Consider the following 65347-nt stretch of genomic DNA (forward strand, 5'->3'; position numbering starts at 1 on the left):
TTGTATCCTGTCTCAACAGACCAGAGGGTTGAGATATTGATAGGACAACTAGAGGGCGCAGCATTAAGAGAAGTGAAATCCTGGCCCAGAACAGAGAAAAAAACAGTGGAACAGATACTGGACCGATTGCGTGCCACATTTGAAGTAAGGACTGTGGCAGAGCTCAAGATGAGATTCTTTGGAAAGAAGCAGCAGCCCGGTGAGTCATTGAGAGACTTTGCTTTATCCCTGCAGGAGGCCCAGCGGGCAATTATGCAAGTAGAACCCTTAGAGGCTGCAGAGGCTGACAAGGCCTTAAGGGAGCAGTTTGTTGAAGGAGCTGCATCTGAAGCTCTTAAAAGTCAGCTCAGAATGTTGGCCTCCCAGAACCCAAGCTGTATCTTCTTGGACTTTAAAGAGTTCGCAATTAGAATCCTGGGGACTGAAGCCGCAGCGGTTCAAGCCAAAGTTTTCCCCTATTCCATAGAGACTCCTACGGAGTCGCAAGTAGATCATCCTACAGCAGCGGGAAGTCAAGTTGCACTAGCTCAGTGTGCTCACATGCAAGCTCAAGATCCAGTTGGTGAACTGAGGGACCAAATTGCTGTCCTCACCAAGAGCCTCAGTAAAATGTGCCAGAAAATGGAAGATATGGAGCAACGCCAGAAAGAAAGCCGCTGCTACTCCAGTAACAGGTTCAGTAACCGATCAGAAGGGGGAAGTTACCGGAATTGGGGTAGACGCTCTTCTGACAGATTTGATACCACCGGAAGACCCATTTGTCGTAGGTGTCAAAGAGCTGGCCATATTGAAAGAGAATGTCATCAGTTAAACGACAATCCCCCGAGGCAGAGGACCGCCCCTCGGGAGGAAGACCAATAGGTCCCACAACACCAGAATGGATTCCCCGGTACATTGGGCAGTGTCCAGTGATTACGATCCACCTAAATGGGATCCCACTGTCGGCCTTACTTGACAATGGCTCTCAAGTCACCACTCTGCAGAGAAGTTGGTTTGAGAAGTACTGGGACCTCGACCAGCTGATACAACCCCCAGACACGTGGCTTAACATTGTAGCCAGTAATGGACAATCGATACCCCATCGGGGCTACTGGGAACCCACGATCCAGATGGGACAAACTGAACTGCCCCAGCAAGGCGTAATTGTAGTGAACGTCTGGGATGATGACTTTCCACCAGTGGTGCTGGGCATGAATGTTCTTAGGAATTGCTATGAAGAGATGCTAGATGCCCTACACCGAGCACTTTCTACAGTCCCTGTCTCCAATCAAAATGCAATTCAGCATGCTATCCGTCTCTTGAATGCCCAACAGAGGTTCACGAATGAAAAGGGTGAGATCTGCCGTGCCCGCATCATGGACTCACAACCAGTGACTCTGGAACCAGAGACGGAAACCATTCTGTGGTGTCGAGCTCGTCCAGGTTTGCAAGGTCAAGATTACCAGGCCCTTGTGGAACCTCTTCTTCTGGAAGATCATCCGACCGTGCTAGCAGCCAGAAGTCTAGTGACTGTTTCTAATGGGAGGGTACCTATTCGCCTCCTGAACATTGGTGATACGGCTGTGGTACTGAGTAAATACCGTCCAGTTGCTAAGCTCTCACAGGTCTTCTTCCAAGATGTCTGGAGCCCTGAGACTACAGTGTTCCAGCAAGCTACCCAGAATCAAGTTACCCCTGAGATGACAACAAAACCCTGGTGGACCGAGATCCATGTTGGCGATGCTAATACTACCGAAGAGGAGATCGAAGGAGCCCTGATGGTGGCCAAAGACAATCAACAAGCCTTCAGTAAACATCCTATGGATTTTGGGAAGGCTACTATCATTGAGCACACCATCCCTACAGGCGTCCATCCACCCATCAAAGAAAGGTACCGTCCCCTTCCACCAGCCATGTACCAGCCAGTGAAGAAAATGATTCGGGAGATGAAGGACGCAGATGTGATTCGGGAGAGCTACAGTCCATGGGCTGCACCCCTAGTCCTGGTGAAAAAGAAGGATGGCAACATTAGGTTCTGCGTGGACTACCGCAAAATCAATAATATCACTCACAAGGATGCGTATCCCCTGCCACGCATTGAAGAATCCCTGACTGCTTTGGGGTCTGCTGCCTACTTCTCAACTCTGGATTTGACCAGCGGGTATTGGCAGGTACCTATGGCTCCCGAAGATAGGGAAAAGACTGCTTTCACTACTCCCATGGGGTTGTTCGAGTTTAATTGTATGCCCTTTGGGCTATGCAATGCCCCAGGAACCTTCCAGAGGCTGATGGAACGCTGCCTGGGTCACCAAAACTTCGAGACCGTCCTCTTGTACCTGGACGACGTAATCATCTACTCAAAGACTTATGAGGAACACCTACAGCACCTGGCAGAAGTCCTCAAAACCCTCATCAAATATGGCCTGAAAGTGAAACCCTCCAAGTGTCATCTCCTGAAGCCGGAAGTCCATTACTTAGGCCATGTCGTGAGTGCAGAAGGAGTGGTTCCTGATCCAGGCAAAGTAGCAGCAGTAAAGAGCTGGCCAGCCCCTACCACAGTCAAGGAGGTGAGAAGTTTCTTGGGATTTGCAGGGTATTATAGACGGTTCATCCCACACTTTGCCCAGATTGCAGAACCCCTCCAGGGATTGTTAAGAGGTCACTCCAAGGAAGCTATGAAGAGAAGGATCCCGATTGAGTGGGCTGAAGCCCATGAAGCCGCTTTCCAGAAGCTGAAGCAGCTGTTAACCGAACCACCTATCCTGGGATATCCTGACTACAACCAACCCTTTAGGCTGTATACTGATGCCAGCCAGAAGGGATTGGGGGCCGTCCTGTCGCAGGTACAGGACCAGAAAGAGAGAGTCATCGCTTATGCCAGCAGAGGTCTTCGAGGCGCTGAACGGAACGACCAGAATTATAGTTCCTTTAAGCTGGAATTCCTGGCCCTTGTGTGGGCAGTGACCGAAAAATTTAAAGATTACCTGGCTGCAACACCCTTCATCGTCTTCACGGATAATAATCCGCTGGCCCACTTGGATACAGCGCGACTGGGAGCTCTTGAACAGCGATGGGCATCCAGACTGGCGAATTATCAGTTTGTGATCAAGTACCGGACTGGTGCGTCCAACGTGAATGCCGATGCCTTATCCCGTTTGCCTGTGGGTGAAGAACCGGTCCGATGTAATGATGAATGGGAAGAGGTAGAGATGCCTACATTCTATGCCCAGTTTGCAACCCAAAATTCGGTGATCGCTCAGAGGAAGCGAAACGAACATCCGCAACCAAATGTTCCTGACTGCTCCCAAGATTCCAGACAGTGGGCTAGATTCCAACGGGAGAGTAGAAACCTACAGGAATTGCAGACTTCCCTTCTTCAGAAGAGGACTCCGGACCGAATACGTAGAGGTCAAGCTGATCAGGAATTAATTTGTCTATGGAGACTGAGGAATCGACTTTTCGTGTCCAGAGGTCTACTACAGAGGACTGCCCTGGATCCAGTAACGGGTGAGCGTCTACATCAAATTGTGGTACCCCGGCGAGATTCCAAATCCATCTTGGAAGCCTACCATGACAGATCGGGACACTTTGGGGTTCATAAAACGGAAGATACCATACGCCGACGATTTTACTGGATTGGCATGAGAGACGACATAGAGAAGTGGTGCCGAGAATGTCCCACCTGTGCTCAGAGCCGAGGAGAGCGTCATGACCAGAGAGCCCCACTTCACCCCATCATCAGTCATAGACCGCTGGAACTGGTAGCCATTGACCATGTCAAGTTTGAACCAAGCCGCACTGGGTATACTTATGCTATAACTATAATTGACCACTATACGAAGTTCGTGGTAGCTATGCCAGTGAAAGACCTGACTGCCAAGACCACCGCTGCCATCTTTTGGAAGAATTTCGTACTCCCCTATGGCTGTCCGGACAAGATCCTGACTGATCGTGGTTCCGCATTTGAGTCTCAACTGTTCCACGAGTTGTGTTCCCTCTATGGCTGTCAGAAGCTGAGAACTACCGCTTATCATCCACAAGGTAATGGCTTATGTGAAAAGATGAACCAGACTCTTATTGGGATGTTAAGAACTGTTCCGTCCCAGAAGAGGGCTGATTGGCCGACTCTCCTGCCAGAATTGGTGTACCTGTATAACAACACTGTGCACTGCTCCACAGGGTACACTCCTTACTATCTCCTGTTTGGCCGTCAGGGCAAATTGCCTTCGGACTTGGCCATGGATGTCGAAGTTCCAGATACTATCAACCCCCTGCCAAACACAGAGTGGGTGAGTGATCACCAGCGTCGCCTGGCTGAAGCCAACGAGATTGTGGAAAGACGGATGGAAGATGCTCGTCAAAGGCAACAAGCAGGTTTTGATCAAAAGGCCGAAGCAGAACCCTTCCAAATTGGAGACCGTGTGTGGCTGAAAAACAACCATCGTTCAAGTAAGTTGGACAGCAAGTGGCAGAAAGAACCATACACAATTAAGTCCATCCCGCACCCTGGGACTGATGTCTATGAGATTGTGCGCGAAGGCCGAGATTCCCAAGTCGTCCACCGTAATCGTCTCAAGCTCTGCCTAAAGGAAGAGGTACCAGCAGAACCACAGACAACTGAGAAATCTCCTGCAGCTGAACCGCTACCGCCAACAACTAGTATGTCCCCTCTTGATTGGCTGTTCCAACCTTGGCTGTCTATTTTTGTTCCAAGAACTGTTCTTGATCCCGGCGAAGACCAAGTGACCTCGTCATCCGAGTTCCGGCCTGGTCCAGAGGAATCCAGGGACCCTGAAATTGCTATAGAGGAGCCCCTGAGGAGATCTGATAGAGCTACCCGAGGTAAGATGCCAGCTCGATATCAAGATTGAACTGTTGAATCTGAGACTTCATTTTTGGATTATCCTTCACCAGAGACATTGTATTGTTTGCATCCCAATTGGGTAACAAGCCCTTCATTTTCCCCAGTTCATATGACAAGGACTCTTGGACATTTTCCCTGTTCAGCATTATATCCTCATATTCCTCAGAGACTGTATGGACTCTTAGTTTATTATTGCAATTGTGATTAACCTTTGTTTTAGGTTAACCTGCCGCCTGGAGAGTCGGACGCCGAGGACGGCTTTATTTAAAGAGGGGGTGTATGTAGTGTCCCACAGGAGCACTACTATGAAAACTATGTTTGTCTTCATGTGTTGTGTTATGCTGCCATCTACAGGTTCAGAAATGTTATGACATTGTGTTTCAGCCTATGCGGAGTGGTTTTCTATAATGTAACAGAAGCTGGGAGGAGTTAATTAGGGAGTGGTTAGAGTGAGTGAGAGCTGTGGTGAGCTAGGAGTGGATGCAGCAGGAAGCACAGTGAAGGTGCTCCTGAGTTCAGCCATTTTCGGATTACAGAGAAAGACAGGCCTAAAGAGATTTATTGGAATAACAGCTCAAGGAGCCAGAAGAGTCCAGAAAGAGAGACTGTGAGTAGAGAGATAATAGCACTCCTGCATTTAGCATTGGGCTACACTGATTGAGCTGAATTTGGATGACATATTTGTATTGTACAATCTCCATCTTGAAAAGTAAAAGTGTGCTGCAAGCTCTCCTGATTAACTGCCACCACCGTCTCCTGTCTTCTATTTGCACTCTACACCAAGGGCACCCCAAATAACACCAGACAGGAGTCAGCCACCAAGGGAGTGCCCCGGGGGAAACAACAGTCATCATCATCATCTTGTGCAACCCCCTCATCACTGTGTGTGTGTGTCCCTGGGAGGTGGGAAGGCCTGCAAGGCAAAATACCACCGTGACAGAAGACAGAGAGCCCAGTATCCACCATTTTGGGTTCCTGCATTCCCCGCCACCCACGGGCCACCACAGATAGGTCATGAGTATGAAAAACTAGCCCGTGCCCAGGCAACCCCTGCACAGATTTATTTCACTTTTTTTTTTTTACAATTCTCTGCTTGTTTTTATTTTTTATGCTCTTAAAGTGATATTCCATCTTTTTTTGCGTGACAGAGGACTTTTTTTTACAGTTTTTTTACCTTTTTTTTTTTAGAGTTAGGGCTTGTTCACATGAGCGTTGGCTTTCCGTTGAGGGGTTCCGTCGGAGGTTTCCGTCGGGTGAACCCCTCAACAGAAAGTCAAACGGAAACCTTAGCTTCCGTTTGCATCACCATTGATATCAATGGTGACGGAAACATTGCAGATTGGTTTCCGTTTGTCACTGTTCCGGCAGGATTACCGTTTTTTTGACGGAATCAATAGCGCAGTCTACTGCGCTATTGATTCCGTCACAAAAATGGAAACCTGTCGGAATGGTGACAAACGGAAACCATTAGCAATGTTTCCGTCACCATTGATATCAATTGTGATGCAAAGGGTATATATATATATATATTCTTAGAACTATATTTATATCAAAGGAGTATGAGCATCATATACGGACAGACACTAAGAATTATACCATTTCTGTCTTTCCTATAAAACATGCAAAATACTTTTGAGGACCATACAATACAGAAACAAATACAACACAAGAGTTAAAGAGCCTCCTTGCCTAGTTCCGCTCACATAGCTGATGGGCTTGTTGCAATGTATTATAGTGTATATATATCTGTGAGCTAAACACAGCAGCCTACAAATCTGAGTTTGCTACAATGTATCAGCCTGGAGTCTAGGTTGTGGTTCCAGAGGATTGTCTAGACTGGATACAACTGAAGCAAATGCTCAGGTGTTGTAAAGGATCTGCCAGACACAGCTTCTGTGTCGACGCCCGTGGGTAATCAGTCTGCACCTGTTCCTATGTCTGTGAGACTGACTCCATCTTCCACCACTCAGGATGGCAGGCTTAGGAGTGGGAGAGCCTATCACAGCCTATCACAGCCTGGCCAGACGGAGCTAGCTCCCGCCCACTGTCTATTTATACCTGCCTTTCCTGTTCCTCCTTTGCCTGTGATTCTGCTCTGCTTGTTTCCTAGCTCTGCTGCTTGAACTACTGATCCTCTGCTTGTTATTGACCTTGGCTTACTGACCACTCTCCAGCTCAGCGTTTTGTTTTCGGCCCCAGTGCTGGTTCAGCCCAACCAAATGGAGCCATTCATCGTGGAGGTTGACGCCTCCGAGGTGGGAGTGGGTGCTGTCTTGTCCCAGGGTACCAGGTTCCTCACCCATCTCCGTCCCTGTGCCTACTTCTCCAGGAAGTTTACGCCCACTGAGAGTAACTATGATATTGGCAACCGCGAACTCTTAGCCATTAAATGGGCATTTGAAGAGTGGCGCCACTTCCTGGAGTGGGCTAGGCACCAGGTAACGGTCCTTACCGACCACAAGAATCTGGTTTTCTTAGAATCTGCCCGGAGGCTAAACCCGAGACAAGCTCGATGGGCGTTATTTACCAGATTCAACTTTTTGGTCACCTATAGGGCTGGGTCTAAAAATATTAAGGCTGATGCACTGTCGTGTAGCTTCATGGCCAGCCCTCCTTCGGAGGAAGACCCTGCTTGTGTTTTTCCTCCAGGTATAATTATTTCCGCTATTGATTCTGATTTAGTCTCCGAAATTGCGGCTGATCAAGGTTCAGCTCCCGGGAACCTTCCTGAGAACAAGCTGTTTGTTCCCCTGCAATTCCGGCTAAGGGTACTTAGGGAAAATCATGACTCTGCACTATCTGGCCATCCAGGCATCCTGGGTACCAAACACCTCATTGCCAGAAACTACTGGTGGCCTGGGTTGCTTAAAGACGTTAAGGCCTACGTCGCCGCTTGTGAGGTTTGTGCTAGGTCCAAGACTCCCAGGTCCCGACCAGCGGGCTTATTACGTTCTTTGCCCATTCCCCAGAGACCTTGGACCCATATCTCCATGGATTTTATCACCAATTTGCCTCCATCTCAAGGCAAGTCGGTGGTGTGGGTTGTAGTAGTCCGCTTCAGTAAGATGTGCCACTTTGTGCCCCTCAAGAAACTACCCAATGCTAATACGTTAGCTACCTTGTTTGTCAAACACATCCTTCGTCTCCATGGGGTTCCTGTCAATATTGTTTCTGACAGAGGGGTACAATTTGTTTCATTGTTTTGGAGAGCCTTCTGTAAAAAGTTGGAGATTGATCTGTCCTTCTCCTCGGCTTTCCATCCTGAAACTAATGGCCAAACGGAGAGGACTAATCAGTCTCTAGAACAATATTTAAGGTGTTTTATCTCTGACTGTCAAAATGATTGGGTCTCATTCATTCCCCTCGCCGAATTTTCCCTTAATAACCGGGTCAGTAACTCGTCAGGGGTCTCCCCCTTTTTCTGTAATTTTGGGTTTAATCCACGGTTCTCCTCCGTTTCACCTGGTAGTTCCAACAATCCCGAGGTAGATGTCGTTTATCAGGAACTGTGCACAGTCTGGGCCCAGGTTCAGAAGAACCTAGAGGCGTCACAGAGCATACAAAAGACTCAGGCAGATAGAAGACGTTCTGCTAACCCCTTGTTTGTGGTCGGGGATCTGGTGTGGCTATCTTCAAAAAATTTGCGCCTTAAAGTCCCGTCCAAGAAGTTTGCTCCCCGGTTTATAGGGCCGTACAAGGTAATTGAAGTCCTTAACCCTGTCTCCTTCCGACTGGAGTTGCCCCCGTCTTTTCGAGTACACAACGTGTTTCATGCCTCCCTCCTTAAACGCTGCTCCCCGTCCTTGGCTCCCTCGAGGAAACCTCCGGTCCCTGTTCTCACCCCTGAGGGGGTAGAATTCGAGGTGGCCAAGATTGTGGACAGCAGGATGGTCCAAGGCTCCCTCCAGTACCTGGTCCATTGGAGAGGATACGGGCCTGAGGAGAGGACTTGGGTACCCGCCCGGGATGTTCACGCTGGGGTATTGCTCAGCAGGTTCCACCTTCGTTTCTCCAATAAACCAGGTCCACCTAGAAAGGGTCCGGTGGCCCCTCATAAAAGGGGGGGTACTGTAAAGGATCTGCCAGACACAGCTTCTGTGTCGACGCCCGTGGGTAATCAGTCTGCACCTGCTCCTATGTCTGTGAGACTGACTCCATCTTCCACCACTCAGGATGGCAGGCTTAGGAGTGGGAGAGCCTATCACAGCCTGGCCAGACGGAGCTAGCTCCCGCCCACTATCTATTTATACCTGCCTTTCCTGTTCCTCCTTTGCCTGTGATTCTGCTCTGCTTGTTTCCTGGCTCTGCTGCTGCTGCTTGAACTACTGATCCTCTGCTTGTTATTGACCTTGGCTTACTGACCACTCTCCTGCTCAGCGTTTTGTACCTCGTGCACTCCTGGTTTGACTCGGCTTGTTCACTACTCTCGTTGTTCATGGTGTCTCCGTGGGCAGCTCCCCGTTTCCCTAGCTTCTGTGTACCCTTGTCTGTTTGTCTGTCGTGCACTTACTGAGCGTAGGGACCGTCGCCCAGTTGTACCCTGTCGCCTAGGACGGGTCGTTGCAAGTAGGCAGGGACTGAGTGGCGGGTAGATTAGGGCTCACCTGTCTGTCTCCCTACCCCGTCATTACAGGTGTGATAAATATTAGCTCTGTGAGAGTTTTTAGTCTCTGGACGTAAACAAGAATGTCCCCATTCACTTAAATCAAGCAGAGATATTGATAATGGCAAGAAACTGAAATAAAAAGGGGGAATTAATTTAGAGCTTGGATTCTGTTTTTTTGGGCTTAAAAGTTGCAAATCATGACACACTCCATAGTTGCGCAAAAATTTGCAGCTTTTCTCGGCACTCGTTAGTTTTGAAATGTGCATGGAAACGTGGACGGAGTTTACCGGGACTGGGCGAGGTCTCCTCTTTTTCGTCTGATTTTTAAATACTAAAGCAAAAGCAAATAGCGTTAATTTAATTGATTCATTTTCTGACTTTGGGACAGTCCAAAATGCGACAAATTTATTGAGAGGCAGGCAGGCGCCTTTTAATAAATTTGAGGCAATTCAGTCCAATACACTTTCTTTTTAGACTGACATATAAAAGATCAATGCTTGCTGTCAGTGAATGGGATCATTCTTATTTCAGAAACTCATCCTGACCCCATATTTCCGACGGCTGAGGGTTGACTACAATTGTATTCAGTCTATGCAATCTTTTGTCACCTAAGCAAACTGGTGTGTAGGTGGATACATGTTGCCTACATTGATACAATGTAGCAAACTATCAGGACAAGCGAGATATTTGTGAGCATTGCCCGCAATAAAACAATGCAACAAGCTCATCAGCTGCTTCAGCAGGACTAACTAGTAAGAGGTCATGAAAATTATGAGGATGTATAACGTATAAAGTTGCAAAACTTTTTATTGTACTATGATTAAACTGTACTCACATACAATTGGAAAATCCCTCTAATGAAGGAAATATCATTTTTTTTTACTTAATGCAGTTTTCGTGGCAGTTTTTTGAGACAAACAAAGAAGTGGATACCGAAGAGAGGAGAAGTATCAGTCTTTACTTTATACTTTTCCTTCTTTTTGGATCCACTCCTGGCTTTGGCATACAAAACTTCCACGAAAGCTGCATGTGTGTTTTACAGCCAAGGCCACTGTCAGATAGGCATAATACGGGTGCTTTTCTAAGAAAAAGTCGATGGTGCTCTAACTCCAGTTCGGATAAACCGTGGGAGGTCCGTGTGGTGCGTCTATATGGTGCTCATACTCTGAAGTTAGTTGTTTGGTAGTATATCACTGTGCAGTGCAGTGGCATGTGGACTGGGTGCTGGGTGTCAGGGGAAGGAGGGGTACCAACAAGCCAGTGTATTTAGATACAGGGCTAGGACAGAAAACTTGAATCCTGAAGCAAAGTCTAGCTACGTCTCTGGTGCGGCACAGTATTTTATGATTCAGCCAATGTTCCACAATACTGTACATACCGGCAATGTTACTAAGATTACAGTATTTTTCCATAGATGTGTCTGACTGTATTCCAGTTACATTCCATTGATTATTTTTGATTTTTCCTATTTTTTCCCCTTTGTTTTTTATACATTTTACATGTTAATACTGACTGTTTAATCATGTGGTGATCTGTAAGAAAGTCCAGGCTCAGATGTACCCCCCATGGTTCTACTGAATAAAACTTGGATCATTATAAAACCCACCATAGAAAATGCGGCCATATTACGAACATGTGAAACCGGCCTTTCTGTCAATATTTGGAAGGATTAATGTGTGTGTTCACTTTTGGACGACATTTTACAGATTAACATATAGCATTAACCTATATAATAGATTGAGTCACTTTGGAAATACATCACATTAGTCTTATACGGATCCTGAATTACAGCCTGTGTTATACTTCAGAGCTGCAGTCACAATTCTGTAGGCTTCAGAGCTGAAATCTTACAGAATTCCATGCTGGTTCAGTGTCTGCACAGGACTTGCTTTTCTGATTTGAATGCTCTGAGGATTAATGGTATCAGGGACAAATGCAGGAATTTTAAAGAAGGATTGCCAAGTGCATTGGTTCCCAAGGTGGAGACTGAAAAATGTCCCCCCTCCTTCCCATTATACTGTCTATGCTGGAATTTATGGATGAATGGTAGCCCTGGTTTACACTTAATTTTTATGGTGGTTTGGGATGGTGCAAGGGTAAGTGGAGGTGGTTTAGGGCAGGAATGTATACCTATAGTTTAAAGGGTAACTAAATGTTTGACAAACTTCTGACATGTCATAGTGACAGCCGCTTTGTGTCTGTTCGGCTTTTTCCGGAAATTAATGTATCGGAGTACGGGCTCAATAGAAAGTCTATGAGCCCGCACTCCGATACATCGGCTTCCCGGAGAAAACTGAACAGATACAAAGCAGCTGAGCGCTCACACAAGCGTTTCTAACGCTTCGTTTGAGCGTTTGGTGGGGGTCTCAGTGCTCGGACCCCCACCAATCAAAACTTCTGACATGTCACTATGACATGTCAGAAGTTTGTCAAACGTTTAGTTACACTTTAAGTATATTTAATCTACATAGGGTCAAAATTCTGTATAGTGCTAAGAGTTCTGTTTCTCTGATACAAAGCTCCAAATTCCCTGCTTCCCTTCCACTAGCCATAGCGTTACATGATAAAATTCTGTCTACCTGCAGCCACCACTAGGGGGAGCTAATTTTTATAGGGATTTATACAGCTCTGATTGAGTTCTGAAATAAGTACATATGCAGTGAGCTCCCCCTAGTGGCAGCAGAAATAATTTTATAATTTTGCTCTCCTCATAAATAATTTAGGCCCCATGCACACGTCCGTCATTTTTATCTGGAATTACAGATCCATAATTGCAGATACCTTCCCGTATATATACAGGTGTGTGTCCGGGCTGTAGAAAAGCATCCGTAAAAATTAGGACATGTCCTACTTTTTGATTTTACGGACCATGCTCCCATACTTTATAATGGGAGTACGGCAAATGCGGGTGACTGTCCGCGGACGGCCATGACTGTAATTGAAGGGGGCCTTAGAGAGTAGTTCCCTGGTACTAGGGAAACCCTCCCTAAGTGCCCTCCTGGGTGTCATCTTTACACCAGACACTATACAGTAATTTGATGTTGGAAAAATAAACTCTCTCACAGGATTATGGGAGCTCGGGTAAGCTGTCAGAGTTGTGATTCGGCATGCTTGCTGATTGTTTCTAAATATAACCAAGGGTTTTTGGATGTGGTTATGATTCTCTACCTAGAATACAATTTATTTTTGCAACTCGGAGCTATTCAAGGTTCACAGGTATACAGGAGCAGCAGGACCGGGATTGCCTCCTCTCCATCCCTTAGTCCTACTCCGCGCCTCTATCTGATTTATTAGTCTCTTTTCACACTAGCATCATGACTTCCATTCTTAGCACATCTACGACAGATCTCCTTTTGAACATGTTCAAACACATCCTAATAGATGCCAGTGAACTATAATGGGGTCCGCAAGACTTCCATTAGGAATACGGTACTTTTTATGGCAAGAATAGCGCTACAGACTGCACTTTTTTTTGCCATAGAACATATAGGGACCCCTGGAAAAACAGATGTGTGAACAGAGCCTTAGATCATCAGATATGTAGACACTTTGCACAAGTTACCTAGGGTCTATTGGATGTTATAGGTAACAGAGTTGTGACAATATCTCATAGAATTATGTACAGTGTTTCGATTCTATAATATCCCATGCATAAGCCTGATATAACAGGAATGATGAATCCACAGGGTGTTAACATCAGTCAGACCACAAGTCGGGAGGATGTCAGGAAGATGAGGGGGGCTGCGCAACTCTCCCCTTTGTATACCCCTGCAAGCGCGTGATGTTTGGTCAGCTCTGAGATCTGCTCACTATGCAATATAACCAAGTCCTTGAGCAAAAGCCAACTTGTGTAACAGGGACTCACTGAAAAATCTGCTTCCTGTTTGGCAACTACTTAACGGCCTGTTCTCAAGACGAGAGAAGACCTGGGTCAGAAGTTAAATTGTCTTTTTATACACACACTGCAAGAAACTGATGCAAAGCAAATTATTCCTTGCAACCATATGCATGTTAGATGATCAGAAGAAACCATATAATTGAACTTATACTAATACATCAGGCAATCGCGTATACAGCAATGTCTAACTATAACATGCTCCTTTAAAGGATATGGCTGTATTTGCAACCATTATTTTTATTATTGAATGGCATCTCAAATAAAAAAATTAAGCAACTTTGCAAATGGTCTTAAATTCAAAAAATATCGAACTATTTTGTGTATACAGCTCCTATGCAGGCCTACAGTGAAGGAAATAAGTATTTGATCCCTTGCTGATTTTGTAAGTTTGCCCACTGTCAAAGACATGAACAGTCTAGAATTTTTAGGCTAGGTTAATTTTACCAGTGAGAGATAGATTATATATAAAAAAAAAACAGAAAATGACATTGTCAAAATTATATATATTTATTTGCATTGTGCACAGAGAAATAAGTATTTGATCCCCTACTAACCATTAAGGCTGGGTTCACACGACCATGTTACGTCCGTAATGGACGGAACGTATTTCGGCCGGAAAACCCGGACCAAACACACTGCAGGGAGCCGGGCTCCTAGCATCATACTTATGTACGATGCTAGGAGTCCCTGCCTCGCTGCAGGACAACTGTCCCGTACTGTAATCATGTTTTCAGTACGGGACAGTTGTCCTGCAGCGAGGCAGGGACTCCTGGCATAGTACATAACTATGATGCTAGGAGCCCGGCTTCCTGCAGTGTGTTCGGTCCGGGTCTTCCGGCCGAAATACGTTCCGTACATTACGGACGTAACATGGTCGTGTGAACCCAGCCTAAGAGTTCAGCCTCCTCCAGACCAGTTAGACGCTCCAAATCAACTTGGTGCCTGCATTAAAGACAGCTGTCTTACATGGTCACCTGTATAAAAGACTCCTGTCCACAGACTCAATTAATCAGTCTGACTCTAACCTCTACAACATGGGCAAGACCAAAGAGCTTTCTAAGGATGTCAGGGACAAGATCATAGACCTGCACAAGGCTGGAATGGGCTACAAAACCATAAGTAAGACGCTGGGTGAGAGGAGACAACTGTTGGTGCAATAGTAAGAAAATGGAAGACATACAAAATGACTGTCAATCGACATCGATCTTGGGCTCCATGAAAAATCTCACCTCGTGGGGTATCCTTGATCCTGAAGAAGGTGAGAGCTCAGCCGAAAACTACACGGGGGGAACTTGTTAATGATCTCAAGGCAGCTGGGACCACAGTCACCAAGAAAACCATTGGTAACACATTACGCCGTAATGGATTCAAATCTTGCAGTGCCTGCAAGGTCCCCCTGCTCAAGAAGGCACATGTACAGGCCCGTCTGAAGTTTGCAAATGAGCATCTGGATGATTCTGAGAGTGATTGGGAGAAGGTGCTGTGGTCAGATGAGACTAAAATTGAGCTCTTTGGCATTAACTCAACTCGCCGTGTTTGGAGGAAGAGAAATGCTGCCTATGACCCAAAGAACACCGTCCCCACTGTCAAGCATGGAGGTGGAAACATTATGTTTTGGGGGTGTTTCTCTGCTAAGGGCACAGGACTACTTCACCGCATCAATGGGAGAATTGATGGAGCCATGTACCGTCAAATCCTGAGTGACAACCTCCTTCCCTCCACCAGGACATTAAAAATGGCTCGTGGCTGGGTCTTCCAGCACGACAATGACCCAAAACATACAGCCAAGGCAACAAATGAGTGGCTCAAAAAGAAGCACATTAAGGTCATGGAGTGGCCTAGCCAGTCTCCAGACCTTAATCCTATCGAAAACTTATGGAGGGAGCTGAAGATCTGAGTTGCCAAGCAACAGCCTCGAAATGTTAATGATTTACAGATGATCTGCAAAGAGGAGTGGGCCAAAATTCCATCTAACATGTGTGAAAACCTCATCATCAACTACAAAAAAAGTCTGACTGCTGTGCTTGCCAACAAGGGTTTTGCCACCAAGTATTAAGTCTTGTTTGCCAAAGGGATCAAATACTTATTTCTCTGTGCACAATGCAAATAAATATATATAATTTTGACAATGTGATTTTCTCTTTTTTTTTTTTTATATAATCTATCTCTCACTGGTAAAATTAACCTAGCCTAAAAATTCTAGACTGTTCATGTCTTTGACAGTGGGCAAACTTACAAAATCAGCAAGGGATCAAATACTTATTTCCTTCACTGTATGTGTCTACATGGATACAGACTACAAACAAACCCTGTGTAGTCTGATCTTGCAGTTATGAGTTCCCCGACTCCCTCCCTGCAAAACTACAGGGGAAAAGGGCTGTTAGAAGGGTGTAACACATGACGACAGGATCGGACTACACACTATACAGCATGGATACGTATAGGGGGATTCATCATTTGGGGCTCCTCTCTTTTAGCCAGGAGGAGCACTATAAACGGCAGCTCCTGAGGTCTTGGCGCCACTATGCATTACATGGTGGGCCATTCATTCGAAGTGCCTGGACTATTCCGAGTGTCTGGACTGCAAAAGGCGGGGTTTATGCAAATGTGGATTTAAAGAGGGAAGTCCTGGGCGCAATCGGGCTGGGGCTTAAATTTTTTTCTTTGATTTGAGATTAAAATGTTGGTAAGTAGGTATATTATATAGAATATATTTATACCTCTCATCATTTGAATCCCAAATCACGTGACATTTAAGCCCCACCCTGTTCTGCCCAGGAACGCCCCCAAAAGTACATCATTTTTTCATGTAAATTTGCATAAACCCTGACCCCTTCCAGGCCCAATTCGCGGCATTGTCCAGGGACTGTTAGGAGGTATGCAAATCCCTAATACACCCCTATTACCTGATTTTTATCTTCAATTATAGGACATGTTGTTATTTGTTATAACGTAGTCATTTAAATGTAATTTCAGGTCAATTTAATGGCACCTTGATAAAATTTGCTCATTCTTCAAAAAACAAATGTAAATAAATTTCAGTCATTACAAAATTTTACGCTCTAACGCATATAAATAAGCTCTACTTATTCACACAATGTATAGAAAGATATAATGTATAGCTGTAAAATTCCATTCTGGAAACCAAGGGATCATTTATTAATGGACGTAGCTTGCTGGAATTCCCCTATGAAGCTCTTGATGTGATAATTATACATATATACTGACTATAAACACAACCACAGCTTCAGGTTCACTTCTCCAAGCCAGTGACAAGGAAACAAAATGATATTTTTGTACAAAATATAAAACTAAATAGTCTGTAAAGAATGTCATAATAAATCCAGACCCTTTAGGTTTTAAAGGGGTTTTGAAAACGAATAGATTTTTTCAGCTAACGGGAAAAAGAAGCGTCCTACCCGATGTTCGGGCATATTGAAGTCAATGGGAGGTTCGGCAAGAATAATTCCACGACGGAATTTGTAGCGGGACCCGCCATGCAAAATCTGCCATGTTAACTGACCCTAAGGGTATGGACATCTTGTAATGTATTCTGATACCTTGCAAGCTGCTGGATGCCGTTTTGCATCAATTTTGTTATCCAGGTTCCCTGTCGGCTCGTCTCCAGCCCTTTTCTCTCCTCTCGTGATTGATCACAATTTTGCATAAATAAGCATTCGGCAGAGGAGAGAAAGGGGCTGGAGATGAGCCGACAGGGAAGTTGGATGACGGAATTGAGGATGAGGGGCATCCAGTAGCATAACGATTGCGGTTGCAGGTAGTGGCGACAGCGACCGGAGTGAAGTGGGTTTGCAGGGTGCCCATCCCGGATCCCCTTAGGCTGCCACATCAGGCCTTGGCGAAGGTCTGCTCTGCGGCGCAAACAAGATCAGCGTCAGCATGTTGTATGCAATGCAGCACACAACGAGGATATGTGCTGCGTCGCTTATAAGGTCTTGACGCTGCCCAGCGTCAGGACCTTCTATGCACCGTGGCTTGATGTGGCAGATGGAGGGGATCTGGAATGAGCCACCTGGGGACAAGAGGAACGAAAAGATTAGTACAATTTTTTTTTCCATACCTGGCATAGGGGCCCGGCTCCATCTTGTTACGCCCCTGATGGCATCCGGCAACTTGCAATGTTTTGGAATACATGCGTGCTGCTAAAAAAAAAATCTGTTCAAAGGTATTGTCCGGCCTGAGAGCCCTTATGATCCACGGTTATCATGGCGATACCTAATAAATCCACGTTTTTCATTTTACCGGTCATCTGGAGTCCTCCTCCATAACCAAGACCTGTGGTAGACATTGATCTGGGCTGCAGATAGAGGGAGGCCCTACACTTCCATCAGCTTAACGTGCCCTCGTGGACATACAGAATTGGATTTTCAGCTTTTTTACTAAAATATACTCCATCTTTTGGAGACGATAAATAAACCGAAATACCGAATCATTCCCTGTTGAAACTTTTGACTTCAAGTTGATGTATCTGATTTTTACAGAGGTTCTATAATTTTATATAAAAGGGGTTTAAAAGGAGATAACACGTCCAATATAATCAGTTTTAAAGGTTGGTCCGCAGAGCTTATATCGCAGGTCAAAAGACCTTTCTTTGGGGCCCACCAATGGTCAGACTGGTAGGTTCTCAATCTATCCTAATATGTTTCCTTATTACCCGCTTGCCTTTCCTCTCTAAAGGTTACCTGATACACTGACAGAACAAAAAAAAATAAAAAATCGAAATTCAGGTACCATCCTACATGCAACATCTTCGGTGTGTGGTATTGCAGCTTTAATTAAGCTGAGCTACAATACCTGACCCAACCATGGACTGGTGTGGCGCTGTTTTGGAAAACCCCTTTTTAGTAAAAGCCTATTTGCTCAATGTTGAGTTATCCTAAATCAAGTTTGCTGATTTTTTTTAAATTAATTTTTTCTTGGTGACAGCAGATCCACAAGCAAAGTTCTGTGAATAACTTGAGGGGGGTAGCAAAGCGGGGACTCAAGGGGGAGGGAGATTGAGGCTTTCTGACTCATTTTGCTACCCAGTTATGCAATCGGGCCTTTGTCAAAAAGAGGAAGCGATCTTTGTCACAATGCAGAAAGGTTGGAAGGATTGAAGCCATGGAATTTTATTCTTACTCATCACATAAACAGTTTAAAAATATAAGTATACATATATTTGTTTTTAGAATGTGAATCATAAGGTAACAGCCTGAAAACTGGAAGCTGCTTAAAGACTATGGACACCTCAGTGTCTTTTTTTTTTTAGTTTATTGAAATGCTTTTATTTGGGGAGAAAAACAACTTTTGTAATTGACTTTAATAAAAAAAAAAATCACTGTTTCACTTCTGCTGCTTCTATGTATTACAGTACATAGAAGCTGCAGAAAGAATCCGTCAGTGAGCTGCACTCGGTCTGCAGCAGCTCCTAAGCTCAGTTCCAATCAAGTCATACTGGATCCACTATGACTTGATCAAAGCTGAGCTAAGAAGATCGCTCAGGAGCCGCTGCAGGCCGAGCCGTCAGTGCAGCTCAAAGCTGTCCATAGCCTTTAGCAATGCAGCCCCAGGGAGATACAAGATAAATTCAGATTAGTGCCTCCGTCAGCAGTTCTATAACAATCAACAGCAAGAATTGCACGACATGTAGAGCTATTCTTGCTGTCAAAATGGCAGAAACCACCACGGAACTACTTCGAACCCCAATATAAGTCAATAGGGCCAATCGATAACTGCTGGGATCTTTTGTACGACGGATCCGACACAGCATCGTGGCTTCTGTTATCAACGGCAGCTACGACGCTGATGTGATCTGCGAATGTAATATGGAACATAGTTAGAAATGGATACATATTGTCTGAATATGGTACCATACCACATTTTAGTTTTAAAGTGCACTTATACTTTCAAAAAACTTTTGACATGTCATAGTGACATGTCAGAAGTTTTGATCGGTGGGGGTTCAAGCACTGAGATCCACACCGATCGCTAAAACGAAGCTGCAGAAGCGCTCAGGTGAGAGCTGTGCCGCTTAGTTTCTGCTCGACTCTGCTTTCCTCGGAAAGCCAAACGAGTAATGTATAGACTCATAGAATCTCTATTGATTCCATACACCGCTCGCTCTACTTTCTGAGGAAAGCCGAGTAGAAACAAAGCAGCACTGCACTCACCCAAGCGCTTCTGCGGCTTCGTTTTAGCGATCGTAGGGTCTCAGTGCTCAGACCTTCACCGATCAAAATTCTGACATGTCACTATGACATGTCAAAAGTTTTTTGTAAGTATAGGTGCACTTTGACTGTATGATTGGCAAGTCTATGGTCCATAGATTGTGCTTTGAATGTGTCTTAGAGCTATGCAGGGGCGTAGCTAGGGTGTGCTACCATGTCATATGCCCTGGATCCTCAGTGTGGGGGGGGGGGGGGGAGGTGTTTCAACAATTCAGTTTGTCTTGGCCAGAATTTTTAGATACAGGGATGGGGCAGCAAACGGAACCTTTGCCCCAGGTAAAGGATAGGCTAGCTACGGTTCTGCATATGTGGTAGTTTATATTAAGGTCTTTTAAATGGGATCATAATTGCTGGTTGGTTGTTCTTGCACATGTTCCACACTATAAGGGTGCTAGTATTTTAAACAATTATGTAAATCTGGGGTGTATATAATAATGCAGGACCCTCCACGTGATGGCCCATGCCATTTTGAGAGCCGCCAGCTTTTGAATTGCCTTTGGCTGCTCATTTTCCCTGCAGCAGACTGGATCCGCCACAGCAAAAGACGCTGCTTGTTAGTGATCTCCACTCTTGCTCATGGTGGGGGTCCTCAGCGCCAAAAGGACATATGGAAAACGGTTGTCGATACGAGAAAATCCCTTTAAGACAGTGGTGTTGCTCCCATAACTGGTTGTGTTAAATCTTCAACATAGAGGCTGTGGTATTAACCAAGTGATAATACAAGCTCTATATAGAGTTTTCGGGAAGGAGAGCGGGGGACAAGGTCAGTTGGCGTGGTATCATGACTAGACGTTCCTCACAGCATTGAAATGGGAGGAGGCACAATTCAGGGAGGTCAATCATCCTCGCTTACTGAGCCCAAGTTTCTTGACCCATGCTTTTCTAGGGTAATGGACAGCAGCAGGTGATCAGGAGGAACAACTTGCGCAGGTCTTCATGGAATTGACGTGATCTGCATCTATGGCTGGGTACGCTACTGCTCTGTGTGATAGGAGGTGCATATTGCAGATTCATATGTAGTCTTAGTTGGATGTGTAGGCCAAAGTGGAGAGAGGGTGACACCTATTAGGAACCACTGCTTATAGAGCTCATACTTCACAATACGTTACCTCAGGTTCGCAAATTCCTTCATCTTGTTCCATACACGTCAACTAAAACAGTATAATTTCTGCTGTGCTTTTGGAGTGAATTGCACATCGGTAGGAATGTTTACTGCGTGCAGAGTCTGGTCTGGTAGCAGGTGTATTACACACTATTTATCCCGTATGTGTGGCTGAGAATGGCTGTGGTTTTTGTGGTCTGGTTAGCTAAGGAAGCTGTCTAAATAAGATAAGATATGCAAGGATCTGCTCCAACTCCTCTGTCTGTTCAGATAGCCACTATAGACACAAGGCCTGCTATTTACTCCTTACCACAGCATAGTGTAATCCATGACAAATACATGACCCTACACAACCATTTTTATGGACGGATTTATGGAGGGGCGATGGGGCAATCGCCCACCAAATCAACAACACCTTAGTTAGCCTTTATTTATTGGATTAATCCAATAGATAACAACCTGTAATTATAACTATGCCCACTCCCGGCTCCACTTTAGCTTTGGACGCCACTTTACTGGGTCTTGACGTTGTCCAGTGTCAGGATGTAGTGTGCGGCAGCGCTCGGAGCTGAAGAGGAGTCAGGAGCGAGGAGAGGTCAGTATATGGAGGAGTCTGGTTTGAGGTCTTATTATTTAAGGCGTCTGGTTTGGGGTTTGGAAATTATTTAGGGGTCTGCTCTGGGGTCTGAAATTTATTTAGGGGTCTGGTCTAGGATCTGACTTTTTTAAGGGTCTGGTCTGGCGTTTGAAGTAATGTAGGAGTCTGATCTGGGGTCTAAAGTAATGTAGGGGTCTGGTCTGGGGTGTGAAGTAATTAAGGTGTTGGAGGTCTGAAATTGTATTTAGGGGTCTGGTCTGGAGTAATATAGGAGTCTGGGGTCTGAATTAATTAAGGGCTTTGGTCAGGGGTTTGAATTCATTTTGGGGTCTTGTCTGGGGTCTAAATTCATTTAAGGGTTTGGGCTGAGGTCTGAAAAAATATAGGGGTCTGGTCTGAGGTCTGAAGTCTGGGGCCTAAATTATTTTTAGGATCTGGCCTGTAGTCTAAATTAATTTTGGGGTCTGATCTGGGGTCTGAATTAATTAAGGGTTCTGGTCTGGGATCTGAATTAATTTATTGGGTTGGTCTGAGGATTGCATTTGTGCTGCTATAGAGGGTAGGGTTGTGCCTAAGAAGTGAGGTCTAGGCAGCAAACTCTGCAGTCTTTGGGAGAAATCATCATGGTGGTCTGGGATGGAGGGAGAAGTAAACGATTGTAAAAGGTTGCTGTCACAACTAGAAGCGAGGGGCAGAACTGCGTCTGGGTCAGACTTCTAGGGTGTTCATGAATAATGTTAAAGATCATTGTTTTGTAGTTCTTCTTTCAGGTCATAGACTGTACTAATAAGTCTCTTTTTATGTTTCTGATGTCACAAGCTCTGAGTTTAAAAGCTCCACCCAGGGCCGGCTCCAGGTTTATGTGGGCCAGTGGGCGACACAGACTTAGTGGGCCCCTTTGCGGGGGAACTCACAGTCGCAGTAAAATGGCATAAAATGGCAGTTTGTGCCCCCATATAAAAGTTAGGCCCTGTTTATGCCCCCATATAGAAGTTAGGCCCCCAGTTTGTGCCCCAATATATAGAGTGCCCTCTGTAGATAGTGCCACACACAACTTGTAGTCAGGGGCGTAACTAGGAAAGACTGGGCCACATAGTAAACTTTTGACTGGGCCCCCCCCTCCCCTAGGTGCCACACACAGCCCCCCTTGTAGATAGTGCCCCATGTAGATAGTGCCCCCTGTGGATTGTGCCATACAGCCCCCGTGTAGAAAGTGCTATACAGCCCCCTGTAGATATGGCCCCACCTTCCCCTTGTAGATAGCGCCATACAGCTCCCTCTGTAGATAGCGCCATACAGCTCCCCCTGTAGATAGCGCCATACAGCTCCTCCTGTAGATAGCGCCATACAGCCTCCCTGTAGATAGCGCCATACAGCCTCCCTGTAGATAGCGCCATACAGCCTTCCTGTAGATAGAGCCATACATCCACGCCTCTAGATAGCGCCATACAGCCTGAATGTGGCGTCGCTACCACTGAAGCAGCTGTAGTGGCTGCTAGTGGCGCCACCGGGCATGTAGGGGGCACGTGTCGCCCGCCGTCACGGGCCTCCTGCTGCCGCGGGCCCTGTAGCAGCCGCTATGGCTGCTACAGCGGTAGTTACACCACTGCTTGTACATAATGCTACAGTGCCCTCGGTAGATATTGCCACACAGCACCTTGTAGTGCAACACACACACCCTCTTTGACTATGCTACAGGAGGTGTGTGGCACCATCTACGGAGGGTGTATGGCACTATCTACAGGGGGGTGTGGCACTATCTACACGGGGGTATATGTGGCACTATCTACAAGGGGCTGTGTGCCAATATCTACAGAGGGCACTGTAACATTATCTACCCTTGTTTACACAGGGCAATGATCAGGAACAAACGTTCCTATGAACTTTCGTTTGCCCGATAATTGGCCCATGTAAAAGGGTCTTAACATCCATAATATGACTGCTGAAAGAGGCACAGTACCATATGGTACACTATCATGATTATGCTTTCTGTGGCTTTCCAAGCAGTCTCTAATCATTTGGAGGGTGTTTCATGCTATCACAAGATCTTTGCACAAATTATTTCACCATTTACCACTATTTGCATGTCATCGAGCGAGCTTCTTACAGAATCTATATCCAGTTGCCAATGTTAAGATCTGATCATTACATCGAGTCGGTGAATAAATGGCGGATATTGCATATTATCATAATGATCCCACTATCACGGTGGAAATAACCTGCCTATTATGTCACACTAGTAAACTCTAACATGAGGACTTAGCATGGAGTTTGAGATAAGTTCCTTTTGTATTAGCATAGGTTAGCAGAACTAACAGCATGGAGAAGTGAATTAGGTTCTGTAGTTGTACAAGTATAAAGGAAGTCAACTTCCCCCTTTAAATCAAATGAAAGAGTTTATCGTTTGTCCCCGACATGTAGCTGGAGAACTGGACAGGGCCTGTTGAATTTTATATAGAGGTTGGTCGGCAAGTGAACTTGTGTGTGGATGTATAGTTTCTTACCAGGCACTGGCGGTAGGATGAATGGCCCCTGGAACATTGTATCCTGTAAGGTAAGGCCGTTGATATCCTACTTTTCTGTAAGGACTATAAGCATCTCAATCTATGCTAGAAAGCTGGTCCGTCAAGGAATTATTCCATCTTCAGAGTGTGATCCAGGAGTATAACTATAGGGGAGAAAGATGTTGTCGAGCTTGGACAGGCCAAAAAGGTCTCTCTGTCTCATATAGGTAGACTAATACTATAAGAGATGTGAGATAGTTGAGGGCCCTGTTAAAGATTGGGGCCCAGGAGCTTCAAGTTACCCTTCTGGGGTGAGCTGTCTATTCAAACTTGAATATCCCCTATTTTGTCACGTCATATTCTACTAGATACATATTAAAGTCATTGTTCTGTACAAAAGGATATGATATAAGCTCATGCAAATGTACAAAATGTATTTATGTAGCTTTAAGTTTACCCATGGTCTTGATATTGGGTTCAAAAACATTGTGAGCCATGGTCTTCTTGGTTGACTAGGCTTCTATGCAATCTCTATCAGAATATTTGTTTTTCGTGCATACCAACTCCTGTCATCTTATATAAGTACAGCCAATGGTAATATTCACATTGATCGTTTTGAGTACGTGTCATAATGTGACAAAATATCCTGTGTCATCATTGTGTGCAGTCTTTTACAGTCATCTACGTGGGTGGATCTGTATCTAGTTTTTCCATAAAACCGAAGTATTCGCATGTAGTTGGTGGTTTTGTAAATCTATGATTAGAAAACTTCTACTTTGAATAATTGATAGTCATGGTGAATTCTGAAATTAACCTTTTTTATATATTATGTACATTCCCTTGCACGACTTATTGTACTACAGCTGCTGATCCAAGGCATATGCTCACTAAGAACTAAACTACATAAAAAGTTGAATTTAATCTTGGAATGGATCCCATAAAAGTGGTGAATGTCCATGTGATATAGTGGCCTGTAGCACATTGGTGGTTTGGAATGGGGACAAGTAGGGATAATCGGGGAAATAGACAGAGGGGCTTCTGTAAATGGATTTTCCCACTACAAACATATATGGCATTATGGTTGGATCAGAGGCGGTCCTGGCAGTTGGAGAACGGGGGTCACACATACATGGGCAATCTACATTACACCGAGTGGGAGATACGTAAAAAGCCAAGCTTCCTCACCTGGTTGTTTCCTTGTCACCCATAGAGTATAATTGAGGGTGCCCTTGGATGCGCGGCCACCTCTCCTCTGCAAATAGGGGACACATGTCTCTCATTCTTGCGATTACTAACGATCCCAGTGGTCAACCTGTCCTAGTGATATGCCATAAATATCTGAGAGTGGTTTGGGGGAAACCTATTTAAGTTGATACCATAAAGGTACCAAACTATTTTGCTTACTCAAAATCACACAATTACATACTCCCTAAGATCCAATTTTGTCAAGGAACCCGAGAGGCATCCACACATAGTTTATTGATTCGGCAGAGTTGCTAAGGAAACTCTTTGGTAGTGTTATTCGAGAACCCTAAGGTAATATTATTTGGGCAACATTTGTCATATGGTACACCACGAGGGGGGGGGGGTCAATAGAAGGTACTGCCCAGTGCACAATCCAACCCAAGGCCAGCCCAGTGCATATTGGCTCTCTTCTTTGAGAGGACTACCCATAGAGGAGATCCTTTCTTACTGAAATTTTTGGCGGCTGAAATCCCAATTCTGCAGACTTCAAAGCTCAAATCTCCCAGCATTCCCTCAAATCATCCCAAATCTGCACAGAGATTGCTGGTAATTTGGATTCTCTGAAGTGTCATCTTTTCTCCAGGCTGTGCAATCATCGAATGTAGGAAAAACAACTCTCTCTGCATTATAAGAGTCGAGCTAAGTGGTTAGGGGACCTTTCGACAAGCTTGCTGGCTGTTTGCAATTACAACCGGCAGAATTGTGAATGCAATAGAATTGTCCCCAGTAACAAGTGACTGGCTCCAAATCAGATTCAAAATTGGGTTGTCTTCTGCTGGACCTTAGAGAATTGTTGGAAACTAGGCCCACCGGAGGATCACTTGGTACTCTGGTGGGCTAGTCCAACAATGAAAGTGAGTAAATGGGCAGAGGAGTAGATGAAGAAACAGAGGGTGGTGTCCTGAGTATCCCAGGAGAACAAGTAGAACAGAACAAAGTGATTAAACCTTGGGACCCAAAGGCAGTGAAGGCAGGTTTTCTATATCATTTAAAATCTGATGGTCTCCATGGTTGACCATGTTAATTAATGTGGCCAAGAGGAGGTGGACAGACGTAAAGTCTATCGGGAATGGAAAATAGGAGGGACTGGCTTTGTCAATTCAGGAGGAGAAATATCTTACTTTAAGATGATGATTAATATGGAAACCTTCCTGACAATCTTAGGCCAGAAACACACTCGCAATTTTTATGTTGTTTGTGGTGCTGTGTTTTTTAACGCAAACACAGGAGTAGACAAAAAAGAGATTCATCAGTATTTTCTTTATACCTTCTCTTCCTTTTGGATCCACTACTAGCTTTGGCTCAAGAAACTGAGCCAAAAACTGCATCAATATTGTGTGTGTGATCCTGGTCTTATCGATCATGTACACGTTTTTGTTTAGGTCACGGAATGGCCAAAAAAATCCCATAAATTGCAAAGGGGATGTCCATGTGTGCACTGTGATAATGTGATAGATGATACCATAAGGTTTCACATTTGAACTTGATTTCTTTATCAAAGTTTTTTTTTCCATCTCCTTGATGATGTTTATCTAGAACGTTCCAGACAACTCAGGGTCGGGGGAGTCCCAGACAAGTTGACTGTGTATTGTTGTAACCTCCGTAAACAAGAAACTGATATTGACTAATAGTGTTACATCAACGACATGTCTTCATGATCTCTTGGGCATTTTAAGATTAATCAGAAATATTGTAATCAGGGTTTGTGAATGATTTGTCGCTCAAGGGTCATCTGTGAATGTGTCATTTTGGACGACAATACCAATACAAAATACCAAAATGAAAAATGAACCTGGTCTGTGCCTCTATTGACGGGATGCAGATCAGTCGTTTGGCCTGAAAGACTTTCCAACGACTGAATCCAACAACGACTGAAAAAATCCAACACGACAGATCAACTGTTCCACGCTTCGATTATAAACTTTCACGCTTGTCTAAATCATCCTTATTGGTCATCCAAAATCTCTAGTGTATGGCCAGCATAAAGGCTATGTACACATTTGGAAACAAATGTATTTTTATTGTTAATTAACTTATTTTACTTTTTTTTGACATTTTATGATACTATGTATCCTGTAGGGAAGCTGTATCATTCTCTCTCAACCAAATCCGTCAGTTCATCTGAACTGACGTCTCAGCTGAGGGCGGGTTATTGTGTGTCACAGGACCCGCTGTAACGTCCGTGGTCGCTGACCACGAACTCCTCAACATCCTGCCGACACCATTCTCTCCAGAAATTCCAGCACATGCGGCCGTCCTGTTCTGCAGTGACCACTAGGGTGCGCGCAGGAGCTCAGTCCAGCCTTAAAGAGCTAGACTGCACACATGTGTGAGATTGAGCTGATTGCTCCCAGATCACCCTGAACTATAAGAAGGGCCCTGCCCCTTCCTGCATTGCCTGAGTGTTGTTTGCACCTACCCGTTTTTGTCTTTGCAAATGGTCCCTTGAGTGTTTTCCAGTTTCAGTGTTCCCGTTCCTGCTACCTGTATCCTGTATCTCGTATTACCGCGTTCCTGTGCTGTACAGTGTTGGAGTCATGTTTTGTCACCTACTAAACCTGCTGTGTTTCATCGCACCTGTTGTCTGTCTGCTGCCTGAGTTCCATCCGAGCCTAAACGATCGCTACTGTCTGTATTGCCAGAGGTACCTTATCCGAACTATAGACATTGACCTTGTACTCTGTTTGGCCAGCTGCTATACTGCTACAGCGGTACGGCCGAGTGGGTCCACACCCCCGTCGTGACATCCACTTCATAACTTAGGTGTGATCAATATTAAGTGGATTCTGTGTGTTTCAGAGACGCACAGGACCCTCTCTCAGCCGAGCCGTCAGTTCAGCTGAACTGACAGAATCAGCTGAGAGAGAACAACTTCTATGAATATAAATATACATTACTGCTAAATCTACTTACAATAGGGAGGTTCTTGGCGCACATTTTGATCAAATTGTGTTTGCCCACCTGCAATGACAAGGTGTCCTCCATAGGTGGGTGTATGTGCAGCGAAGGTTCCCACCTATGGAGGACACCTTGTCGTGGAAGGTGGGCAAACACAATTTGATCAAAATGTGCGCTAAGAAGCTCCCTATTGTAGGTAGATTTAGCAGTAATGTATATTTATTTATATTTAGTTGTTTAGCTGGCATTAGTGTTCGCAGTGTGCTGTCAAATGAGCAACAGAGTAATATAGTGTAGGCTCACATGAATGTAACTTTATTTTCCTTTTTCACACGGGTGCCTCCTTTGCAGAGAAAATCACTTTAATCAATATATGCAAATGAGCATTTTGTAACAACGAGGGTGTCACCGTTGCACCAAAATGCCATGTCTTCTTTCCCCAGTCCAAACCTCCCCTCCCTTCTTTCATTGATTGGCAGGGGCCAGGCAGTGTAATAGCCGAGTTCACGCCTGACCCTGAAGTCTCCTGAACGTGTGCGCGGCTCTGCCTCATAATCAGCGAATGCGCAGTACACCTTTGACGTTTCACCGGTCTAATCAGCTGTACTGCGCATGCGCCGATGACGTCAGACTACACCCTCTTTTGCGCTGCAATGCCGAAGTCCGTCTCATTTGGTAGGACCTCATTTTACTTATTTATTATCCATTCCCTATAAAGCACCAGCATATTCCATAGCAATGTACACAGAATGCATTCACCTACAATTTATGTTCTCTATCTGGCACACACACACAACGTTAGACAAAGATTCCTTGGGCCTACCAGTGAAAATGATCTGAGCATCCACCCTTCACCTATATGGAACATTGCCTGTCCACTGCAGCGTAATCTTTGTTGTTATCATTGCACACACAGGACATATCATCAATAAGGTCTAATAGGTTATCTGTGAATCATCCCATAAGCAATAGATCCTAGTGGCAAGTGATTGGCTCCAAAGTCCGCTCCAAATGGGGTTGTCTTCTGCTGGATCAATGGGGCCCATTACTGCGTCAGAGCCTGGACCCACCGGAGGATTCTCTGGTAGACCAGTCTGAACCTTCACACACACTTGGGCCAGTTTCATATACTGCCAATAAACCTTACTGTACGTTTTTGGAATATGACTGGAAGAAAATCCAAGTCAACCCGTACAGAACATTCAGACTCAATGCAGATGTTACGCAGGTCAGATTCACATCCATGAACCATTTTACATTGATGATACTCCAATACACTTCTACACAACGTGAGCTGCTTCATCAATAGTATATGTCCCGACACCGGGGAAGGGTTAAGATCCGGAGAAACATCTGGTTCCACATGATAGGTAGTTGTTCCTATAACTATTCTTGTTCTGTGTCAAAGGGGAAGTGTGAAAAAGTGGGGTGTTACCTGTGTTCCTCGTTCTGATTCCACTAAAGGTGAGAAAAGGAAAATGAGAAGTTGAGGCTACAAAATGATACAAAAATAAGGAACTGTTCCAGCCAAAAACCAGCACCCCACACCTGTACATGGGAGAGTATTGTGTAACCAGTGTCTCGATATGACCAAGACCTGTGTGGATATCATAAGTATGACGGCAACAAAAGGCCAAAAACACAAACAAATATTAAAGGAACACTCTGTCCAAAACAAAACTTTCCCATGTGCTCCATTATGGTATTCCATGTGTCAGTCTCTCCCCTGTTATTTATCTCTATATATCAGACTGGGATGGTTGCTTAGCAGCAGTGTGGATTAGGCTCGGTGACAACTTTCTCTACTTGAGTCTATGGAGATCTATGTGTCACCCATCACAGGCTTCAGCAGTTCCTGGACCGCACTAGTATTACACAGGGGGGACAGAACCTTCTATCATCAGCCACCACTGATACTTACACAGGTTCCTGTCACACAGGTATAAGGTAGAAGAATATAGTGCAGCCTCCCTGTCTGTATATTTATGGTTCCTCAGCTGATTTAGGAGAATATAGAGGGAATGATAATTACAGTGTCCCCCAGCATGCAAAAATGGTATGGTCTATAGCTGGTCATGTGATGCTGTGCTAAAGCATCATGGGATTGATAGCAAAGCAGAGAGGAAGAGAAAGCTGAGGAAATCTAAGAATCAAGATGGAGGCTTTTTTAAACAACAGACAAGGCAGCAGTTCAAAAAGTAAGTACAATATACATAATAGAAGCGTAGAGTGGGGTATGCAGTCAGGTGGGGGGTGCAGACATGGAAAGTTGTATTACCACTGGTGGTCTTCTTTAAATAAATAAGATAAGTCAGTTGAAACTAAATTTGGGAGGAATATAGTGGGACTGTTTTAAAGGGGTATTCTCATCTTTGAATGTTAAGCAAATCACTTGGATATGCCATAATGTTGACCCCCTCACTGATCCGTAGAGCAAAGGAACTGAAGTCCCTTTGGCATTTCTCCTGCACATCAGTGCTGCAGGATATCCGCTGTACATGGACCTGCGACCCAGCTTCATTCAAATGCATGGGGCGGTGTTGTATTACATTGCAAAACAGGTGGCTGGGTGGGCCTCTGTGATGGAAAGTCAGTGAAGAAGCTGCATTGCTTTAAGAGATTGTCGGCTTTGGACAATTCCTACTTGTTAGAAGGGTCCCTTGACAAAAAGCCGATCATAAAGTATACCCTTCTGGGACCCTCAGCAATCAGGTGTAATCTGTGGTGAAACCTGGCAGCAAGTGTTTAATTTCCCTGCAGCGCCACCACAGGAGAAATTAGGCATTACACAGTACTCATTCATATCAATGGGTTGTCTGTGTAATGCCGGACAGGACAGGTCCTCCAGAGAGAGAGAGAGAGAGAGAGAGACGCTCTATGTAACCGCTCTCCACTCTGGCCAAGAGACGAGGATCCTGAACAACCCATTTAGTGCTGCAGTCCCTTCATTCTGTGGATTGGTGGGGTCCAAGCAGTCGGACCCCCACAGATGAAAAAGTGATACCATCACTTCTTATGGTCAGAAAACCCCTTTAAATTATGTCCTATAAAACACGTTTTTGAACTACACAGATTTTGTTTGTAGTTGGTAACCATGGAGACACATAGGCCTGCATATGAGTTGTATACACAAAACTGTGGAACGTTATTGCAAAGTTGTTTTAATTTTAGATGCATTGGAGTAATACTGATGATAATAATAATAATAATAATAATAATAATAATAATAATAATAATAATAATAATAATAATAATAATAATGATAATAATAACAGGTTGCAAAGGTATGCATACCCTTTAAAGCAAATGTCCATTATTAACCCCTTTGTGACGAGTGACGGTTATATACAAAATGGCCGACTTCAAAATGGCCGCCATGGTCAACACCCAGCTTGAAAAATTTCCCCCCTCCCATATACTAATGTGCCACAAACAGGAAGTTAATATCACCAACCATTCCCATTTTATTTAGGTGTATCCATATAAATGGCCCACCCTGTACATCATTCACATTGCCTGTCACTGTGTGTAAACACACAGTGACAAATCCCTGGCAACAGCTGTCGCAGACACCTGATCGTGACAGGGAGCTGTCAGGGGACCAATCACAGTTGTCCCCATACGGTGATCGCTGTGATTGGTCAGTCAAATCTGCCTGACCAATCACAGCATTTAAAGATAGGGAGGCAGGGCAAACAGCTCCGTTCTCCTCATTCCTGCAGATTTCTGAGGAGAACGGAGCTGTGTGTTTTTTCTCCAGGCAATAGTGAATAAAAAATAATTTTGATCACCCCCAGTACCCCATTTACTACCCTCCCCTCCCCCTCCTTTGTACTAATAAATGTATATATTTATATATAAAAGTGAATAAATATATAAATATATATAAATATATATATATATATATATATATATATATATATATATATATATATATATATATATATACACACACCGTGTTCCAAATTATTATGCACATTGGATTTAAGTGTCATAAACATTTAATTATTAGTTTTTCAATTAAACTCATGGATGGTATTGTGTCATAGGTCTCTTTGGATCATTGTAATCAATCTCAGACACCTGTGATAATTAGTTTGCCAGGTGTGCCCAATCGAAGGAAAACTACTTAAGAAGGACGTTCCACATTATTAAGCAGGCCACAGGTTTCAAGCAATATGGGAAAGAAAAAGGATCTCTCTGCTGCCGAAAAGCGTGAAATAGTGCAATACCTTGGACAAGGTTTGAAAACATTGGATATTTCAAGAAAACGTAAGCGTGATCATCGTACTGTGAAAAGATTTGTGGCTGATTCAGAGCACAGACGGGTTCGTTCAGATAAAGGCATAATGAGGAAGGTTTCTGCCAGACAAATTAATAGGATTAGGAGAGAAGCTGCTAAAATGCCATTGCAAAGCAGCAAACAGGTATTTGAAGCCGCTGGTCCCGTGAACCTCAAGGTGTAGGATCCTCCAGAGGTTTGCAAGTGTGCATAAAGCTATTATTCGGCCACCCATAAACAATGTTCACAAGCAGAAACGGTTGCAGTGGGCACAGAAATACATGAAGACTAATTTTCAAACCGTGTTGTTTACTGATGAGTGCCGTGCAACCCTGGATGGTCCAGATGGACGGAGTAGTGGATGGTTGGTGAATGGCCACCATGTCCCAACAAGGCTGCAACGTCAGCAAGGAGGTGGCGGAGTCATGTTTTGGGCTGGAATCATGGGGAGAGAGCTGGTAGGCCCCTTTAGGGTCCCTGACGGTGTGAAAATGACCTCTGCAAAGTACGTAGAGTTTATGACTGACCACTTTCTTCCGTGGTACAAAAAGAAGAACCGTGCCTTCCGTAGCAAAATTATCTTCATGCATGACAATGGACTATCTCATGCTGCAAAGAATACCTCTGTGTCATTGGCTGCTATGGGCATAAAAGGAGAGAAACTCATGGTGTGGCCCCCATGTTCCCCTGACCTCAACCCTATTGAGAACCTTTGGAGCATCCTCAAGCAAAATATCTATGAGGGTGGGAGGCAGTTCACATCAAAACAGAAGCTCTGGGAGGTTATTCTGACATCCTGCAAAGATATTCAAGCAGAAACTGTCCAAATACTCACAAATTCAATGGATGCAAGAATTGTGAAGGTGATATCAAAGTAGGGGTCCTATGTTAACATGTAACTTGGCCTGTTACGTTTTTTTGATTGAAAGAGCTTTTGATTTCTGTAAATATGACCTCCTGATGCTGCAAATTCAACAAATTACCATTTTAGTTCTCTTTACAACCTTTAAAATGTTTTGATCTCTGTTGTGCATAATAATTTGAAAAAGTGCATTTTGAGTTTTTTACTTTTAAAAAAAAATCTGTTATCATTAGGAGATTTATTCACTAAAATTCGCATTACACTCCAATGGTTGATGGCTTGAAGATTATACTGACTGTCATTTGCATCGACTATTTAGGAAAATCAGCGAAAAATAACATTTGCATAATAATTTGGAACGCGGTGTAGTGTAGCGTTAGCGTTAGGCATAGGGCATTAGGTAGCGTTAGGTGTGGGACGTTAGGAGGGCAATTAGTTCTAAATAGTTAGTTAGGGCAAGTGTTAGGAAACATTTATTAGCGTTAGGTTTATAGTGTGGTAGTTTTATCGTTTATACATTAAAAAAAATAGAAAAAAAACCCAGTGTAGCGTTAGACTTAGGGCATTAGGTAGCGTTAAGTGTAGGGCGTTAGTTAGGGGGCAATTAGTTAGAAATAGTTAGTTAATTAGATTAGTAAGATTAGCATGGCTCAGCGTCTGTATACGGCCTACGCCATGATCTGCTCGGATACAGAAAGTGCAAGTGGGACTGATGAGCAATTTTTAATTTTGTCATCGTCCACTAGAACTAGTGATGAGGAGCCACAGCCAAGGCGCCGCAGGCACGATTGTCCACCTAACACTAGTGCCATTGACCCTGATTGGGTGCCCACAGAGTCATACACTCCGTGTGTTCCAGAACTTACTTCTGTGACGGGCATCCAAATCGGCATTTAGGGGTTTAGGGAGGAGGACTTTTTTAAAATATTTCTCTCAGAGGAATTATTAGTCCTAATGGTTGAGCAGACCAATTTATATGCTGCTCAATTTATTGCCAGTCACTCCACCTCTTATTACGCCAAAAATAGCATCTGGCGACCAGTAGTTGTGGCAGATATTTTAACATTTTGGGGCCTCCTATTGAGCATGGGTTTGGTTAAGAAACACACGATTAGGTCCTATTGGACATCTGATGTCCTGTACGACACCCCTATGTACAGAGAAGTGAAGACAAGGCAGCTCTTTGAGACTATACTGCGCTTCCTTCATTTAGTGGATAATATAGTTTGCCCACAGTGATCCCAGCCATGACCGGCTTTTTAAAATTAGGGTACTTTTAAATTATTTAAATGCCAAGTTTTCACAGACCTACACCCCCGAAAAAAATATTGCCATGGATGAGTCCATGGTCCTTTTCAAAGGCCGCCTACAATTCAGGAAATATTTGTCAAATAAGAGGGCCCAATTCGGGTTAAAAATTTATAAATTATGTGAGAGTGACTTGGGCTACACTTACGAATTTAGAGAGTATGAAGGGAAAGACTTCCAAATTGTCCCTCCAGAATGCCCCCCTTCACTCAACATCAGTGGTAAAATTATATGGGACCATTTGCACCCTCTTTTTGATAAGGGGTACCACTTATACGCGGACAAATTCTATTCCAGCATACCCCTCTTCAGGTGCCAGTCTGAGAAAAAAAACAGTGGCCTGTGGCACCATACACCACAATCACAAAGGCCTGCCAAAGTCCCTGGTCAAGCAAAAATTTTACGCTGGGGAAATCAGGGGACTATGTAATCAGGACTTGCTGCTTGTCAAGTTCTGTGACAAGAGAGAGGTCCTAATGCTTACATCTATTCACCCAGACAGCAGCAGCCACATTCCTGTACGCAGGAGTAGTAGTACTGCCCGGTAGCCTGTGTGCATACAGGGCTACAATAAATATATGGGTGGGGTGGACCTTGCAGACCAGATGCTGCAGCCCTACAGCGCTGTCCGGAAATCCCGGATAGGGTACAAAAAACTGTCCGTTCACCTCATCCAAGTGTCCCTATATAATTCATTTGTGATTTTTAGAAAGGCGGGGAACCAGGGATCCCATCTTGAATATTAAGAAAAGGTTATAAAAAATCTTATATTTGGGGACCAGGCCCAGGGGAGGGGAGGGGTGGCATCATCAAGTCAAGCCAGCAGAATTGTCCCAGGGCTACATTTCCCATCCGAAGTGCTCCGACTGCCAAAAAAAGCCGACCCCAAAAGAGATGTTACGTATGTTCTAAAAACGGAATATCCCTACATGAATACCATTGGGGAAAGATCCGCACCCAAAAAAACAATTCTCACTATACCCTTAGATGAACACCTTGTCCTGTAAATTACGTATTTGTGGGGGAAAAAAACAACTACATTTTATTTTTTACGCTACCCTTGCATTAATTCTTGCAAGAAAAAAGTGGCCTTAAACTACTCACTACACCCCTAGATGAATACCTTAGAGGTGTAGTTTTTAAAATGGGGTCACTTTTGGGGGTGTTACATCGTTCTGCCAGCTCAAATCCTTTGTAAAGAAGGAGTGGGGCCTATAATTCATTCAAGCTAAAATTATGTCCAGAAAAACATAGAGGGGTTCCTTTCATTTTGGGCCCCACCATGCGGCCAGGCTATGGATTACGTCCTAAGTGTGGGTATTTTTGAAAACAGTAGAAGCAGCGCAATAAATGTTAGGGTGCATTTTCTCCGTTTCATGTACTGTATACGAAAAATATGTCCTATAAATGACACACTTGTGAAAAAAATAAATTTATTTTCTACACTGCATTAGCATTAAATTCAGCAAATAACTGTGGGGTCAAAATGCTCACTCCACCCCTAGATAAATACCTTAAGGGGTCCAGTTTTCAAAATGCGGTCATTTATGGGGAGTTTCTATTGTACTGGCAGCTCAATGCCTCTCCAAATGTGCAGTGGGGTCTAAAAAATTTTCAAGCAAAATATGTGTCCTGAAAGCCAAAGGGTGCTCCCTTACTTTTGGGCCCTGCCGTCTGTCCAGGCAGCGCATTAGGGCCACAATGGGGGTATGTTTGAACACAGGGCGATAGATTTTTGGGTGTGTTTCTTCATTCTTATTTTCGCTTTACAAAGATATCTGTCTAAAATGATACATTTGTGAAAAAAAGTAGATTTTTTTTTCACCAGCTTTGCATTAAATTCAGCAAAAAACTGTGGGTTGAAAATGCTGACTCCACACCTAGATAAATAACTTAAGGGGTCTAGTTTTCTAAATGCGGTCATTTATGGGGAGTTTCTTTCATTCTGGCAGCTCAATGCCTCTCCAAATGTGCAGTGGGGCCTAAAACATTTTCAAGCAAAATATGTGTTCTGACAGCCTCCAGGTGCTCCCTTCCTTTTGGGCCCTGCCGTGTGTCCAGGCAGCGCATTAGGGCCACAATGGGGGTATTTTTGAACACAGGGTGATAGATTTTGGGGTGTGTTTCTTCATTCTCATGTTCGCTTTACAAAGAAATATGCCTTTAAATTATACACTTCTGATATTTTTTACGCCTGCTTTGTATAAATTCTTACAAAAAAACGATGGCGTCAAAATACTTACAACACGCCTTAATAAAAAACTTAAGGGGTGTTGTTTCTTTAAATGGGGTAATTAATGGGGGTTTCCGTCATTCTGACACCTATGAGACTCTGAAAACTTGGCTTGGTGCAGGAATACAAAATGTACTTCAAAATGTATTATTAAATTTGTAAGTCTAAATTGCTAAAAAAAAAATTCAAAAGTGCTACCAAAATAGAGTAAAGAGATGGAAATATATATTTAATAAAACAAATTGTACAGTATGTATGTACATATGTGACATATTGCAGTTCAAACTAGGGAAAAAATAAAATTTTTACAAAATGTCATCAATTTTTGTATTTTTTAATTAATTTACGCAAATCGTATCAGTCTACTTTTACCACTAAAATAAAGTACAACATGTGACGAAAAAACAATGTCAGAATTACTTGGATGTACAAAACTAATGCAGAGTTATTCTCTGATAAAGTCAGACATACCAGATTTTCAAAATTTGGCTTAGTCATTAAGTGACAAACAGGCCTGGTCATTAAGGGGTTAAGCAACATTTTCCAGTTTACATATAGAATTACTTTGCATAAGTTTTTTAAGTAACTCATATATATTGCATTATTTATTATGTTCTGATCTTGAGTTACAGCCTGTATTAGACCCCAAAGCTGCATTCAAAATGCAAGCGGTTGTCCTTGGAAACAGTCAGCAAGTTGTTAATATAAACACAGCTGAGCTCCTATAATGCAAGGGGCATAAAGTTTTCCCTACATTAGATAGTAAATGGGTTCATGCATGTGTTTCTGACCTGCGTAACATCTGCATGGAGTCTGAATGTTCTCCATAAGATAACTCTGATCCCAGCCATTTAACTCTGTTACCCATTAGGGTATGTTCACACACTTACTAAAAAACGTCTGGAAATACGGAGCTGTTTTCAAGGGAAAACAGCTCCTGATTTTCAGCCGTTTTTTAAGCAAACTCACGTTTTTCGCTGCGTTTTTTACGGCCATTTTTGGAGCTGTTTTTTTTATAGAGTCAATGAAAAATGGCTCCAAAAACGGCTCAAGAAGTGACATGCACTTCTTTTCACGGGGCGTCTTTTTACGTGCCATTTTTTCAAAATGAGGCGTAAAATAAACGCCCCGTCTAAATAGAATGCCGTATTTGCCATTGAAATCAATGGGCAGATGTTTGTAGACGTTCTGCTTCCGATTTTTCAGCCGTTTTTCGGGAAGTTTATGGCCCGAAAAACTGCTGAAAATGGCCTGTGTGAACATACCCTTAGTGGCCTGTGGGTTGCCAAGGAAGCCAGTGACCTAACAAAGACCTCCAGGCCTGCCGGGACTGTCTGCCTATTAGGATAGAAAGGTGTAAAACTGACAGGCAGTGATGCTTTAGTATAATAAGTATAGCAAAGCATTATACAGTATCAGCGATCAGAAGATCTTTTTGTGAAGTGCCCTAGTGGGAATAAACAAATTATTAAAAAACTTGAAATAACGTTTATTAAAAAAAGACCAAAAACAAAACAATGCACAGTAAGAAAATGCAATAAAACCATTATTTCCATAAAAAGCAGTATTGTGTAAAAACAAATAGTACACATATACGGTATCATTGCGATCATAACGAAACAAACAACAAAGTTATTATGTCATGTAAACCACATGGTCAACGGTATACAAAAAACAGCGGAATTGATTTTTTTTACAACCCCCCCCCCCCCCCCAAAAAAAAATAATTATATAAAAGGAGATTTCCGGGGATATTACATTTTTGTACATATACTCAATGTCTAATTTAAATAAACTTCCTGATAAAAATTGTGTCAAAAATCGGAACACATTTATTCCCATTCCCCCTACCTCTGGCGGCCGGAAGTTTTGCTTTCACTCATGTGTTTTTTTACCTCGACACACGCTCGTGCACGACCGTTATTATGCAGACAGACCTGTGTCGCTACCTCACTGAGTATAGACACAGGTCTGGCATTGAAGCATAAGCAGAGACTGAACGGCGCTGGCATTGAGGAGGCTGTGGACCAATAGGATGCCTCAAACCCAGGTCTATGTCAGAAGTCCCGGGTTTGAGGCATCCTATTGGATCACAGCCTCCTCAATGCCCGCCCCGTATGTTTCAATGCCTGCACCATTTACTTTGCTTTTATGCTATTCCTCCGAGCTTGTGCGCTACTCGCCCTTTTCGAGGCGGGCAGCGCACGTGCATTTAGGAATAGCATGAAAGCCAAGTAAATGGTGCTGGCATTGAAACATACGGGGCGGGCATTGAGGAGGCTGTGATCCAATAGGATGCCTCAAACACGGGACTTCTGACATAGACCCGGGTTTGAGGCATCCTATTGGTCCACAGCCTCCTCAATGTCCGCCCCGTTCATTCTTTGATTATGCTTTAATGCCCGTCCCATTTTGTTTATGTCCTTTCAGATAACTCAGTGCTCGTGCACTGCCTATAGCAAAAATTGTGCCTCCCTGGAAAAGACCTTTAATTAAAGTTAATCAACAAGTCCCCAGTACCCCAAAATGGTACCAATGAAAACTACATCTCGTTTTAAGAAAAAACAAAAACAAGCCCACGTACGTCTACATCAGCGGAAAAATACAAAAGTTATGACTCTTTGAATGTGGCGATGAAAAAACAAACTATTTTTGTTTTAAAGTGTTTTTATTGTGCCAAAGTAGTAAAACATAAAGAAGTATACATATTTGGTACCGCCGTAATCGTACTGTCCCATAGAATAAAGATAGCACATTATTTACCCTGCATGGCGAGCTGCGTAAATTTATAACGAAAACAAGCTATGGGCAAAAAAAATTTAAATTCTCCCACAAAAAAAGTTATTAAAAGCTAATCAATAAATGATACAGTATGTCCCCTCAAATAACTGTGTGGACAGAAAAAGAACAAAGTTACAGCTTTTGGAATGCAACGAAAGGCTAAAATAGGTCTGGTCATTAAGGGGTTAACGAAACTTTTACGAAATGTTTTCCAATTATCTAATGGCTCACAATAGTTTTATTTATCGGTCTGATTAAAGTGTAGATAAACGTTTGACTAACTTCTGACATGTCACAGTGAGATGTCAGAAGTTTTGATTGGATGAGTGTCCGAGCACTGAGACCCCCACCAATCGCTAGAACGAAGTGGCAGAAGTGCTCCTGTGAGCGCTCAGCCGCTTCGTATCTGTTCGGCTTTTTCCGGAACTTAATGTATCGGTGTACGGACTCAATAAAAAGTCTATGAGCCCGTACTTTTTCTGGAAAAAGCCAAACAGACACGAAGCGGCTCAGTGCTCACACGAACGCTTCAGCTGCTTAGTTCTAGCGATTGGTGGGCGTCTCAGAGCTCGGACCCCCACCAATCCAAACTTCTGACATGTCACTATGACATGTCAGAAGTTAGTAAAAAGTTTAGCTTCACTTTAATCATAAGATTCTGAGGAAATGACGGACAATCTCCCATTCTAGCTAAGCACAGAAGTACTCACCCACACAAAATATACAAAGAAATCAATTATTTTCTATAACCCCTTCCTACACAACGGACACATGTACAATATGTTCCAGCAACTGTTGGGTAACTTTTTCAACCCCATGTCTTCCTTTTTTGTAATCTCACACAGTGAAATAAAAGGGTAATCCTACATTTTGGGTGGTACCTCTAGGCCAGCGCTGGACTATGACTTTAGTTGAGTTATCCCGGTCAATGGGAGGGCATGCAACTCATAGTGTACAATGGAATTGTTGTGTTTTTAGGGTTGTACAATTTTTTCTGGCACCAAAGTCCAATAGAAGTCAATAGGAAAAGTTGGGCAACATTTGGGAATTTTTTACTGACGTAAATTGGCATATATGTGACTGTTGATCGCACTCAAATATTGGATCAAAATGGGTGTCTTTGCATTGCCGAAGCATTATGGATGCAACTATTACATGACTCCAAGTACCGTGACTGAAGCATTGTCTAGCCCAACCACTGATTTTGTAATAAGTACTGACAGTTATGTATTATGTGTAAGCTCCTTCCTCCTCCAGTTGTATGGGTATGTGTTCTACCAGAAAGGGAGGAAAAGCTATTTATGGAATGCAGACCCATACAAGATACAAGACGTGCAAGATACCAATATATATATATATATATATATATATATATATATATATATATATATATATATATACATACATATATAGCTATAGGTTGTGTGGAGTCCTAAGATACAGTTGTAGCCGGGCTCCTACTCTAGAGGGGCTCATAGAGCAGATGTGACATTAGGTATATTTCCAATATGAATTAGTGGTAATATGGGTTCTCTGGGTCTTGTAAATGATGACCTATCCTTAGGATAGGCTATCAGTGTTTGGTTGTTGGGGGTCCGACCACTGGGACCTGGGCCTATTAGCACATCAAATGGGCCACAGCACAGATGGCTCCTGCAGCTTCCCTGCATTGTGCCGCTCGGCCAGGTTCCTGGGGGTAAGGTGGTGAATCCAGGTACAGTATTTGCACGGGGGCCCATGAGACCCAGGCTATGGTTATACTGTAGTTTATTATATATTACAGCGAGATCTAATATTGTTATTGCTTTAACCCTTTCAGGACCAGACCAATTTTAGTTTTTGCTTTTGTTTTTTCCTCTCCGCCTTCAAAAAGTCATAACTTTTAAAATTTTTCGTTAACACAGCCATATGAGGTCTTAATTTTTACAGGGCAAATTATACTTTCTACTGGCACTATTTAATGTTATGTGTGATGTACAGGGAAGATGGAAAAAAGTTCAGAAAGGGGTGGAATTGGAAAAAAAACAGCAGTTCCGCCGTGTTCTTATAGGTTTCGTTTTTACGGTGTTCACTGTACGGTCAAAATGACACATTACCTTTATTCTGTGCATCAGTACAATCACGGTGATACCAAATTTATATTGTTTTTGTTATGTTTTAGGCCTCATGCACACGGCCGTGCCCGTAATCACGGCCCGCAGCATGCATTTTCGGCCCGTTCTCCCATACAACGTAGCGATATGGAAAGGTGTCCGCGGCCAATAGAACTGAATGGGTCTGTAATTGTGGACTGTATTACGGTCGTGTGCGTGGGAGCCTTTAAAAAGAAAAGTAAAAGTTTGAATGAAACTAATTTTTTTTTTTGCATTGCCATATTGTGACCCCCGTTACTTTTTTATATTTCTGTGCATAGAGTTGTGTAAGGCGTCTTTTATATGGGCAAAGATAGTTTTTATTGATACCATTTTGGGGAATATATTGCATTTCGATCACTTTTTAGTCAATTTTTTGTGGGAGTTGAAGTGGCAAAAACTGCGATTCGGCCATTTTTATATATTTTCCCGTATATGTGATCTAGGAATAGGGGGAGGGGGTGATTTTAATTGTAATCGTTTTTATTTTTTTAAATATTTGTAAAAACTTTTTTCACTACTATTTTTACCCCCCCCCCCCAGGGGTCTTGAACCTGCGATCATTAGATCGCTTAGGCCATAGACTGCAATCTCACAGTATTGCAGTCTATGGCAAAATCAGTGCATTGCTATTGAGACCTGCCAAAGGCTCTTGCAGGAGAAGGTCAGTATTTCACTTATCTTCAAATCTGACAGAAAAAAAGACTGCTCATTGTCTCCAGTAGTCCTTATAGAGGAGTCTGATCACATTTTGATTGTTACTAATTAATCTATTATCTTCTCTCCAATAGGGGTCGTATTAAAACTAACACTTCCATGTTGCCTGAAGGACGTCCAGGAAAAACCCTAAGGCTGGGTTCACACGACCACATTAACGTCCGTAATGGACGTACGTATTTCGGCTGCAAGTACCGGACCGAACTCAGTGCAGGGAGCCGGGCTCCTAGCATCATAGTTATGTACGATGCTAGGAGTCCCTGCCTCTCCGTGGAACTACTGTCCCGTACTGAAAACATGATTACAGTACGGGACAGTTGTCCTGCAGCGAGGCGAGGCGACTCTCTGGCTGTGTCACATCTAGCGGTCCTGGTGTCATATGAAAGATTAGAATCTCCTCTTTCATATGTCACCAGAACCGCTGTTCTATGTGGTCGACAGCCCGAGATATGGCGGTTTGAAGTGATCCCCCTTCCCTCCAGCCTCACTCTCTCACACTGTGTGAAGCAGCTTCATGCTGATAGGACAGCGTCAGAGGCTGTGAGGAGGCTCCACCTCAGGAAAATCGCTGCTGTTACCTCCCACTTGTCTAATAAATACTCATTTGCATATTTAGAAAAAAGCTCATTACTTTGCAAATAATAAACGTTTTGGGACACAATTTTAACTATCATTATCAGTGTGACAGCGCCTATCAGATTAGCTAGGAGATCGGGCATTACTAAACTAGTGACAGAGTCTTTTTCAGTCACTTTACTATCATTTATATTTTTGTATGCTTTTTTTCTCATATTTTTAGCTTTATTTAACCCTTTTCTTTTGTATTCCTATTTAATTGGATTGGTCATTTGAATATGCTGTCCTATGCAAGGCAGATTCCAACTATTAGCCAATCTGCACAATATGTGCCGTTTGGGCTAATAGAAAAGTGAATGTGCTTATCCAGGAGACAGATCCGCTCTGCTTTATTGTATATTTACTTTTGATCATTTTATTTTTTAATTATAATGTGCTGAAGTATCTCCATAAGATGGTACATTAAAGGGGTTTTCCGACTTTAAAAAAAAAATGACCAAGGGAGGGGGGGGGGGTGCAATAAAACAAAAAAAGAAGCATTACCTACCCGACAGATCCCAGCACCGCAGATCCGGCCCTCCCCATATATTGACCTGGTTGCAGCGATGACGTGCTTGTATACCCACGTGATCGCTGCAGCCAATCACTGGTCTCAGTGGGTATATGGCAAAGGGCCACTGAGGCCAGTGATTGGCTGCATGGTCACGTGTCCATATATGACATTTCATCACACTGCCAACATTTTAACGGCAAGTATGATAAATTTTGTTTTTTTTAGGTATTTCGGACACAATGGCTATTATTTTTAGGGCTTAGAAAACCCCATTAATAGAAATTAATAGATTTATTACAAAATATTGACAGGGTCTTACCACAATGAAAAAATTGTCCCCTCCTAGTGCTTGTTCACACCAACACAACTCACCAACAGGAGATAGGAAATCCTCCCATGACATGTAGGAGAGAAGGATGATTTGACCATCTGGACAGTTCCTTCCTCCCTATGCTACTTGCAGGGGGGGGGGGGGAGGGCTCTCAATAGGGTCACATTCCATATGGAGAAAGGGTGTGAGGCCAACAAGATCTGGGCCCGTTTCCTTGGGCCACAAAAAAGTTGTGGGGGATGACTGTATAGTACATGGAACCTTGTATACAGGAAAACAAAATTCCTTTAAACGGGACACATGTTGAATTATCAAATATTTTTGTAAGGGTATGGAACCTCCAGGAAGAAATTAAGAAGACAGAGCGAATACAGAATATACATTTTTAATCATAGTTGGTTTTCTGCTCGATCTTATGGAGGGGTGAACTGACTATTCGGCATTATGGCAATTCCCAAGGGACCATGACTAGTACGGGCCAACGGTGAGATGCATTACAGTGGTACATGAGATAAATGCTGCTCAAATGCATTTTGTTGACCCTGCTCTAGTGCTTTATATGGTGCTTGGTGAGGGGTCTATGACCATTATTGCCTGGGGGCCCAAAATACTCTCAGAGTGCCCTTGTCTGTTGAAATTCCATATTTTTTTTGCAATTCTGTGCTAGAAATACATGGGGACGAGTGATTGTAGTAATGACCACTCGTCCCCATACATAACCAATCATTGCTCCTTGTGAAAGCAGCAAACAAGCGCCAATCAATGAGCTGTCTCGTTAATTGGCGCTCGTTTTCACAGCCCATGTCGGCCCGTGTCTTAGGACCTTTAATGTGTGACATTTTTGGTTGTCTGATAGAACAGATTAGAATTAAGTAAAGCATTGCTCACCCTCCACATTTCGCACAGTGGCCTGCATGGCATATACATTATATAGCTACATCCAAAGAAGACATCATTTGTCCCTTCACTACTACGGACTAACACTGGACCACCAACTGGACCACCAACCTTGGGTGTACATTACCCCTGAAAATCTGCATTGCCATGATGTAGCCCCCTTTAGTTGGATTTGTAATGACTGTCTGTGCACGATCTACATAAGGGAAGAACATCTTCAGAATAAGTTGAGGCCAGGATTTCTTCTTCTTATAGCCAGAACCTGGAGGAAGGATTGGTTGCCCACAAACAGAAAGGACATATTTCCTGTGACGTGCCCATAAGATTTATGCAGTGAAGTCTTACGTATATATGACCAGCTCCCTGCCTTGTACAGTGCAAATCAGGAACTTGCATTGAGAAAGAAAGAAAAACTTCATTATCAGTGGTAGTGTGCATTTTCCACTGGTCACACACACATAAAGGGGGGGTCATCAAAGTTACACTTCTCTTTTGCCCACTGTGTCGCTCTCAGGGTTGTTGAGAGTCAATTTAAAGGGTCATTGAGTCCAGAAGAAGATCCTGGATCCCAGATCTGTGGATGTTGCCAGCTAGCAGGATGGATGGGTATACACTCGTCACGGTGAGTTGACTATCCTTTCTAGAGATCTTGGTGGCCTTTTCTAGGGATTGGTTCTCCAGAAGATACCAGAGATATGTTTTTAAGGATTTGTATCTATATCTCTGTCCCGGGGTACGAGGCAGAGAGCAGAAATGTGTGTAAACCCCCTCGATATATTATTAATGAAGGACTGGGTTTAGCTTTCAGATAATTATTGGCTTCTATGGTCGGAGTAAGTAGACTTGAGGGGCTCTCCAACCGTTGCGAGGTGTATTATCTATATTGTCCTGTTCATAGCCACCTGAAAGTTATTCTTTGTCAATAGTTGCATTTTTGAGACCTGCAATATTCTTAGGTGTATCCCAATTTTTTTTTTAACTATTACAGTTCTCTGTTATAACTTTGCATAAATTTTTAGGTAGACACGAGAACTTTACAGGGTCTACTACCTTGTTCTACCAAGCTTACAATTTCAAGGCTCGGTTTCTAGATGTTTCCCATGGGATACTGTGCCGAAAGCTGTTCCTCTAACTAATATATTGTAGTTACCAATGATAAATGATTGGAGAAATAACCCCCATTGGTTTAACTGGTCCAAAATTGAATCATTTATGGTAAATTGACCAGAAATGTCCTATTAAAGGTAAAGAGATAGTTCTTATCATTACCATTCTCATAGCAGCAACATTTTTTTGCACGTCATAGGTATTATATGAAGAGATAGATATGGAATACAATTGTTTCTTTCATTGGGGGAAGTATTTCGGTCCGTGTCCACTTTTATTCATGTAATTAGAACAATATCAGTAATATGGTCACAATGGTATCAAGATAAATGGCGGAGCCCCTATATTAATAATCTATGGACAGATAGAGTCGAGTCCTCTTACCACAATATATATATATATGTACAAAAATATTTGAGGCTTAAACTTGTTTCTATAAGTTTCTAAGATCAGATTATAGCCACAGAAACAAATAAGGAAATGTCTAAATATGTGACAAGTTCTAGGATATGTTGAAATCGGTCTATTTTATCATTCTAACCGTATACGTATCTGAACGATCTTTTTTTATTACATTTCTGACAATGTATTCCTTACAGCAGAAAACAGTGATCAAACATTACAATAAAATAAAGTGTAAGACAAAGTCTCTTAAAGTAAATGTAATTTATGTGCATTATTTATCAGTTTATCATATTTCTCGGTGTTTAAGACTCGGCGTGAATGACTGACTGATAAAACACACCCGAGCAAAGGCAAAGCTATAGGGGGTGCAGAGGTAGCAGTCATGAGGGAGCCCAAAGGCCCTGTTACACAAGCTTCAAGTTACGCCTCTGAACCCAATAATTATTCCTAGCGTCTTATTTGGACTATTTGAGGCTATTTTTTTAAGTGAGATATATAAAAATATAGCTGTTTTTTAAAATCTATCTATCTATCTATCTATCTATCTATCTATCTATCTATCTATCTATCTATCTATCTATCTATCTATCTATCTATCTATCTATCTATCTATCTATCTATCTATCTATCTACCTAATATCTATCTATCTAATATCTATCTATCTATCTATCTATCTATCTATCTATCTATCTATCTATCTATCTATCTATCTATCTATCTATCTATCTATCTATCTATCTATCTATCTATCTATCTATCTACCTAATATCTATCTATCTAATATCTATCTATCTATCTATCTATCTATCTATCTATCTATCTATCTATCTATCTATCTATCTATCTATCTATCTATCTATCTATCTATCTATCTATCTATCTATTACACTGTATATAGCTTATAGGTGACTTATACTGTATATAGCTCATATGAGACTATTATACTCTATATAGCTCATAGGAGACTATTACACTGTATATAGCTTATAGGTGACTTATACTGTATATAGTTCATATGAGACTATTATACTGTATATAGCTCATAGGAGACTATTATACTGTATATAGCTCATAGGAGACTATTATACTGTATATAGCTCATAGGAGACTATTATACTGTATATGGCTCATAGGTGACTATTATACTGTATATAGCTCATAGGAGACTATTATACTGTATATGGCTCATAGGTGACTATTATACTGTATATAGCTCATAGGAGACTATTATACTGTATATAGCTCATAGGAGACTATTATACTGTATATAACTCATAGGAGACTATTATACTGTATATAGCTCATAGGAGACTATTATACTGTATATAGCTCAAAGGGGAGCTTGTGCTATGTGCATATTTTTCTGTGAATTTGCCCCTTCTACATAGAAAAGGGTGAGATCCGTAGTGAACATCCATAACAGAATAAACATGCTGAGTATTTGAAATTCCGCAGAATACTCTGATTTCCGTCTGTAAAATCTTCAGCAGCATGTGAAAATTAATTTGTTGCAGATTTTCTAAACAGAAAGTCTGCAGCATTCCTGTCCCGTGTTGACCTGGCCTTATACACGTAGGCATGTGACTATGGAAGCTAAGGTTGATTGGCAGCACAGAAATGTTGGCATTTCCTTCGGGTGGCGGGGGCACTGTGGTTAGTAATTGGAAGGCATAGTGGATGCAAAAGGGGCATTGTGGTTTTCCTGGGAACTTTGTGGCTATCATGGGGGCACTGGGGCTGGTATAAAGGCTTTTAAATGCTACATATATCTGTGAAATTGTATTTTTTTTAATTTATTTTTTAATAACAAAATGTCTATCAATGTGTTTTATGCAACTTTCTAAATACTTTTTATTAAAAATTATTTTTACTTTTTGAGTAACAGCTGCATATCCTGTATAAAGAGCACTGTATAGTGCACTGAGACCTGAATCCATCAGGTCCGTGGGACTGACGGTTCAGTGACAGAAGGTCCTGCGTTATGATTACATCTAAGTTATAAAAGTTGCACCAAACACACAGATTTAAAAATAAAAAATAAAAAATAAATAAATAAAATTATTTAAATGGTGAACATAGCCTTTAAGGGCATTGTGGCTGGCATGGGGGCACTGTGGTTTCCACAGGGGCATTGTGGTTGTCATGGGGATTTGACAGCATTGTGCACTGGTGATTTCCATAAAACCTTTCTTACCTATTTCCCAAATCACTTCCGTAACATGAAAGAGCGATGCAGCTAATAATGGGGGTAGATGAGAAGTTATCAGGAGGGAGCAGGAAAGCAGTCAGCACATCGTGACATCATGAATAAGGGTGTTGAGATGATTTTTTTAAATTTTGGGGTAAGTATGGTTATCCCAAATGTGAGTCACACAACATGTCAAATCTGGTAACTAATCACAAGACCCTGGACCTCAGTAAATATTCCATCCACAGAACTAAGTGTCAGAGATGCCCCAATGTCGGCTTTTCTCTGTGTCTAGAAAAAATATTGTTTTGTCGTACTTTAAACTTAAAAGATATGTACACCTTTAAGCTCATATTTTTAATAAAACAAAGTTTTAGTTGATTTTAAGAAAATTTTATATATATTTTTGAATTACTTTTTTTGAGATACAACTTCTATGTATCCGGTATACATAGCAGCTATATCCTGCTGTCAAAGCTGATTCCGTCAGGTCAGCTGGACTGATGGCTTGGCTGAAAGTTGGTCCTGCCTGTCACATCTAAATTTATGATAGCTAGATAGATAGACAGACAGACAGACAGACAGACAGATAGATAGATAGATAGATAGACAGATAGATAGACAGACAGATAGATACAGGGGCGTAACTAGGAAAGACTGGGCCCCATAGCAAATTTTGACTGGGGCCCGCCCTCCCCTGGGTATCACACAACCCCCCCTTGTAGATAGTGCCTCCCTGTAGATTCTGCCACACAGCGCCCCCTATAGATAGCACCATACAGCCCCCCTGTAGATAGCGCCATACATTGCCCCCTGTAGATAACACCTTACAGCCCCCCTGTAGATAACGCCATACAGCCCTCCCCCTGTAGATAACGCCATACAGCCCCCCTGTAGATAACGCCATACAGCCCCACTGTAGATAGCGCCATACATTGCCCCCTGTAGATAACGCCTTACAGCCCCCCTGTAGATAACGCCATACAGCCCTCCCCCTGTAGATAACGCCATACAGCCCCCCTGTAGATAACGCCATACAGCCCCACTGTAGATAACGCCATACAGCCGCCCTGTAGATAACGCCACACAGCCCCCCTGTAGATAACGCCATACAGCCCTCCCCTGTAGATAACGCCATACAGCCCCCCCCTGTAGATAACGCCATACAGCCCTCCTCTGTAGATAACGCCATACAGCCCTCCTCTGTAGATAACGCCATACAGCCCCCCTGTAGATAACGCCATACAGCCCCCCTGTAGATAACGCCATACAGTCGCCCTGTAGATAACGCCATACAGCCCCCTGTAGATAACGCCACACAGCCCCCTGTAGATAACGCCATACAGCCCTCCCCTGTAGATAATGCCATACAGCCTCCTCCTGTAGATAACGCCATACAGCCCTCCCTGTAGATAACGCCCCCAAGCCCCCCCAAAAAACGGCCTATAGTTTGTCCTACAAAAGAGATAAATCCCCCTATCCAGAGGATAAGGGATACATGTGTGATCGCTGGCAGCGATAAGGAGAACGGGGGAACGAAAGTCCCCCGAAGTTCTCCATGACGGACTTCGGACTTCCCTGGTCTGCGCAGTTCAACAAAAATGAAAGGAGAGCTGGTCACGCATGCGCACACGCACGACCGTTGCACAATTCATTTCTATGGAGCTGCCGACAGACTCTGGAAGTCCGAGGTTTGTCATGAAGAACTTATCGCTGGGCGTCCCAGCGATCCCACATGTATCCCCTATCCTGTGGATAGGGGATGCATGTCTTTTGTAGGAACAACCCCTTCAGTGGCGTTGCGCTGTAGCAGCCATATCAGAAGCTAACGGAGCCTCCGGCCATGGTGGGGGGGGGGGTGCCAGTGCCGGAGGGCGGCACGGGCCCCCACATGCAGCGGGCCCCATAGCAGCAGTAGTTATGCCACTGGATAGATAGATAGATAGATAGATAGATAGATAGATATAAGATAGAGAGATAGATATGAGATAGAGAGATAGATAGATAGATAGATAGATAGATAGATAGATAGATAGATAGATAGATAGATAGATAGATAGATAGATAGATAGATAGATAGATATGAGATAGATTAATGGATAGACAGACAGACAGACAGACAGATAGATAGATAGATAGATAGATAGATAGATAGATAGATAGATAGATAGATAGATAGATAGATAGACATATAGGAAATGTATGTCTCATATTCTGATAAACGCAGCACCGGTGGAATACCTACTATAGAGGCAGACCAAGCAGCTCATATGAGGGAGCTCACCGCATACAAATTTATACAACTCCCACTGGGATCATATACATGCAATGGACTGAGTGATTATACTCACAGTAATGTCTTAACAGATTTTTCTAGCTTTTCACGCCCAGGCTGCCCTAGATCAAGCACTGCGCTACGTTCAATTGCAAACCTTATATGAGAGAGGAGGCGATAGAGGAGTAAGCAGGTTCCATACATTACTATAGAGCCTGTGCGACTATCTTTCCAACTGTGCGTAAAAATAAATTTTTTCTTCGCGTCCATAATGTTTTTGAAGCAGGAGGAGCTTGTGTAGGTTTTCATGATCGCAGTTATAATATTTTACAGTTTCGTACAGCGGCTCGCACCTGCACCCTGGGGTCCTGGGGTTGAATATGAGCCAGGCAATGTTGCATGGAGTTTGTATGTTCTCTGTGCTCGCTTAGGATTCTTCCTGGTACTGAGATTTTCCTATACCTTCCAAAAATGCTGACTTTTTTAATTGGCTTCACATGGAATAGGCCTTGATACGTTGTCTATTGCAGCAAATTACTTACTCCCCTTTTCTCACCTTCTTTGGCAAAATTTGCTATGGACAACAGCATTATTTTATTTGGAATTATACTTAATACATAATTCCTAGTGAATAGAAAACCAGAGTAGGAGAGAATTGAGAAATACCTCTTGTAGGAGACATCCAAAGCCGCAGATTGGCAGTCACAGGTACTCAAATTCCATAAGTAAGAGAAAAATGTCTGAAATGTCTAGTAAGATGCGCTAAATTTATTATACAGCGTGTGCCACTGTAATAAGTCGCAGTTTCCGATCTAGTTTTATACTGTCTCCCCTAGATTCTTTGTAGTAAGGCCTCATGCACACAACTGTAGCCATGTGCATGGACCGTGATTGCGGCACGGATGGCCGCAGAGTCTCATCCGCGGGCCACCCGCAATTCCCCGTCCGTGCACACATTGATGTCAATGAGCCCGGACCACAAACCCGGATCGTATAATGACTTGTCCTATCTTTTTGCGGTCCTGGTTTGCGGCCAATTTACGGACTGTGGAAACCAAGGTCGTGTGCATGAGCCCATATAAATGAATGGGTCCGCAATTCACCGGCAGATTTGCGGGTGAATTGCAGCCACAAAAATATGTTTCTGTGCATGAGGCTTTAGTTAGTTTCTGATATGTTGATGATGTCTTAGAGGAAGCATAGTGAAGTCACTCAGTCTACTGTTTGTAGCGGATGAGTTTTTGATTTGGTTGGTGATGCCACAGAGAGAGCATAGTGAAGTCATAGAGTCTATGTAGAAGGTTAGTTTGCGATTTGTTGGTCATGACATAAAGGGAGCATAATTTAGTCTATGTTGCAGATGAATTCTATAATGGTTGATGAAGTTATAAAGAGAGTCAGTGAAGTCACACAGTCAGTGCAGCAGGCTATTTTTTGATTGGTTGGTGATGTCATAATGGAATCACAGTGAAGTCACACAGTCAGTGCAGCAGGCTAGTTTTTGATTGGTTGGTGATGTCATAATGGAATCACAGTGAAGTCACACAGTCAGTGCAGCAGGCTAGTTTTTGATTGGTTGGTGATGTCATAATTGAATCACAGTGAAGTCACACAGTCAGTTCAGCAGGCTAGTTTCTGCTTGGTTGGTGATGTCATAATGGAAGCACAGTGAAGTCATACAGTCTGTTCAGCAGGCTAGTTTCTGTTTGATTGACAATGTCATAGTTGCAGTAGAATAAGTGTAATGACTCCCTTTGCATACATTAGTAATCTAATGATAACAGGAACTCTAAAAACACATCTAAAATAAATTCCTTCCTTATAAACTACTGAAACCTAAATGCTTAAATGCTATGTAAACCTTTGAAAGGGATTTTTTTTTTAATTAAAAGGTCAACCAGTGTGATTGGTGCAACTTTATAATTCGTTTTTATTATAAAAATTTTTTACTTTTTGAGGTACAGCTGCTTTGTATTCTCTATACAGAGCAGCTGTATTGCTCGCTGAATCATGTACCCGTCAGGTCAGCGGCACTGACGGGTTCAGTGTCAGCGATTTAATAACTTAGATGTGATAGATTACAGGTGGATCCTGCGTGTCAGAAACACGCAGGACCCGCTGACACTGAACCCGTCAGGTCCGCCGGATTGACGGATTCAGGTCTTAGTAAACGATACAGCTGCTCTATATAAAGATTACAAAGCAGCTGTATCTCAAAAACTAGATTATTTTTAAATAAAAGCTACTTATAAAGTTGCACCAAACAAAGTATGGGTGCACGGCACGTAAAAAACGAAAAGCAGGACATGATTCATAATTCCCGGCACGGTTCTACGGCACAGACACCCATCCGTAGAGGTACAGAAAGGTGTCCGCGGCCAATACAACCGGGCGGGTTCAAGATTTTTTACGGTCGTGTGCATGGGGCCTTACTGAGAAATCCATGAAAAATTGTGCCACCCCCTCCAAGATGAAATGACAGTTTGCTAAAAACAAAGAAGTTTTCTGAACCAACGTAAAACACCATCTTTGGAATAAGTCACTAGAATCCTTAATTTATTAGTAGTTTAAAGGTAAGCTGTACTTTAAATATTTGTCCCTTTTAAAGAAAAACTCTATTTTTATTAAGGGGATGTATGAGATTAGAAAAAGGGTGTGCTTTTTTTTTCCCCAGAAACAGCGCCACTTTTGTCCACTGGCTGTGTCTGGTATTGTAGTTCAAGTAAAAACGACTGACACAGACAAGAGTGTAGCTATTTCTGGAAGAAAAAAACCAAAACAGACCCTTTTTTCAAATCTCATATAATTTCTTTAAATAAAGAAGCACACAGCAATAAGCAATACCTGTAATATCTAGCAGAGAATGTATCCATTTATACCAAGGACATGGTAAATGTGACACAACTCAGTGTAAATGATGAGGTTATCATAATCTAGAGCAGTAGTCTCCATCCTGTGGGTCTCCTTCTGTTGCAAAACTATAACTCCCAGCATGTTTTGTCATGTCGGGAGTTGTAGTTTTTCTACAGATGCAGACCGAAGCAAGTCAGAAATAGCCCACCACAGAACCCCAGGTAAATAAGGTTTGGAGGTGGGTGCAGACCCTTTCCCCAGAGTTCAGACTGATGGTGTGATAAGCAAAATGTAAACTTTATTGCTGTTTGTGCCAAGATTCTCAGCTGCAGAAACATTAGAAGACAACACCATAGAGGTGTAGAGTGGTGGGCCTTAACACCAGGAGATCTTGTGGGTATTAGTTTCATCCCTTCCTGTGATGAAAGTGTCCCCTTGGATTTTAACCATGAGTACGTTCAGTGAACAAAATTTGTAAAGAGCAAATAAAATTCTAGGTTAATAAGTATAGAGCGGTCACCTACGCCCTAATCTCCAATTTAGGAGAAAAGTGAGGCATAGCTAAAATCTCTTGGACCCTAATACTAAAGACATACTGTCTAACTACCAGTAATTTCACAGGACACCATATACAGCATTCAGAACGACCTGCCTAATATTGTGTAGGTCTACCATATGTGTCGCCAAAACAGCTCCCATAATTGGCACCAAGACATTAGCAGTAGATCATCTTTTGGATTGGACGTGTTTTTCCAGCACATCCCACAGATAATCGATCGGATTGAGATCTGGGGAATTTGGAGGACTAGTCAACACGAACTCTTGGTCATGTTCCCCAAACCATTCCTGAAGAATTTTTGCAGTGTGGCGGGGGCATTATTCATCTGAAAGAGTTCACGCCTATTAGGCAATACCGTTGCCATGAAGGGGGGTACTTGTCTGCAGCAATGTTTAGGTAGGTGGTATGTGTCAGCCACATGAATGCCAGGACCCAAGATTTCCCAGCAGAACATTGCCCAGAGCATCACGCTGCCTCTGCCGACTTGTCTTCTTCCCATAGTGCATCCTGGTGCCATATCTTCCCCAGGTAAGCGACGCACACAAATCCGGCCGTCTACATAATGTAAAAAAAATGTGATTCATGTGTTGGACCAGACGGTCTAGCCTTCAATATCCAAGTGCATCACTGAGCCTTGTCGCCCATGACCCTGTTGTCACTTTACTGGTTGTCCTTATTTGGACCACTTTTGGTAGGTACTAAGAATTGAATATGACAGGTGCCATTGTAATGAGATATATAGTGTCATTTATTACATCTGTCAGTGATTTTAATGTTTGACTGAACATTTATTATGAAGTCTTGCATTGAAGGATCTGTAGACATTTAAAAAATATTATTTTTATTGATACGTTCAGTTGAACATAGTGATATTAGGACATGACCTACTGAATGGATAATTCCAGCTAAACAAGGATATATACCATATAGGCAGCCCCTGTGGCTGCTATGGGGCCAATGGAAAGGGGGGTCTGAGGTCTGGTCGCTCCGATTCCTCCGCCTCACTGGTGGTGTAAACTTGTTCAGATCAGTGCAATAATTGGAAATCAAGGATTGTTTTGTCAGGTTGAAGTTTGTGTTGTCCTTCTCTCCTACAATGGATTGGAAAAAGCATCGGACTCTTCTGTCCAAGTATGGAAGCTTGTGTTGGTGGAGGACGGAGGCTTCAGTTTGAATTTTGCTATAGTGCCCCCTCTGATCTCTATGTATCATCTGCAACTAGCACGGAAAAATATCATGGTTAAAATATCCTAGACACATCTCGAACTGTTTCCATAACTGGGATCCATATTGTATGATGTACAGGGGGTACCCAACTTAACATTTTCAAAATAGCCATTTAATGGATGTAAGGTTGGTTCCCAATCATCTTGCATAGTCCAACACTGAACCTGCCTGGCACAATGGTCGGAGGAAGGATTCGGCATGAATTTCTTGACTATTCTGATTTATCAATTAACCAAGCATTCTGTGGAGATCAATGCCTCCTGCGATCAACTATGACTCCCTCATAAATATATATGCTTGCCTCAGAATTTTATCCATATCATTTTTATGGAATACATTGAAATAAGTGGCTACCAGACATCACTGGTGCCACTTATCTCTAGGATAGACAACAAGATTGGACAGATAAATTCCAACAAGTCCCGTCCATTGTTTCCGCCAATGGCGTGAAGCCATGGCACTATATAAATATTAAAATTCTTTCGTTTGGTATTAAATTATAGTCTCATTGTACGCATGATTAATAAGTGTTGTACCACATAAGATGAGCCGTTGGGTGCTGGTGGGACCTCTTTGGCTTTATGGGATCTTCAAGGTTTTGTACCAGCAGTCATGACGTCATAATTTCCCAGATATCCCACTAGATCATCCATCATTGACTTCCAATTATTTTACAAGTTCATCTTCATGTGAATGACCCCAACTAGGTTACAATCTTCTCCACACAACAGAGAAGTTTGAATATAGGACTTTGCTGAAAAACCTCATAGTCCCGAATTTTAGGAACAAGATGTAGGCATCTAGGAATGATGTATTTTTTTGTCATCTATGAGTGACCTTTATTAATTAATGTTTTTCTATCCTTCTCTTTCAGACACATCTAGAAGAGCTGGTTCCCTATGAGTCGGAGGTGTACCGTCCACCCCCGGAATATTACCAGTATCTCAGTGACAGTGAAAGCCATGGTAAGTATTGCATATCTGAAGATTATACTCGCCCTGTATACAACTTGACTATCGAGCTGTCTTGGGTCAAATTTAGTTATAAGTATTCAAGATATGACAATGATCACGTTCAGCATGGTCCAGCATACTGGTTACAATGCTTAAAAACTCAAAACCTAATAAAATGTTATATTACACAAAGATAGACATTATCACTAGTGTATTTTTTATCGTGCCAGTGCTTTATCGCTGGTAGTTAGGATGTTGAAGAAATTATCACGGTTAATGCAAAATAATAACTTACTATGTCTTTATTAGAGACTAACCACGGTAATGGTGATACATTTCAGTTGGGGCTTATTCAGACGAACATTGAATACGTCCGTGTGACGGCCGTTATAACAACGGCCGTCACACGGACGAATGTATTTCAATGGGGCCGTTCACATGGCCGTTGTTTCAACAGACCCTTTAAAGGGTCCATTGAAAAATAGAACATGTCCTATTTTCTTTCGTTTTCACGGATCCCTCCATAGACTTAAGTCTATGGGGATCCGTGAAAACGAGACCCGCACGAGGGCAAGTCGGACGTGAAAAACGGTTGTTTTTCACGTCCGAGTTTCCCCACATTGCTCTGAATAAGCGCTATGATACTGTATATGACTGAGACTAGTGTTTTTTACACTAGTAAAAGTGAAGGCAGTAGTTGGAGTGATTTTCTCCGAATCCATTAAAAGGCGCATGCCTTCTTATACATTTGGCGAACTTTGACCTGGCAAACAGGCATAATTACAAATCTATGACTTCTATGCGAAAGTGTAGACTGGCATAAAAAATGTGTGCCTTTATAATTTATAATGTTTTCAATTAATACATTTGACAAACTATGTGTCCTTAGAGACCACAGCCACTTTTGTAATTTGACGGGTAATGAGAAAAGCTGCAAAGTGTATTGGATATTTATTGCACATCTCAACTAGTTTTTGGCACAGTTTATGCTAAAAACTGATGTCAACTGTTTATCAAATGTGGACCCTAATCTGTTAGTGATGGACCACAATATAATAAAGTATTGCAATCATAAAATTTAACATCAAATCTAATGGCACAATGCTCAGTAATACTAATATCCATTAGCGGCACTAGATACGTAGATACAGTAGCTATATACCGTAGATGTCTAAAGCTGACCATACAGTCGGGATTTCAGATAGCTGTTTTCTGAATGGCTTGTCATTCATGGTTGGTCCGTTGAGGTTGTTATTCTGGATGACACCTCCATGTTATAATGACAAATTGCTGATCAATCTTTATGCCTTAATCTGTGGCCTGGTCAGGGCTTCTTTTGATTGGCTACAGATCTGTTGTTTGGCATGAACGATTTTATAAAACCGCACCCGACAATGACCAAAAGAATCCAACATGGCAGATCAACTTTTCCACAGACATCTGTCTTCGTTTGGCATCTGTCGCGTTTGCTTGTGTCATGAAAATGCGCCAATGGACAGCCGAAATGTCTTAATGGTCCTTTTTAACCAACCAAAATCTTTAGTATAAGGTTAGTTTTAGGTTTTCTCGCCTTAGATATTTATGGCACATCTACAGGATATGTGATAGGTGGAGGTCCCACCTGTGGGACCCCCACCTATAGGGACCTGTTCCAGACGTGGACTGAACAGTGAGGTGGCTGCGTATGTATGTGACTCCCTCCATCGAAGCCCACAAAAATGACCAAGCAATTTTCCATCTCCCCACTCATTCACCTATTAGATATGGCCGACCCAATCGGTGGATCCTAAGAGGGACCCCCACCTCTCAAAGATTTATGGTAAATGCTGTCTGGGGTGGCAGAACCCAATAACGTTTTTGAAAAAAAAATGGTTGTCAGTAAAATCTAGGTATGGAGATTTCTCAAGTAATCAAATAGAAGCAAAGCCTTAGAGTGATGATGTATTTTGGGTTAAATTTATTATTATAGATTTTAATATATTAAATGTCATTAGACATAAAGAACATAAAAATATGAAGGAAGACTAAAGAAAGAGCATGAGAAATGACTTATCGCTAATCCTACCTTAGCTTCCCTCCTAGAACATTGCTGGGAGTATACCCCACACTTACATGGAGATCTTGATGGGTTCCCAGATTCCCAGCTCACAGAACTGCAAAGTATACAACCCCCACAGCTACAACAGTTCTACAGACAGATTGAGCTAGAACAAATGCATGTCCTGGATCCTGGAATGACTGCACCGCATCCGCACTTACCGCTGACCCACCAGGTACTCCGATTTTTGGATTCTAAAAAATTGTTTCTCCACTCTCCTTGTGCTCAACCCTTTAACCAGGTATTACGTAACCTCTTTGAAAACGCTCAAGTTACTTAGGGGAACCTTCTCAGTGATGCAAGTAGGGTAATAAACTGTAGCTCAGAAGTCTTGAGTCTACTATATCTTCCATCTGCCTACCAAAAGCGGACCTAATCAACATAATAGAGGAAAGTGGAGCTTCTCTATCTTAGGCCTCATGCACAGGACCATGCCCGTAATCACGGTCCGCGATTACGGGCACAGCCGGCGGCTGGCTGCCGCGGACAGCCACTCGCATTTTCGGCCCGTGCTCCCATACCATGGGAGCATGGCCCGTAAAAAGCAAAAGAACGGACATGTCCTATCTTTTGCGGTACATACGGGAAGGTGTCCGTGGTCAATAGAAGTGAATTATGGTCCGCAATTACGGACGATTTTTACAGTCGTGTGCATGGGGCCTTAGACCCTCTGAAATTTATGAAAAAAAACGTATGCCTTGAAAAAATGCCACTAAGTCCACAACCTTTTGCACAGTCTTAGACCTCATTCACAAGATGGACTTTGAAAGTGCCAACATACAAGCTCCGTGCACATGGATTTAACATGTGCATCAGGCTTACGCAAATGATTTATCGACTACTAATAATGTGTTGTGTGTATGGTACTAAATAACAATGGGCTCCAACTAATGGAAATCCGCTCCACTGGCCATCTGTCTATAACTACGCTGTATAGAATCGCCAAACAGCCATCAGGGGATCTCCATTTTTCATAGAGGAGCGGGACCCAGAGGTGAGCAGTATATACAAATGCTGGGCCCCATAATAAACTTTTGAAAACCCCCTTTTAAATAATGCTACATGCCTTTCTGTAATTTAAACTTTCGTTTAATAGATATATAAATAAATAAATATGAAATAGATGGTAATTTCTTCCCAAATGAAGAAATGTGTGGAAACTTCTAACTAAGTATATGCATTTTAATGGAGAGTGAATGTGCTTGTATGTCACCTCTCTATTGAGGGTTAGGATCAGGATCAGTTCATTTTTGGAACTGATAGAGTTCCCAACAGGAAACCAACCAATTTGACTTATGACTTTTTTGTTTGACATTTGACTACAGAATTTGTTGGGAGAAGCTGTTAAAATGTAAAAATAAGATCATCTGTAAAACACAGAAATAATGATGTTCTTTTCAAGCTGTCGTATGTCCCTCGTGCTTGTGTGCCGTACCCATGTCCTGCACCACCCAGCTCAGAGGAAGATGACCATGAAAGGCGCAGCCCCCCTTTGGAGGTGTCAGATGGAGAAATTGATCCACGAGACTCTGCTTATGGGATGCTTCTTGGGGAATCAGGTCAGAGAGACATTGTCCTAAAAAAACAAACTGCTTCCTCAAACATCAGTAGACCGTAGTGATTCAGAGTTTGTGCTCCTTGTCAGTACAGACTTGGGTTCTGATTGGTGTTGTCCTCTTTTATTGGCAAGAGTTTTAAATATCCAACTTTAAATCTCTCAGAACTTTTCATCTTTTATTTTACAGGAAGTAAGAAGAAGATTCGACTGTATCAGTTCCTTCTAGAGCTCCTGCAAAGTGGAGACATGAAAGAAAGCATTTGGTGGGTAGATAAAGACAAAGGAACTTTCCAGTTCTCCTCCAAGCACAAAGAAGCCCTTGCTCATCGTTGGGGCATTCAAAAAGGCAACCGTAAGAAGATGACCTATCAAAAGATGGCCAGGGCATTGCGCAACTATGGCAAGACTGGAGAAGTTAGGAAGGTCAAGAAGAAGTTGACCTATCAGTTCAGTGGAGAGGTTCTTCATAAAATGTACACTGGGAGAAAGCACTTCCATCATTGAGATTTATACATCTACTCCATCTACGGCATGGATCTGCTCTTACCCAATCCTTTGGTACGAAAGACAACAAAACTTTCTTAGAAGAAGATAACATTCCTTTGTAAATATTAATATTATAGTAATTATTTTTTTTCATTTGACTGGCGTGTGGTTTAGTAGCAAGCAGCAGAAAAGCGAGAGACCGGGGGGGAGGAAACATTCGGAATGGATTTTAATTTCAGTATTATTACAAAAATATTATCATGTACAATATTTCATCTGAGAAACCCAAAATATGGGATTTCTTTTTATCAATGTTAATAAAATATTTTAATTTGCTTGAAAGGGAAAGTTCTAGACTGGTTTTCTTGTGCAGTAATATAATTTTAATTATAATAAAAGGACTTTGGCATAACCTCGACAGACATTTTTGCTAAATTGTAGATATCACGAGAAAAAGTTTCCTAGTTTTAGCACACTATACCACAGTTTTCCACCAAAAATATCTGGAAAAATTGAAAAAAATGTCTAGAAGATAAAGAGAACACTGTCATTTTACCACAAACTAGATCCATACTGGCGGTAACACATCCAATAATGGAGATGGACCAGGACTACCTCTGGGCTTATAGCCACCTGCCTTGGTGACATCTTCTCATTGAGGCCCCTATAGTTATGACTATAGGCTCCAGCTGTGTATTTATTGTAGATTATTTTCTAACAACTTTGCTTCTACGGTTTTAAGCAAATTATTGCATAACATTTCTTTGCATAAAAATAATTGTTTCACCACTCTGAAAAAGCCATAGGAAATTACCACAGACGTGTGCGCCTCTTACAGCTGTTGACGTGTCTCAGTTTGATGTCCAAGTCTGTATGTGCCTTTTGGCCGTGGTGTTCTCAATGGTTTCATCTATGGTGTATCAATATCTATGTGTATCTAGATTTGATCATGGCAAAGTCATTGGGTTTTTAACTTGCCTACGTTGCCATTTTGTAATGTGGGTATTTTAGTGCAAGATTTCACTTACTCTTAAATATTGCAATATCTGCACCACAAGCAGTTGCTGATCTCAAGTGTCAAAAGGTGCCAAGCCTATTGTAAAAATGTGTTATTTAAATGCCATATAGGATTTTTTTATTCACATCGTCCCCAGTATGATATTTGGGATTATGGATTCATCAATTATGCCCATTGGGCACATATTTACCATTGAAGCTAACTTGTCAGCAAACAACGTGGACATCTGATTCCTATAAGGAGGCCAACTAAACCTCCCTTGTTGCACAACAATTTACAGCATCAAATAGGCGAAAATAACTATACATTCTGAGGAACAGGGTAGCTGCAGAGAGTACAGCCAATACATATATCTTTATGTAATATTTTCTTAAATATATAGTTGCCAAGACATATACGTATAGACATCCAACTATCCAAGGAGGCCGACTTTATTGGCTTTAGTAAATTTTTTGTAAAAAAATTAACAGTTTTAATCTGTTTCCAAGGCTGTGGTTGGTTGGGGGTTCATCCACTCCCTGCAAGTAATGTGGCATTAACAGAGCTACCCAGGATAGGTGCCTAAGCCTCACTCGGTTCCTAATAAAATAGTCCCTTGGGTTTGACCTTGAGAGCATTTTGTTAGGCATGGAACAGGGGAGAGATTATGTTGCCCGGCTTAGACTTGGTTTACATCTGCGCCAGTTCCGTTCATGGGTTCCCTCTTTGCTTGCTGTCAGGGGAACCATAGGATTCCGTTTGCATCACCATTGATTTCAATGGTGACGGATCCTGTGCAAATGGCTTCTGTTTGTCACCGTTGTTTAGGGGTTCCATCGTTTTGATGGAATCAATACCGTAGTCGACTGCGCTATTCATTCCGTCAAAATGACGGAACCCTTAAACAACGGTGACAAACAGAAACCATTTGCACCGGATCTGTCACCATTGAAATCAACGGTGATGCAAATGGAAACCTATGGTTTCCGTTTGTTTCAGTCAGGGTTCCGTTCATGGTTTCCCCTGACAGAAAGTTCAGACGGAACCGATGAATGGGAACGGAGCCCTGATGCAAATCTGAACGAAACCTTAGAAACCTCTGCTCTCTAATAAAAATACAGATCTAACGTAGATAGCAATGATGGACTATTAGTATTAGACTCAGAGGACATTACGAGGCACGAAACAAGTTCTATGTTGTCTTGACTTACAAAGCTTACCTACATCACAAATCCCAAACACCCATTTTAAGAAAGTGAGAGTTGGCATGTCTTTCAATAGGAGCCTTTTGATTCCTTTCATCCAATTACCTTAAAGTGACAGTCCACTGTTTTAATACAATTTTATTTTGTTAGTCTAAAAATATCCAAAATTCTGTGTCAATTCGTTCCTTAGGATAACTTTATAGCACATGGCGCTCCATTTATCCCCTGAATAGGCAGTGAGAAAAATCATAAACTTCTGTCTGCCTGCAGTCACCACTAGGGGGAGCTTATGAGCTTACTGCAGACTGTTTATACACTGAACTCAATAATAAAACAGTATGCTGTAAGGTCATAGTCTCCCCCTAGTGGTGCCTGCAGGAAGATAGAGTTTTATTTAATTCTATGTTCGTGCAGATTTGGAGCTCTGTATCATAAAAATTTGCTCTGATCACTTAAAAGATATATCAAGAGTCATCACAGAATATTGAACCTATAAAATGACATGGTGTTAAAAGGTGGACATTCACCTTAATGGTTATACTGTTACAGTACAAAACATAAATGGTGATTATAATAGAGATGTTTTATGCGCCACGTTTGAGCTACTGCACAAGAAGTATCAAGCTTTTTAGTTCTACAGCTCATGTGTCAGCTATGGTCACACACTATATTCCGCAGACATTAGGGCTTGAGGTTATGATGTTTGCACAGGGGCTGGATCTTTCACAATCCTTCTTGAGACATCTGGAAATTTTCAGCACATTAAGCAATTTCCCCAACACCCACATGTCATTATTCTCTTGCATGGCAACGGTGAGTGCGGGTCATTATGTGATTCACCGATGTGTTTTTAAGTGTCACCCATAGATCTACAAAAACCACTGTGGCAATTTTCCGGCCTCTTTCCCAGGATGAAATAGCAGATCCAACTGGCAAAATCTGTGGTCTGCGATGTAAATAGATGTAATGAAGCAGTTTAGTTTTATACACCATTTCTTAAATATAGTGAAACGATATTAAAAGAAAAATTCTGATTTTTGTTTGTACAGTTTTGTTTTAATTCAGTTAAAAAAAATTGTACATTCATTATAGAGAATATCTAGAATTAGAAAAAAGTTTCTGCTCTCTTTTCAGAAACAGCGCCATTCTTGTGTCTGGTGTGTGGGCTGTGGCTGGTATTGCACCATATTCTCTTAATTGAGACTGAAGGTGCCACCTGTGTTTTCTGTGCATCCGGAGCATGGTGGTATCCATCAGATCTTGTGTAGTGCACAAGACTAGTGGATTAAAGGGCACCCTTACCCAGGGTGGTTTTGCCAAGTCCAACAGCTGCCCAATTCCTAAGGGTACTATTACCAGGGACACTAAATTCCAGTGGTTGGAGTCTGAATAATGAAGGAGGCGGAAAAAAAGAGTCAGACTGAAGTAGCCCACCTAAGTAAATTATTTTGAGGGCCGTAGCCCATCCACATATAGCAAGTGAACGTTCCCTTGAAATTTGTATAGTAATCTCTGTAAACAACTTGTGTTATCATAAATATGGACATGCGGCAGATCTTCCACTCTTGGCCTCAGATGGGTTGTCTATAGCTGTCCCTCATGGACTCTGTTGGGATAGGGTTCCATTATAAAGTAAGAACCTTAGCCAGTTGGAGGATCCTCTTGTGCTCTGGTGAGCCAATCTGACCCTAGAAAGGCGGTGTAAGAATGTGATACACCAACTAGAGTCAAGAAAATCCCAATAGTTTGCTTCCTTGGAAAGCACCTGCTCATGAGTGGCTTTATTGGCATGAGAAGACACATAGAAAGATATCGATGTCTGCATAAGACACAGATGGCATAAAGTTATAACTCATCTACTAATGAACATGTCTAAGATGGGAATACCCTTTCAAGAGTGAATGTCCACTTTTTAACACCGTCATGTTTACATCCAACTTTACCAATAAGGATAGGAGCTTACTGCAATGTATAAACAGTATGCTGTGAGCTCCTAAGCTCTCCCTAGTGGTGCCTGCAGGTAGACAGAATTTTAACATTTAGTTTTATGGCTGTGCAGGGGGGTTTGGAGCTTTGTATCAGAAAAATGTACTCCAACTGCTATATATGATAAATGTGTTGGACATTAATCAGTACAGAATTGTGGACCTATTTAGATAAAAAAAAAATTAACAATGATGTTCAAGGCTGGACATTGACTTTAAGCACATTTACGTACAGCAGATAGATTTTCGGCCACCAGTAGCACCATTGTAAAGCTTTTACTAAATTTGGTATCTCTTCTTGGTCTCGAGTAACAGACGAGGACGTTTTTGGCGCTAATTGACAGGTGTACATAGTGTGGAACTGTTTCCAAAGTGGCGATGAGATGTGTTTTCTTATTTATAAGTGCTCTTTGCACCTCTTGTGTCTATGCAATTAACCCTCGTTTTGCCTGCCCTTTGGTGAACCCTCAGTGCACAGCAGATTTAATGGTGTGACAGTCTGACAAAGGACATAAAAAGAAGACAGCTGTGACTACAAATAGAGAAAGCACTTGCACACAGTTTCAAACACATCCTATGGTAAAAAAATCTATATATATTTCCAAGATTGGAATATCCCTTGTTTGGAGGATCTCTGCGGGCTGTCAACTAACTCTGAGATACATAGACAGAACTTAGTAATGTCATATAATTGCTGAAACAAGCATCAATTTCCATCCAAACCAAAACATACTTATACAGCATAAGGGGCTTTTTTTTTTTTTTTTTTGCTTTTTTAAAAAAAAATCCCCCCTGTTCTTATCTGATTCTAATGCAATTGAATAGAAAAAGCAAACTTCACTTCTTACAATCGC

General features: G+C 42.5%; 1 protein-coding gene across 3 annotated transcripts; it reads left to right on the forward strand.

Annotated features, from left to right (window-relative positions):
- Positions 1-23685: 23685 nt before the first annotated feature.
- On the forward strand, positions 23686-60648 carry SPI1 (Spi-1 proto-oncogene). Of its 3 annotated transcripts, none has more exons than XM_075837018.1 (5): positions 23686-23831; positions 56086-56176; positions 58247-58437; positions 59665-59821; positions 60008-60648. In XM_075837018.1, the coding sequence occupies exons 1-5, from the start codon at positions 23766-23768 to the stop codon at positions 60322-60324; spliced, it is 822 nt and encodes a 273-aa protein (XP_075693133.1). In that variant the 5' UTR covers positions 23686-23765; the 3' UTR covers positions 60325-60648. The 3 variants fall into 3 exon arrangements, with proteins under 3 accessions (XP_075693133.1, XP_075693132.1, XP_075693134.1); XM_075837017.1 differs by having other exon boundaries at positions 23687-23831; positions 58235-58437; XM_075837019.1 differs by lacking the exon at positions 23686-23831 and adding an exon at positions 44995-45218 and having other exon boundaries at positions 58235-58437.
- The last annotated feature ends 4699 nt before the right edge of the window (positions 60649-65347 follow it).

The sequence above is a fragment of the Rhinoderma darwinii genome, chromosome 9 (assembly GCF_050947455.1).
Source record: "Rhinoderma darwinii isolate aRhiDar2 chromosome 9, aRhiDar2.hap1, whole genome shotgun sequence".
NCBI lineage: Eukaryota > Metazoa > Chordata > Amphibia > Anura > Rhinodermatidae > Rhinoderma > Rhinoderma darwinii.

Coding starts and splice junctions, on each gene's coding strand:
- SPI1 (XM_075837017.1), top strand. CDS start 23,766: ATGTATAGTTTCTTACCAGGCACTGGCGGTAGGATGAATGGCCCCTGG. Junction 56,177..58,234: donor CAGTGACAGTGAAAGCCATG/GTAAGTATTGCA, acceptor ATCCTACCTTAG/CTTCCCTCCTAGAACATTGC. Junction 59,822..60,007: donor GATGCTTCTTGGGGAATCAG/GTCAGAGAGACA, acceptor TTTATTTTACAG/GAAGTAAGAAGAAGATTCGA.